Source organism: Ambystoma mexicanum, chromosome 3q (assembly GCF_040938575.1).
Source record: "Ambystoma mexicanum isolate Mex_15411 chromosome 3q, UKY_AmexF1_1, whole genome shotgun sequence".
Lineage (NCBI taxonomy): Eukaryota > Metazoa > Chordata > Amphibia > Caudata > Ambystomatidae > Ambystoma > Ambystoma mexicanum.
In genome coordinates this window covers 330,190,266-330,262,354 of record NC_090926.1, presented here as the reverse complement: position 1 = coordinate 330,262,354, position 72,089 = coordinate 330,190,266, and positions in this window count along the sequence as shown.

The window sequence follows — 72,089 nt, the reverse complement described above, 5'->3', positions numbered from 1 at the left end:
AAGAAGTCACACTACCAGCTGCACCTCCTCAGAGGTATTCTTCCCTTCCTCTCCTTCCCCCAGAAGCTCACTGTCTCCCGAGCCCTGGTTCTCTCTAGGCTGGACTACTGTAACAGCCTCTATCTTAATCTGCCTGCCTCCACTCTCCGCCCTCTGCAACTTATCCAGAACAGAACTGCGAGACTTGTCCTTGGCCTCAAGCGGGCCCTTTTTATTTATTATTTATTATTTATTATTTTATTACGCTACTTACCTTGTACTGCACTTCCCCCCCACCTCCTCTCCTTGCACTTTCTCCTTTTCCCCTTACCTCTGCACTTGCGCGATCTGAATGACACCTGGCCTAGTAGGATTGTTTGTCTGTCTTCCCCTTGTTCCCCTCCCTCCCTGCCTCGTCGCGCCTTGAAACACTTGTGTATAGGCGCGTTACAAATACCATATCATATCATATCATACTTTTACGGAAGCACCTCAAAACCTTTGCTTCTGCTTTCTCTCTCCCTCTCCCCTGCTACAACTGGTCCACTGTCTGCGATCTCGGTCCTGGGCCCTTCCACTCTCCACCTGCACTCCCTGTCAACCCCTGCACTGGGGGACTGTCTCAGTATCCTACAGCCCCCCTTGACGTTTAAAACCCAGTTGCACTGTCCTAGCTATGAAATAATTTCCAGACCTAATATATAAAATGAATAATTTTAATAAAGATCTGATGGTGAGACTAATTTCCTTTTTTTATGTTTTTCAAATAGATACATCGTCCATTATTGTCTGTGTCACGAGTACCAGACACCGGCGGATGGCTTCTATAATCGCCAGTTGCTTCTCCGCGTGAACAACGTTAGCACCCTGACCATTTTGTGGGACGATCGCCAAGTACAAGTATGCCCTTACGCGGTACTAATGGCTAGATGCAACATACAGACCGTTGTGGTGCCCTAGTGCCTCGTTGTTGGAATAGCCATGCGATTATCAGTGCGACCGAAGAGCTTATTTTATCGTAAACCAACACCATGTCTACTGCACACGAACATCGCTTGCCTCAAGACGAAATATTTTGGATCGAGAGCAAATAAAAATTCATTTATCTAAGACCGTGTGTACAGCAAAGGAACATCGTGTGCCTCGAAACGAACTTTTCGGAACATGAACAAATAAAAATGCAAATCGCTGAATATTCTCAAAACATTTGATGTCCAATAAATGTACTTTGCCAAATGTACAATCTTGCCGTTTGCATTTAAACCACTGTTTCATATTCCGAATTGTGGCGCTGTATTGTGAGATGATCTAAGACCCTGTGTACAGCAAAGGAACATCGTGTGCCTCGAAACGAACTTTTCGGAACGTGAACAAATAAAAATGCAAATCGCTGAATATTCTCAAAACATTTGATGTCAAATAAATTTACTTTACCAAATTTACAATCTTGCGGTTTAATTTAAAAGTACAGTTTCATATTCCCAATTGTGGCGCGCTGTGTTGTTTGAGCTCATCTGTGTTGATTTCCTGGTTCTGTGTGGAGTCGCGTATAAGACGCCTGGGCGCGTTTGCCTACGCAGCTCAGTCACGTCACGGATAGAGGCGGGGAATATGAATGTTTTGATCAAGTCTGTTTCAGGGGCGGGGGATTTGATTTAGTGCCGCAAAAGCAGGTGAGCCAGGGCGATGCGGCAAGTGATAGGATTATCATAAAATGGCGGCTGATTTCGAGTGCGTTAATGGACGAAAAGTCGGGTAAGGTCCATAGGAAAGTTTTCCACGATCTACCGAGTTATGCTTAAAAACACATGGCCGAACCGTAGGGACAATAAAAAAAAAGTCCCGGAACTCTCCTTTAAGACCCATTGCTCCCTTTGTGCTGAAGCCAAGTATCCTTGAAACTGTTGTGATTATTTACTATACCGACCATCCTCCTGTCAGTATCGAGAATGCATCCCTTTTCCTTCTTTGAAACGGTCTGAACTCTGCATTCCTTTACACAGTGGGTTGTATTTCGTGTTGTTGCTAGAACTGTCTGTTGTGATAATAATAAAGTAAATATTTGTATACAACCTTCACTGGACAGTCCCCTTAATTATTGGGTAATAATTGTATTTTCGCTGTGCTGCAACTAACCAACAATCCATGACCTTTTGGAGATAAGGTTTATAATTTGCCTGTGTTTCCAATCTGTTCATATCCCTTCTGTTGTTCTAAAGGTGTGGGGCTGATTGATAGTTTAGAAACCAATATTCTCCCCTGGACCATTGATGCCCCGGAAGTTGATTTGTCATGCTCACAGTTTTATTTGTTAGATGGGAGATAGAGGTGAAGGATGTGCTGCAGGTCACAGTACTTGTAGGGTTTTTAATTTTAAAATGTAAACAGCAGCAGTAGGTCCATGACATCACCCCTGGAAAAAGCCCATTTTATTATTTTCTTTGGTCCTTTATATCTTGGTTAATTCCAGCCTCCTCAAGCTTCTAGGCACTGGAACAGGAACTGTATCCATGTTGCAATGCATCCTCTTGTTCCCAAAGCAAGTGTGTTGCTCCTGAGCTATCATTCCAAATATATATATATTTTTTGCTTGAGGAAACAACAGGTGGATTACTTCAAAGGCAGAGGGCAATTTCATGTACATTAATTATCTCACCTTGCGTCTATCTACAGTGTGCCTATGATGCAAGTCTGGCAGATCTGGGTCAGGTCACACAGTGCCTAAGCAGGATTGGTGGCAGAAGCCACAGGGGCACGCTCCTCTCACCACAGGCTCAGTGGCTCACTGGATGTGCAAAGCAGACAACGAGAAACACTGATGAGATTTGTGTTCAGCCTGTCCTGTCACTGAGTACTGCAGGCTGCTCTTACCCAATCCCAGCTAGCTAGACCTAGCCCCTATAACCTCCTCTTGCTACAGTACTGGGTATGAGTTGCACAGACAGCCCGGCTCGGAACCCAACCATTCAGGCATTCTTCACTAATGGACTGCCAATCCGTTAGTGAGGGCGGCTTCATGGTTTTTCCTGCATCCCTGTTATTTCTCCAGCAAACAAGATCAAGATTCCAGGAGAAAAAAGCTGTGACATATTTAGCTGCATTTACAACCGCCTTCAGGTGCAACACAGATATCTGCTCTTGGTACTGCACCTTTTTCCAGTGGCCCAGGGGTCGCAAGAACAGGTCTAGGGGTAGCAGAGGGGCAACTAGGGGTTCCAGCAGCTACCCCTGGCAAACCTCAAATGATGTCCATGCTGCCCGCCTAACTTCTAAAAATAAATAATGCGAAACAGAAACAAATACAGGAAAAATAAAATAAATAATGGAAACACTGCTCAGGTTTTAATTTGGTTTTATTCCGGCATCACATTGGGTCTCCAGTCGACATGACAATTGGTTTATGGACTTAGGTGTCTGTCAGAATGGATGTGTTATAGGCTCAAACAAGTAAGGAAGCAGGACTTATTATTAATACTAACTTCCCTAGCATCTCAAATTGATGTACAGATTGTACATAGGTTCACCAACTTTCTAACTATGTCATCTTCAGTAGGGTACAAGCACTGCAGATAGGCCAAGCCGAAGAGTTTCTACAAATCATAAATACACTCTATCTCCTCTACTGACTCCCTGCTGCATTCCAGATAAGTTCCAGTCCATACATTGCCCACCAGGCAATAGCTGCTTTCGCACAATAATTCCAGAAGTCAAAACTGGTCCGATATCAACTCAATTCCCCTGTACAATGAACACTAGCCAACTCTTGATATTTCCTCAATTCGGGAAAGCTGTCTTGGGAGTTGCCTCCTTGTCCGTGCATTCGTCAACCTCTAAATCTTACTCTTGAACTTCATCAAGAGTCTTTCGTATCACTGTGCCTTCAGAAAAAACATGAAAGCAGGTTCCTCACGCTCCCCCAGGATGCATAGGGAGATAATGGGCCTCATTACGAGTTTGGCGGCAGCCATGGAGCTATTAGCTCCATGGCTGCCGCCAAACCGGGCTCCTTTACCGGGTTCCCTGAATGGGGAATTACCGGGCCATTCCGAGTTCGGAGGGCCGGTAATTCCTCCCTCTGGGAACCCGGACCCGGACCTTCCCCATTCCCATTTGAGCCCCCATAGGGCTCAGTGGGAATGGGAGAGGGAGCTAACAACGGGCTGATTACGACTGACCCGTTGTTAGTTCCCTCTTCCCCTCGTGGGACCCGGAAACTACGCCTGGTTTTACCAGGCGTCCTTACCGGGTCCCGCGAGGGGACCTCGTAATCAGGCGGAATGGTGTTAACGGGCCCGACACCATTAGCGGAGCCCGTTAACCCAGTCCGCCTGACTTGTAATGAGGCCCAATGACCCTTATGGCTAGGCTAATACACCTCTCCTGAAGGAGCATAGTGGCACCTCTTGTCCTCCCATTGGTAACATGGGTGAATGGCAAGACTTGCTCATAAAAGACGTGATTGGTCCAACCAGTTCAGAATCTCAAAAGGAAAATACCAGAACAAATATTTCTGGCCAAACAACATATCAATAAACAGTCAATTTCATTACTTAATTAAAATAAAGAGATGAAAGGTAACATAAAATAAAATAAAAAGGACCCCATGTAAGAGAGCCCCCATTGTCCCAGTGAAGTCAGTGGAATTACAGATAATGTTGATTCTGATGGGTAGCAATGTGAATCACTGGAAACATGTCATAACATGAGAAAAAATACCAGTTTCTGGCATTCAGTACAAATCTCAGTAAATGGCAGGCCCATAGGCCGTGTTCACTCAGAGCTCTCCAAAATGTGGCAGTGTTCAGCTGGTTTAGTGAGTACTTCCACCCAGCTCACCGCAGGCCGTGACTCCAGTGAATTCTGTCCTTCAATAGGCCGGGTCAGTGTCCTTGAACAATTCCTTTGTACTGTTTGGGGGGGAATCTGACATGGTCAGTGCCTGGCACTTGTAAGTGGGTGAAATTCCCTGCAATTTTTCATAGCTCCTACAGCACCCTTTCCAGGCAATGGTGTGGGTCAATTCATCCAGGTCTTTTAGGTTCTAGCAACAACACTGAGTCATCCTTCAGCTGGAGGTAGGCTCCCACATCATTCATGTAGGTTCCTAGGCAGTGCTTTTATGCCACGGTGAATGGGGGGGTGGGGATGAGGTGGCTCTTCGCTTCATGTGCACAAACTCATGCAAGCAGCAGGCAATCCTTTCCAGCTCTGGGAGGCAGCCGTCTACGAGAATCCAACTGCAATGGAGCCCATATTCCCACAGGATTCTCCCTGTGCTCCTGGGCACCCGAAACTGCTCCTCTTCTCCCTATCCCCATTTTACAGGGAAGAGGCCTCTGCTTAGCTGGGCTCTGGTACAGCTGCATCCTTATACTGCTGGGAGGGATTTTAAAACCCTTTGCAATGGCATAAAATGACACTCAGAATTTGACAAATAATTCATTATATGTGTGGTTAAATAATGATGTACATATGTTTTATCACAGTATCAGGGATGTTATATCACTAGCAACTATAAGACAAAGTATCACAAAAGCATACAGTTCAAATGCCACTTGAAATTGAGAACACAGTGCAGTCAAAATCACACGTGGAAAAGTTGCAATTTACCCTTTTTTGCAGTTTTAAATGTCAAAAACCATTTTTTTCAAGGAACCGGTGAAATATACAGAATTGGAATGCGGTTTTTAGGCTGGGTGATAGACGCTCATCACAGAGGCAATATAGAAGTGAAAGAGTGAATATAGCAGAATACTTGGATGAGATTTTCAAGGTGGAAGAAATTCGATTTTGGTAAAATAAAGTAGTTAAAAAGAGAAAATGGGTTTGGAAAGAAAAAGGACAAGTTTTACTTAAACTAGATTATCAAGAAGATAGCGCTGCCCATGAAACAGGTTAAGAGGCTGCATTAACCCACTTCACGCCGCGTGTATCTTTATGTGGAAATTAATTAAATTATTCAAAATATTGCTAAGGAGTTACAAGATGGGGTGAATGGAAAGATGTTGCAAATCCTAGGAAATCAAGGACAGGATGCACAGAGAATTCTAACAGTTTTAAACAAGTTAGCAGGGTATGACTAGGATTACTTAGAACATAGGACAAAGACAAAAGGTCGAGATGGGATAGGGTATGTGTTGCTATGGGATGGGGAAATTCGCACAATCCGCACTTGAGTTTGGGATTTGGGACAGCCAACCAGGTTCTGGACTCAAAGGGCTCTGGTCACAGCACGGCGGGCACCCTTTACAGCAAACAGCTGGGCAAGTCTGGTGACTGGATGGCAAGGGTACAGCAGGCATGCAGGTAGTGAGCAAAAAGCTGGTCTGGTCACAGAATACTCCCAAAAGGGTACCACAGCTTTTTCCCCTTAGTTATTGGGATTTTTATTGGGGTTTCTTGATCAGTGGCCTTGCTGGGATAGGATCAGCTATGCTTTGGCCTGGCAGTAGAGTCTGGAATCTTGCAAAGATGGATCTGGAATGTCTGGATACGCAGGCGCTGGAAATTCAGGAGAGAGTGTCCTGTCCCTGTGAGCTCCCACCCCTTATATAAAGTGGGTAACATCACCGGGTTTATTGTTGGGCAGAAGTTAGCTAGACCTACCCCCAAGAACCGGATAGGTCAGCCTATGTTGGTTGCCTCCTCCAGGAGGGGACTCAGTTTATGGAGTTGTGTTTTATGGAATATAAAGCCATCCCACAGTCCTTTTTGCAGTGGTCAAAGTGTATGAAAAGAAGTAGTGGAACTATGTTCCCTACTGGCCTGCACCGCTCCCCACAGACCTCATCGCCGCGGCCCTTCCCATGCACAATAAAAAACACAAAACACATGTGCCTGCTCTTTAAGGAAATGTCCTGTGCAGTGCATTGAAAGTGCAAGTTTCAACTTTTTCCTACACTTTTATTTTAAAACGAAACCGTTCCGAATGGTTTATGTTTAAAATAAAAGTATAGGAAAAGTATAGGAATGGTAAAACCTAATTAAAAGAAGAAGAGGAGCAATGCTCAAGACTGCTCGCGTCCACTTCGACCACTGCCTTTTTGCCAAAAATCAATCTTAACATAAATCACACATTTGTACAGTTGTGGCATTTTGGCAAATTACACTTTATAGATGTGTATATATTATCATAAGGCATGTGAGTATTAAATTTCAAAGTGGCATTTTATACACTTTCCTCATAATATCCAATTATCTGCCATTTATTTCCCCAATATGCCAGGGAAGGCTTCCACGTCTTAAACTAAAGCCATCAAAATTGCATCCAGATTGTGAAACTTTCACATTACTGCGTGGTCCAATTTCAGAGATAAAAAGTCTTGAAATGTATTAATAAAATAGCCTTTGGAGCCAGATGGCCAGCATCGTCTACCGAATAAGGGCATAACTTCCAAGGCTGCTCTGGCATTGGCTTTGAAGCTCCCCAGTAGAAGTTGAGGGGAGGTGATTTTCCAAAAGTCAAACGTAGATGTCCCAGAATCTATTTTGTCAACCTGGAGTACAGACAGAAGTCTGACGAGCATGTCATATTCTGCCTCCTGGTCCATTCAGAGTTTCAAAGGGCACAATTAACATGTAGGTGTCCCAGAAATCCATGTTGGCTTCCTTTGGGGGGGGGGGGCACTCTTGTTGTCAGCACCCAAATGTACCCTGAGCCATGGCAGAAAACCAGTTTGGACTGATTTCCCAGTACAGCCAATACATTTATTTCTTTATTTTATTTTGATCTGATTCAAAAGCAAGCCTTTTGAAGTAAAACATCCCATATATGTTTCCCAGCAAAACCCCCTTTACATTGCTAGGAAAGGGCAGGGCCTTATTCAACATTACACTCATGTATGTTTCTTATTTGCAAAAGCACATTTTCACACGTGGTGAAGTCTGCTGGGATGTTCCTTTCAAAAGATTTTCTCTTCCATCTGAATTCCCAATGTTGTTTTGCAGCCCAAGTCAGTTTCTCTGATGCAGCAGTCTGTTCAAGACACAGGTCCACTGAAATTGATGTATGCCCATATAGCTAGGGTTTCTTTTGAAGCATTCATTTTTGACATTTTATAGCCCAAATGTCAAGCATTTTCCATGCGGCTGAGAGTAAAGTTTCTGTTGATTTCCCCTTCTGGTCTGACACAGCCTGTCATTCAGGGATAATGCTCTCTTCTGCTGGAGCACAGTCTGAAGATGGATGGTCAGGCACGGTCTCACTGATAAAAGAAGTGTGATGTTGAACAGATGAAAAAAGCGTCAGGGCAGCATCCTTTTCAATGTAAAATATTCCCTTTTCAAGAACTTTTTAGCAAGCTGCAAAGCAGTGCTGCCTTTCAATTCGCTTCTTTGGTGCACACAAGAACACACCCTGGGAGCCTTTCTCGGTGTGCCCACTGTTCCAACTTGCCCCATAGGTGCTTGGAACGACAGTGTAGCCATCATTTTGTAGCTGCAAATGCAGTTTTGATGCGAGGCAATGGTGCTCAAAGGAGCCAGCGCAGCCATTTCGCTGTTAACTGCTGAAGTGCAGCTTGGTTATGGATGGGAATTCTGCTGAGTGGGTCAATGTATCCCACAAATCCCGCCCCCCGACTCTTCTGAGAATTCTTGTCGAGGGAGAGTAGGACAAAGTGGGGTTCATCAGGTGGAGTCCTTCTTCCATCAGGGAGCGGTACGCCACGATCCTCCCGTTGTCTCTCGTCAGTGTGTGGAGCGACACCCACAGCTTCTCCTTAGGTCTTTCTTTGTGGTGTGGAGTGACACCCCCAGATTTTTCTTTGATCATTCCTTTCTAGGTCTCTGGGGAGGTCCTCCTTGGTCTATGAAGAGGTGGAACCAGTACGAATCTAGTGAATAAATAAGAACACGTTACTACATTTTCCCACTAACTGCCTTCCCAGAAGGTTGACAGCAGTTGGACACACATACATTGGGACCATTACAGTACTTAGATGATAAAGACAAATAATCACTCACAAGACAAAGATAACTATTGATTTTAATAGAACATTTGGTGATCCCTTTCATACTGACAATGAAGAAAAATACTCCCTGTTAAATAATTATACCTATAAACCTACCTATTACTTTCTGGTTCTTCTTTTTCTTGTTCTTATTCTCCAGATGTCTCCTCTATTTGATTTTCTCTTGCCTCCTCAATTAACTGAAAAGTGTGCCTAGGGTGACAACTCTTTAGCTGATTAATATGGACCCATTTCTCTTCTGTCAGCTCTCCTTTGGGGATGCGGATTCTGTAGGCGACAGGCGCAATTTTATCTACAATTTCAAAAGATCTGCGCCAGCAAGGGAGACATTTCTGCTCCTTGGCTGGTTCCTTTGGAAATTGTACAAGTAGACCCTGTCTCCTACTTGGCCCTCTGCTGATTTTTCCAGATTCCGCTGAGCGTACGCAAAAGCATGTTGAAGGTGTTTTCTTAGATTCTCAACGTACTCATGAGTTGTGGAGGCGTTTATCAGTGTCTGCTCTTGTGTTCTATAGAGCAGATGCAGAGGTAGCACCATCCTTCGTCCAGTCATTAGCTCAAATTGAGGCATCTTGGTCACAGAAGAAGGTGTATATCTGATGGCCATCAGGACAAGCGGTAATCAAATGTCCCAACTTGGCCCAGAGTCTCCCACAACCTTTTTTAGAATGCTCACAATTGTTTTGTTGTACCTCTCAACTCCCCCACTAGAGGATTGGCGGTATGCAATGTGAAGTTTCCTTTTTACCCCAAGTATCTCCCACATCTTTGTCATCACTTCACTGGTGAAGTGACTACCTCGGTCTGACTCAATCCTTTGGGGTAGGCAAAAACGTGAGAAGATGTGGTTGATCATCAGGGCAGCTGCTGTTTCTGCCTTGCAATTTGAGGCCAGGAGACATTCCACCCATTTGGTAAACAAGCATGTTACAGTTAACATGTACTTGCTCGCCATAGAGAAGCAAATCACGGGCCCGATGAAATATACTTGTAAATCTGACTAAGGCCGTGTCATCCCCCTCTTCTGGAGGGGAGCTTGGTGTGTGAGTGAAGTTGACTGAAATTGTGCACACACAAGACACCCCTTCAAACACTCTGAGGTCCTCTTTCCCAATGTAATTGGTATCCGTCAGAGGAAAGTTCTCAGGGTCCTCAATGTGTTGATAACATTTTCCAATAATCGGATCCCCTTTTTGTGATTAAATCAGCATCTGGAGTTTCCTGGGCAGTTGAGAGTTCATTGTGAGCATTTGTCTGGGACCTAGTGACAGCAGTGACCTGGATTTCCCCCAACAGGGACTCGATTTGAAGGAGATCCCCATGGATGGCTCCGGTTTTGGCCAGCTGATCAGCTAGGTTGTTTCCAGTTTTGTCTGGCCCTCCTATTCTGGAATGACCCTTAATCATTTTCCAATAGATGGTCATCCCATTAGAGGTGACCAGATCATCAATATGTTTTATTAACTTGCCATGTTTCAGCGTTTGCTATTAGCACACAGCATGCCTCTGGTTTTCCAATTTACCAGGTGCTCCACAAACCCGTTCCGGACATAATCTGAATCAGTGATTATGACCAGTTTCGTGGAGTTGGTGTTGGACGGCAGTGAGGATGACCTGATAAATTGCCATCAACTCCGCCACCTGACTACTGCGGAGGCCAATTTTGTACCCAGCGGGGGTTTCCGGGGCATCATTCACCCAGGCATTCCCAACGCCGGCCACCAGTTCCTTTTCCCCGTTGTTATCAACATGGTAGGAACACCAGTCCACATAAGCTGTGGGCATTCCCTGGCACTTGTCTTCTTCATAGACTTTGTGCGGGGAATTCAGGTACGCCTCCATGTTGTCCTGGGTTTTGAGACTTTCATCCTCGAGACAGTTTTCTCTGGCACAATCATGCAAGTCAGCCAGACCTTGCACGAGGGGACTCTTCTTGTTTTGACCATATCTGACCTCCACTGGAAAGCCTTGCATTGACAGAATCCAGGAAGTAATTCTGGAATTACTCACATTTCCGGAACGGATCCTGTCACTTTGGAGGTATTGCAAAGGCTGGTGTGGAGTCTCCACTATGATGTGTTCCCCCTGGATGAACGGGCGGTATATTTTAATGCCCACACTGTTGCCAGGAGTGCCTTCTCACAATCGTTGAATTTTTCCTACACAGAGGATAAAGTCTTACTTGCATATGAGATGACTTTGTTGACCTTGTCATGCTTTTGATATAATACTGCTGTCAAGCATGCATTTGAGAACCCTGTCTCCAAAAAGAACTCCTTGTGTTTGACAGGGTAAGCTAGAGAAGGCGCTTGTGAGAAACTTCTTTTGAGTTGCTTTACTACCTCATTTTTTTCTGGAGCCCACTCCCATTTGACCCCCTCCCTTCAACAGATAGATCAGGGGTCTTGTGATCTCTGTGTAATCCTCAATGAACTTCCTACTGTAATTAGTCAGTCAAAGGAGGCTTCTTAGCTCATGCAGAGTTGTGGGGTCTTTCAGTTTTAGGAGTGCTTCCACTTTCTTCTCCTGGGGACATAGACCCTCCAGAGTTATTTCATGTCCCAAGAAGTTGACACAGGTCCTGCACCACTGTGCCTTTTGGAAGGACAATTTTGCTCCGGCAACCCTCAACTGGCTCAGAACAACAGATTTCCGCTATGTGTTCCTCCACCGTTGAGCTTTTTATCAGGACACCATCCACATAGGCCAGGTTACCCCTTTCACCCAAGTCGGGCATGTCCTTGTGTAGGAAGTTGTTGAATTCGTTGTCGGAGTTTATGTATCCGAAGGGAGTCCGGGTTCACGTGCACTGCTGCCCCAAAGGTAAAGGCCAGCTTGTATTGGTCCTCCCTACTGACGGGCACGGTCCAGTACCCATTTGTCAGGTCAATGGCAGTGTATACCTTTAACCCCTGGATCTGGACCAGCCCCTGGTCAATGTAGGGGAGAGGCCATGGGGACATGTGGACCCATGTATTTAGCTCCCTTTGGTCTGCGCAGAGTCTCCATTGGCAATTTGGTTTTAAAATCTCCAGCACCGGATTATTAAAGGTGCTGTGGACTGGACGAATTATCCCATGGGACTCAAGGTTTTTGATGATTTCCGTCAGGGAATCCATAGATGCAAGAGGCAAGCGATATTGCTTCACAAACACAGGAGTAATTCCAGGGTCTGTGGGAATTGTTGTAGTATGGATCTCGGTGAGAACACAGTCGTACGAGTCCACAGCAAAGAGATCTTGAAAATCTAAGAACACCTGTTTCAACTTTTGCTTTTGCTCTGGAGTCTCACAGGTATCAGCTAGGTTGACCCACTCTGGTTAGAGTATTGACCTGGACAGAGGGTTTCCGGTAGGAGAGGCAGTCATTGTGGACCTGGAATATCACCTCATCCTGCCTGATATCACAGGTCACCTCTTCCTCCCCGTAAGGGCAGGAAGAGTACACCAGGAAATGACCCCCTTGCTGGGTGAAGACCCTGTCTGGTGGTATGTCATTGTCACAGTCATTGTCAAAACAGTCATTGGGGATAGGTCCTATCAGTTTGTTTCCTAGATCCATGGAAAAATGTCGGTCATCAGCCGCCATTCCAATAATGGTGCCTGTGCCCAGAGTGATACTCCTGAGGTCGCTGTTATCCATCAATATTGGAATGGTGTTGTGTTCTATATTGACTAATGGTGTTGGGTTTAAGCCCAACCCCTGTTGTTGGAGATGGGCATTGAGGTGTACATATGCGTCAGGATTTTGCAGTTTCTGTCCTCTTTTAATTTTTTATTCAAGTGGGAATAGTCGTGTCCATCCTGGGATGGTGACCTCCTCTCCAATTTGAACTTCAACTGCACATGGCAGCAATTGGGCTGACCGAAATGCTTTTTCAGAATTCTCAAAGCCCATGCGATTGCCCCCTAGTCGGGACTAGCCTTTGTAATTTATCAGGCCCAAATTAATTGCAAACCGATTGAGAATGTCACTGCCTAAATAGAATGTAGCAGGGACATCTCGCATGATCCAACAATTATGTTCTATGCTTTTGTTACCTTTAGAAATTTTGAGCATACACCTGCTAGGCAGGAGATGTTTGGAATTGGGAGTTTCCAGGCTCATTTCCCACTTATCGATTCATTTAAATGTGGGAATGGCTGTATCTTTTGGGAGCTTTCTGAACATGGCTTCGCTGATGAAGCTCTTTCCGTTGTTTAAGCACACTTGGGCGAGAACAGACTCCTTCCCCTCATTTAACTGAATAGGGAGGAACAACTGTTCTCTAATTCTCTGGATGTCAGCTAAACTTTGAGTTGGTTTCTCATCACTTTTGACTATAGAATTGGGATTTTCAGCTTGTGAATCAGCATAACATTTCAAAGTATTTCCTTCCAGTGTGGAATGCCACTTAAATCTGGAAGGAAGGTTGATTTTCAGGAATGGAGAGCAGTTCCCACCACCAGTTTGTTGTTCTACAGCAATTACTGTAACGTCAGGTATTTGTTTATTCTGGAAATGAAACTCAATATGATCAGATTTTTGTTCAATCATGTGGTATGTGCCATTTAAAATAACATTGTTGAAACACTGTTTTAACTTTACTGGCCGGTTAGTCTGAGTCCAGAGGACCTTGTTCACACAGTCCATTATGTCATTCCCTAATAGACAGGGGGTTCCCTCTGGAGTCACAACTATTACTGGTGTTTCACCTTGTGTTGCCCAGTTTTCATTTCCAAATCCACAGTCCCCTCAACAGGAATTTCATTCCTGTCGAAGTTCTGGAGTTGTCCAGGAAGAGGGCTGAGAGGGATCTGGTGTCTCTCCCCCCTTCCTGAATTTAGCTGCTCAAAAGCCCTTTTTAATAGAAGAGTGGCTTGGGATCTAGTGTCCGCTAGTGCTGAAATTGCACATTGCCCTTGCACTCAGATGGGGGCATAAAATCTCCCCTCCTTCTCCTCAAGTGGGCAAAGGTAATGGGCATTTTAGGCAAGCTGGGTGGTCAATTTCTATGTTTTGGACTCTGACACAGTGGCTTTTTGGACAATTTTCTGTACCAGAGTCTGATAATCTGTAATAAAAATTTGACATCCTGAAATAGATGGGATCATCAAATCCCCCCTTTCCCCTAGTTCTGTGCTGCCCAGTTTTACCTGGAGGCAGTCCCTAGGACCAGTTTGTGGGGAGGATCCCTCCTTTACTATTTTTTTCTCAGAATGGTAATTCTGTGGTTCAGGGATGGGTGACTCTGAATCAGTCCCCACACCCACCCAGTCTTCATTCAGATCTCTTGAGATCCATTTTTCTTTGGGAGGAATTCCACTGTCCCTGAACAACAAGATTTTTCCCCCAGAATCCTCTAAGGATTCTTCCCTTTCAAACTGGAGGACACTATCTTCCTCCACAAAATGGGCCTTTTTGAGGTCTTTATTTCTCCTGCCTGCCCTCTGTTCCCTGAGTTGCAGATTTTCGGGCAAGAGATTTTAGTTCCAGTTCCGGGTTGTCCAGGGGCTTTTCACGGGTGAGGAAGGAAGCTTCCTCTAGGGCTTTACACTCCACTTCAACCCGTGCCTCCTCCTCGGGAACCAGTGAATTATTGGGGTTCTCTCCCCGTCATTGTTCTGGGGTGCCAGACCCTGGGTTTGCTGGGTTCTGAGCCGCTGTGTTCATCTGAGGGTTCTGCTGAGCCCTCAACATGTGACCCAGATCCTGTGTGAGGTTCTGGACCTGGCGCTCCAGTTGGGACATGCGTTCTGGCTGGTACGGGGGTCTTTGTTCATGTCAGGACTACAGGTAGGCAGAAACATGGACAGGCTGGGCACAGGAGAGTTGTGGGCACTGTTGTGGGCACTGTTGTGGAGAAACCAGCTTTTCATGAAAGGTTGCAACCATACAGAAGGCTGCTTTGCCCCATGTGCAGGAAACAGAAGCTAAAGACTGCATTACCCAGCAGCCGGCACCAAAGGACTACAATCCCCAGCATGCCAAGGGCCAATTTGGGCCAATCAGGGACCAGGAGGGGCGCGGTGGCCCCAGCGCGCATGCGCAAAGCCCCAAGCATGGGGCTTGCGCTTGAGACTCCATGCCGAAAGGACGTGCGGACCGGAGCTCCAGGAGAATCCTACGCGAGGGGCCCAGCCCCACCCGAGCAGCAGCCCGGCCCCTCGCCTACACGAGATAAGTACCTCTTCTTGCTAAGCGTCCAAGGGGATCGAGGGGGAAGTGCAGGGGGCGACCACTTGCCCATCCAGAGCCCCTGCACCGATACGAAAAGCTAAGTGGGCATAACTTTGGCGCCCTACGCGCCGGCGGCACATTCTTCGGGGAATATCAACCCGTACGGGGGTGTATTGTCATTGGGGTGTTTCCACCTCCTGGAGACCACTGGAGGCCCGCAAGGCGAAAACACTGCACCGGAGAAATCTCGCTAAGATTAAAAGCACGATCGATCACGAGGGTCTGCAGGAAGACCGCTCGTGCATAGTTGGCTACGGCAATAACCACATTTGCAGGGGTCTGCAGGAAAACTGCTTGTGTAGCATCTTGCATAGTACAATCCAGGCCCTAAGGGGGGCACCTTAACGTGTGTGTGTGTGTGCGGATGTCGCATGAGGTGAATGCTGACAAATTCAGAGGGCACGTTTTAATGCTTGTCATTTTCTTTTAGCTTGAATCTTGAAGACAACACTTCAGATGTGCTCAAGGACGCGACCGCCCTTCATGGACAGGACTCAGAAGACCAGAGCTAAGTTTGCATGCTAATTTTTTGTACTGGTCTGTTGACTTAGGGTTAGTAAGGGCGTTCTTATGTGCAAATCGGTGCATATGTAAGACTAGCAAGTAAGGGCTGAGGACACCTGAACAAAAGTGCGCAGCAATCAATCTTACCCTAAGTATCCCCCCATTCCTACCTATAACCTCTACCTTACCTTCAATCCGGTTTACCTAACTTCCCCCACCTATCCAACCATTGAGACCCTAACCCTCCTTCCCTGCTCTGGTCCAGGAAACCCGTGTAAGCTCTGACTTGCGGGCTCCGTGACCAAAGTGGGGCTGGTTGGTACTGCGTCGCTCCTGCGCCTTGGAGTTTGGCCTTCGTGACAGTTCATACCTAGGGTGGTTCACAGGAAGGTTAACCATCCCTTCTCCTAGAGTACCATGGGTACTAGGGATTTTGGTAACCCTCCATCCTTGGCCTCCCCTCTCCCCGATTGGGTTGTCTGGGCTCCTGAAACCGGGGAATGAAAGAAGGGTTGTCCTGCAGGTTGGGGTTTTGTGGATACCGGGGAAAGACATTTAGGCCAGGATTAGGGGGATTACTGCCCTCCTCCTCTTTCAACTGTTTGCTCTAGTTCTCAACTTGGACCTCAGAATCTTGGCTCTTTTTCAAAAATCTTTCCATTAGTTTTAGCTCAGCCTGAATTTGAGTTAAGAGTTCAGATTGGTTTTGCGCCAGAGTTCTATTTTCCCCATATTTCGCCTGCATCGCCCCATGTGGAGATACACGTAGACTATGATTCGGACCATTTTAATCTGCTCTTCTTTTAGATTTTGAGTCATGTAAAACTCACTTACGGCTTGATGTAAAATGCTACCATCTTGCCACACATCTGTGTCCATGGCGGTGACCTGTTGAATCATCTCTCCTAGCCAGACCTCCTCATCTTATTGCTGCCATTCTCCTCTGAGAAATAACTTGTGCAAGGTGCTCCATGGCTATATTTATCTCTACTGTGGTCATTTTGGAAAGTGTTCTTTCTTTATTAATTTATTTATGTAAGGGTAATCTGTATTCTGTTGCTTTTTTGTCTATTTTGGGGTTTATTTACCTTTAATTTTATACACAGGCCTGGCACTTTAGATCTTTGTTTTGAGGAGGCACTTCTACAGCATAACCCAGTGTTCCAACCACACAAAGTATCACTAGCTTGAATGTTAGCATGCTGTGTTAAGCTGTCAAGGGTGAATACACAAACGCAATTCCCGGCACGAGCCCCCCAATTTTTGAAGGATTCCAACTGGGCGTCACACACCGGACCAGGATCTTTGGTCTTAGCCTAGGATGTAGCCTAGGATGTAGCGCGCCATGAGAATACTTTTTCTTTTTTCTATGAATTCGAATTGAGCCGATACCCAATCCGTCTCAAACCCCCTTTTACAAATACCCCGGGACACAATGGACCATGAACCAGGCCCTTGGGTGGTAAAACAAGATTTTTTTATTTTAATTTCGAAGGAAATCGCACAATTTTTTATATTGGGCAGCAATCACCAGTGGGGTGCTAATGACAATGAAAACCACTAAAATACACTTGGGTAACCTTCTACAAGAACATATCCAAAGCACACATGAATAGGAGCACTTTTGAATTCGGGTAGGTAGAACCTGAGTTAAGGTTTCCCCCTGCAATGTTCCCTCAAACCCCAATTAATCGTATTCTGGATAGAAGAAAGCATCAGGGAGCCAGGGATATGTGGCAGAAAACAGAATCAAAATCCGACCTTCCCTCAAGAAATAAGAGGCAAAAACCCTTTGCAACATAACATGACACTCGGAATTTGACAAGATATTTATTATATGTGTGGTTAAATAATGATGTACATATGTTTTATCACAGTATCAGGGATGTTATATCACTAGCAACTATAAGGCAAAGTATCACAAAAGCATACAGTTCAAAAGCCACCTGAAATTGAGAACACAGTGCAGTCAAAACCACACGTGGAAAAGTTTCAATTTACCCTTTTTGCAGTTTTAACTATCAAAAACTGTTTTTATTTAAATGGGTGAAATATACAGAATCGGAATGAGGTTTTTAGGCTGGGTGATAGATGCTCATCACAGGGGCAATATAGAAGTGAAAGCGTAAATATATCAGAATACTTGGATGAGATTTTCAAGGTGATAGAAATTTGGTTTTGGTAAAATAAAGCAGTTAAAAAGAGAAAATCGCTTTGGAAAGAAAAAGGCCACGTTTTACTTAAATAGATTATCAGCAAGATAGCGCTGCCCATGAAACAGGATAAGCGGCCGCATTAACCCCCTTCACACGGTTTGTCTCTTTATGTGGAAATTAATTACATTATTCAAAATATTGCTAAGGAGTTACAAGATGGGGTGAATGCAACAATGGCGCTAACCCTCGGAAATCAAGGACAGGATTGCACAGAGAATTCTAACAGTTTCAAACAAGTTACCAGGATATGAATAGGATTACTTAGAACATAGGACAAAGACAAAGGGTCAAGATGGGATAGGCTATGTGTTGCTATGGGATGGGGAAATACAATCCGCACTTGAGTTTAGGATTTGGGACAACCAACCGGGTTCTGGACTCAAAGGGCTCTGGTCACAGTACGGTGGGCGCCCCTTACAGCAAACACCTGGGCAAGTCTGGTCACTCGATGGCAAGGGTGCAGCGGGCATACAGGTAGTGGGCAAATAGCTAGTCTGGTCACAGGATACTGCCAAAAGGGTACCACAGCTTTTTCCCCTTTGCTATTGGGATTTTTAGTGGGGTTTCTGGATCAATGGCCTTGCTGCTATAGGATCAGCTAGGCTTTGGCCTGGCAGTAGAGTCTGAAATCTTGGAAAGATGATCTAGAATGTCTGGATACGCAGGCACTGGAAATTCTGGAGAGAGTGTCCTGTCCCTGTGAGCTCCCACCCCTTATATAAAGCGGGTGACATCACTGGTTGTATTGTTGGGCAGAACTAAGCTAGACCTACCCCCAAGAACCGGATAGGTCAGGCTATGTTGGTCGCCTCCTCGAGGAGGGGACTCAGTTTATGGGGTTGTGTTTTATAAGATACAAAGCCATCCCACAGTCCTTTTTGACAGAAATCAATCACACATGTGTACAGTTGTGGCATTTTGGCAAATTACATAGGCAGGTTACATATTTCACACAGAGCATGGCAGTCCAATTCTCAAGTTTCTATGACTTTGTATCGTCCATTTAATAATTTTTTATCATTTTCAATGAAATTATTTTACCTAAAATTCTATAAATTTATACATTTGTATATATTATCATAAGGCATGTGAGTATTACATTTCAAAGTGGCTTCATATACACTTTCCTCATAATATCCAATTCTCTGCCATTTCTGTCCCCAATATGCCAGGGAAGGCTACCACGTCTTAAATTAAAGCCACCAAAATTGCATCTAGATTGTGAAACTTTCACATTACTGCGTGGTCCAATTTCAGAGATAAAAAGTCTTTAAATGTATTAATAAAATAGCCTTTGGAGCCAGATGGCCAGCATTGCCTACCAAATAAGGGCATATCTTCCAAGGCTGCGCTGCAGTTGGCTTTGAAGCTCCCCAGTAGAAGTTGAGGGGAGGTGATTTTCCAAAAGTCACACGTAGATGTCCCAGAATCTATTGTGTCAACCTGGAGCACAGACAGAAGTCTGACGAGCATGTGATATTCTGCCTCCTGGTCCATTCAGAGTTTCAAAGGGCACAATTAACATGTAGGTGTCCCAGAAATCCATGGTGGCTTCCTTTGGGGGGAGGCCCCTGTTGTCAGCACCCAAATGTCCCTTGAGCCATGGCAGAACACCAGTTTGGACTGATTTCCCATTACAGCCAATACATTTATTTCTTTATTTTATTTTATTTTGTTCTGAATCAAAAGCAAGCCTGTTGAAATAAAACATCCCATATATGTTTCCCAGCAAAACCCCCTTTACATTGCTAGGCAAGGGCAGGGCAATGGTGCTCAAAGGAGCCAGCACAGCCATTTTGCTGTTAACTGCTGAAGTGGAGCTTGTTTATGGATGGGAATTCTGCTGAGAGGGTCAATGTATCCCACAAGGGGTAAATGCTCACTTGAGCCGGTCGTGGTTTCGGGGCATGAGGGATATTGCCATATATGTCTTTGCTAATTATGTTTACTGTGGTCCCAGTGTCAACTAGGAACTCAGCTGGCAGGTTGTTTACTTGGAGCAGTAGTACTGGGCTCTGTTTGTTGGCTGTCTGATTGCCTAGGGCATACAAATATCCTTTCCTTTGTGGTTCTTCGCAGATGTATTCCTTCCTACATGCTTCTTTCGCTGACTACTGACTGTATACGCTATCTGATTGTGACTGTTTCACCAGGTAGCGGACGTATCTCTTGAGTCTCCGGCAGGATCGTGAGGTCGATATCCTGGTTGATCACCATTCTTGCAGCGCTTTTGCTTGTGTCCTTTCTTCCACCTTCCTCTCTCTGTCTCTTTGGGGAGGCGGTCCATGGTGATGACTCCTTTCTGTTGGAGGTCCTTGATACTTTTCTCTAGTGCGGACACTCCACCACTTCTCACTTCCCCGCGTGCTTGACTGCGGTACATACAACATACAGCCTTGAAATGGTTTTCTCCTCTGCATGCTGAGCATTGCTGTCCTATGGCCAGACAGGTACCTTCATGGGGAAACTCGTACCCACAGAGGTAGCATAGAGGTTCCACGTTATCTTTAAGTGACAAGGTGGTCTCAATTTTGTTGATGGTTTCCAATTTCCCCAGGGTGACTTTTACCCCACTCATGGCCTCTGTCTGAAGGGTTAATGCTGTATCGGATCTCGCTAGGTGCAGGATGTCTTCCATCTACCATGGTTTTTGGTGCTGCCTTTTCCTGAAGGCAACACACTCACATCCCACGATTATTTGAGACCGGAGTGCTTCCTCATTTGAATAATTGTTAAAGTCGCAATGCTTGAGGCGAATAAGGCGAACAGGGAGGCGCATTGCGAAAGTGTCCATGGATTCTCGTTGGTTTTCTTTGTCATGTGGAGGATATGTCGTTCATAGTCCACATCAGTGTGCGGTGTGAAAGAGTCTGCAAGAGCTTTCTTCAACCCGGCATAGGTGTCGGTTGATCCCACAGAGAATTCATCCACAATGTCACGTACATTTGGGCCGATAGCCAAGGTTAGTAGGCTGTGTTTTTTGCAATCTTCTAAAGGGCCTATAGCCTTGATATACACCTCTAAATCCCTTACCAATCTCTTCCATCTATGCCCTAGACTGCTGGTCTCGGATTGATCAAAATGGGTGGGCAGCTGCATAGCCAGATTATCTTGAAGTCTGGGAGCAAAGCCCCAGGTGGTGTGACAGGCACTGTCAGATTTTCTGTATCAGGCATGCTTTCTTCTGTATGGTGTCGATAAAATGGCAATATACTGGCTTTGCTTGATGCGTCCTAGGCATAATGTCAACATTCATTATTTTTTCTCTTTTCCTTCGCCCACCAGGGTTCAAGAGGCACACGGAGTCTGCCACATGAAGGGGCCTTGGCAGACAGTGTGTTCCGTATCCGACCTTGGAGATGGTACCTTATTTTTTTTCTCCAGTTATTTTCATGTACTCTTCAACTAATTGACTTGAAGTACTGCCACTGAACTGCTTGTTCTGAAATTATAGCTATTTCCGCCCATCACTGTGCTGCACACTCGACGGAATGCTGAAGAGCGCTCACTAAGCTCTTCAAACATGTCTCTTCCGCATGTGCGCTCTCTCACTTTATTTTTTTTTCAGAGGGCATTGCAACTTCGAACAGTGAATCTCCCCTTCATCCGGCAGAGGGCCTTTTCGATCGTGTGTCGTGCCGTCGAGACACACGGCGGGGAGAATGCGGCTTTCGCACCGTTGGAGGCGTCCTCCATGCCAAGCGCTGCTAATCGTTCCCTACTATGTTGGTGTTTGGCACGAGTAGGGCCAGATCACCTCTCATTGCCAGTGAAATGATCCCCCGCATGGCCCCGCATTCAACTCTCACAATGAGGGGCGGACACTCAGAGCTGTGATGAAGTGCGTATTTATTCCATCAACTGCCAACTCACTCACTCTGCCTCATCCCATATCCTGTCCCTCCCCTTCCGCCCACACTGCGCCCGTTGCCCACAGCCCCCCTACCTGCCGACGTGATCTCCTTGTTGGCATCACAATGATGGGGCCTTATCAGTGTGCAAAAAATGACCCAGAGATGCAAAACATCCTTGGAGGATGGCTGATGGAATCTCTGACATCCTTCTCTCAACATGTTACGCTATACCTTTCATGAAGGATAATCGTATTGCGGGGGCTCTTCGTGATAAATGCTATTGTAGCATCTCTCCCAAGGGTGGACCCGCCTACAGGGAACTCTGGGGATTTCCCAGTGGACCTCTGTTCCCTGGTACTCATTTGTGTGCGTTGCCTAGTTTTCTGCACTCTCTCTCCCCTTCTATGTACCCCACCCCACTCCTCCCTTCTCTCCTCATCCCCCACATCATTTGAAGTAAATAAAGAATTTGTTATAAAGCTTTCAGTATGTTGTTCCGCGGTCTGAACTAATGTCATAGGTCAGTTTTATGTTATATTTCACCGTTTTGAATCCCTATTTAGAGACAAATGTGCTTTAGAATGAAAAATCTGGACCCATTCGATTCCAAATGTTCTTGTGCGAGAACCTCCAAACTCCACTTAAAGAGATTGGGTTTGGTTGCAAGGTGTTATATGGGCCACTTTAAAAAACAATTCTAGGGCCACCTTTGGCTCCCCGTCCACCCCTGGTCTCTGCTCGACATAGATACCCTGTTCAGACTCTAAATATTCACTCATTCGATGCAGTGCCACATAACACAGTGCCAGGGGCAACAACAAAATGCAGATTCATGACATTCACTCATATCCTCTGATGCAGATTGCACCTTCCTGTTTCAACCAGACGAGGTATGCCGGAACCCAAATGTGTGCAGAATGCACTTCCAAGCAAGCCCCCAGCTCTACAATGCCATATCAATGCCAAGTGGGCGCTATGCAAATGCTGATGCAAACCACAACTTCCTCTGCTGGGCCATCTCAGTGGTAGCTGCCAACTCCGGATTCTGCTCACAATAACCAAGCAACCCCTAGATGATCTCTTATAATCAGGCATTTGACCAGTAAACAAAAGCTTTACAAACCCAGTCATACCATAATATTCATCACATAGTTAACAGGATGGTTTGTATGGGAAGGTATGTTACGTTACATTTTTGGGATATATACTGCTGTTATTTGCATGTTCTCAAGTCACTTTGATGAATCTCAAAGAGAGAGGAGTGGGTTAGAATAAAGAAAAGAGAGGGAAAAAGCAAGATAACTTTGCTGTTGTGTGGATGCATGCAGACTGGAATTACCCTGAGTTCTATGTGCAGATCTGTTTCTAGCAGTAGCCGATGCGCTAGAGATTAATGAGGCCAACACCTGAGGACACAGGTCTTCTGTAAGAAAAGGCATGATCTTGCAAAGTAACTTCAACAGACAGAAGCCCGTCTTACAGACCGAGCTAACTTGTCCGGCCATCGACAATGTTGATGACAGCACAACTCCTATGTTTTTGACTGACGTGATTGGGGATGGAAGAACACCCAGGACTGACGGCCAAAAGAGTGGGTCCACAGAGAAGTCTTAGAAGGAAAGCACACCACCATCACCTCTGTCTTATCCCTGTTCAGTTTAAGCCAGTTGCTGTCCATCCAACTCTTCACGGCCAAAAGACACGCACACATTCTCAACAACACCTCAGATGGGTCAAGATCTAATCGTACCAAAATCTGGGTGTCCTTCGCATATGCGTAGCATCTCAAGCCACGGGAGCGGATGAGAGCAACTAGTGACTGAACGTAAAGTTTGAATAGCACAGGGGACAAGGCAGAGCTTTGAGGAACACCACAGGATAGAGTGTGAGACAGAGATTGAAAAGGAGGGAGGGAAAGTGCCGTCCTGATAGAAAAGAAGAGAACTAGGCCGGGACGGTTCCCGAGAGCCCTGCTATGGCCAGGCAGTACAGTAAAATGGAGTAGTCAACCGTATAAAACGCTGCTGACAGATCTAGAAGTATCAGCGCACTGACTCCACCCTGATCTGCCAACATAGCCAGGTCATCTACTGCTGAAAATAGGACTCTCTCGGTTCCCCGTCTTGGACCGAAACCAGACTGGAATGGATCAAGGCTGTTTGCGTGTTCAAGATATGAAGGGAGAAGGGGGTAAAGAGGTGATTCCAATACTTTCATAAATAAAGGAATAAGTGAGAAAGGGCAGCAATTGGTTAAGACCGTGGGGTCAATCAGAGGTTTCCTTAAAAGTGGAAGGATGATGGCTTGTTTCAACTCCACAGGGATAGAAAAGAATGATTGATGGCAGAAGTCACCGGAGTGATAACTCCGGGCAGAGTTTCCTGCAGTACTGCCACTGGTATAGGGTCAGAAGGGGATGCTGATTTCAATTTTGTGATTGCTTTTAACACATCCTCCATCAAGAAGATTGGGAATTCCGACCAGGAATTATACAGTCTGGTATTAGGTTCGACTATTTCAATAGGTGCCATCACCGAGCAGTTGCTCTGAATGAGGTCACGAATACTGACCACCTTAGTAATGAAACATTTTGCCAAAGGGTCACATAGAGCCTGCGAGGGAGGTATTTTGGGTGCAAAGGCACCAGTAGAGCCAAATAATTTGACCACCGAAAATAGCTCTTTTGACTGATTAAGAGCCATCTTGACTAGTTTTCCGTAGATGAATGAGGTTGAGTTGTGCCACAATGTCTGCTAGTTCGAGAAGGGTCTGCATTAGAGTAGACAAGTCAGGTGTCACCACCAGATTGCATTTGTCGGCCATCAGAATGGCCAGTGCCAATTGATCCGCCCGCTGCCAGTGCAGCTGCAAACTCAGGGAATGCATCACAGAACTCTAAGTGAGAGCCAGGGGGTGATATACAGTAAGGAGGTGTAATACAGACTTGTCCCCACCTTCAACGCCTACCAGAAGGGCTTTCATTTTGATGGAATGGGAATTTGTGTGAGAGTCAGAGGAGGTTTAGCAATGACCGCAACCCCTCCCACAGGGTGTCGGCCTATTCTATCTGGATGTATGATGCTGTAAATTCCTGGGATGCAGAGTTAAGTGTAAATGCTGAGCCATGAGCAAGCCAAGTTTCAGTAAGGCATGAGGTATCAGGTGCTTGTTTAGAGAGCAGCTCGAAAACAAAGGCTGCATGAGCCATAAGTGACCGTGAGTTAAGTAGAGTCAACTGCAGGTGAGAACTTACCCTAGCCGCTTTGGTTGTCAATGGGGTCCCTGCATGATCAAAATTGCTGGGAAATATGGTGGTGGCTGAGCGCGAGCGCAAGCAGGGAGCACCGAGTCAGCCCATCTGGCCCGGCCGGAACACAGACCGGCAAACACAGGCTTGACTTTGGTGCAACTTCGACTCTACATCGCTGCGCTCGACCGCTGCACAGTCGGACACCATAGGTAGCATATCTACACATATTTATATTACAGAGACCAATCCCCTCCTGCGAAGCCCAGCTGGTGGGAGGGGCTTCCTGCAAATGGTGCTTGGGAGTGAGAAACAAAAACAGGACTTGTAACCCGAGTGATGGTAGATCAACCTCCAGAAAATGTGTGGGACTAATCTGCACACTTTTTTCAATGCTCACCTCATGACATACACATAGACCTGTGTACTCTGGGTGGACACAGCCTACAGGCGCTGTCCCCCTGTCATATTTAGTTGGCATATGACTGCCAGAATTACACCTTGGCCCTCATTACAACCCTGGCGTTAACCAATGGCGCTTTTAGCGCCATGGTTAACGCCGGTAATTTACCGGATCCGCCATGGTGACATGGGGAATTACCACCCCATTCCAAGGTTGGCGGGGTGGTAATTCCCCATTTACCATTGGCCCTTGCCCATTCCCATTTTTGCCCCATAAGGCTCAATGGGAATGGGGAAGGCGGCAATTACGGTACCTTCAAGGTCCCTTTGCGGGTCCCTACCTTAACGGCTGGTACCGGTAATGCCTTAACGCCAGGGTTGTAATGAGGGCCCTGGTCATCTCAGAAAGGGGAGGGCAAAACATTCCCCCTGCCATGGCAAGCCTAATTAACTAACAAAGGCTCCATGGATCCGCCCTGTCCTTTGTTAGCTCTGCTGCTGGTGGCAGCTTTGCATACTAATCAGAGTTTAATTCAAACAGGCTCACAATGGGCCTGGCTGCAGAGACTAACAAAGGAGACAGGAAACCCCAACAACCTTTGATATGCACTGTGTCGACCTGAAGCTAGCTCCCGCCCTTAGTATCAATGGACAGTGAAATTCCATGTCTGAAACTGCATGTTAAAGTAGTCATACCTGCAAGGGGATCCCATTCAGAAGGTAGGAGTATGTGATTTGACGGAGACAGAAAGTCTAGTCCAGCCACAGCTTTAAGGAAGACCTGCCAGTTTACTCAGGAACCACAGAGAGCTCCATTAACTAGAGAGACCCTTTGATCCACAACAGACAGGAAGATGGGTGGGACTTAGTATTACATGTTTTCAACCCTTGACGTTTTCTGTTGCAGAGCACTCTGAAGTGGTACCCAGCCACAACACAGTGTGCCTTGCTAGGCTCTGCAGCAAGCTTCCTAGGTGGGAAGTGCAAGAGAGTCTTTAAACCAAACCAAGGACAAGGAAGCTGCCTGCAACACACTCCTCGGGTTTGGCCCGTCCGTCTTAAAGGACAACACATGCCCAGTGAAGAAGCTAGGAGAAGTGCATCAACAAGCATCTACCAACGTCTACCTTAAAGGACATTTTCAAGCCAGTTCAGCCCCTTGAGCTGCAACCGACTGCACCACTGACTGTTTACACCGCAGTCGTTAAGGCTGTCCAAAACACCTCAACCAGTGCTTCAGATCCGCCGACCAGCACTGAGACAACAATTCCTGACCACGAGCTGCCGTGTAGGCTAGCCTGCAATCGTTCTTCCAGCCTCACCCGCCGAACTGCCTGCCGTCTGATACCCGCAGCTGTCTCCCGTCTTGAAGTGTGTAGCAGAAGCTGCATGGTGACCTGAAACTGGCTCAACCCTGTTGAGCAGCAAGAACATCTACAGCAAAAGGTACATTGTGGTTCTGTCCACCTGGTCCTTCGCCGAAGGCCCCCGAGTGACATTTTATAATCCATTGCTCCCTTTGTGGTGAAATCAAGAATCCTTGAACTATTGAGATTAACTACTTTACTGACTACCCTCCTCTCAGTATCCAGAGTGCATCCCTTTTCCTTTTTGAAAACTGTCTGTCCTCTGCATTCCATTACAGGATGGGTTGTATTTTGTAGTGTGCTAGAACTGTTTGTTGAATAATAATAAAGTAGATATTTGTATACAACCTTGACTGGACAGTCCCTTTCATCATTGTGTAATAATTGTATTTTCAATGTGTTGTAACTAACCAACGATCCACGATCTTGCAGAGATAAGCCTGCCGTTCCATCCACGTTACCAAAATTGGACAAGAAGGTGTATAATTGACTTGTGTTTCCTATCTGTTTGGATCTCTTCTGGTGTACTAGAGGTGTGGGGCTGATTGATGGTTTAGAAACCGATATTAAGCCCCGGACCACTGGTACTAGGTTTCAACACAAGGGGAGCAATGGGTCATAGAATCTCACTAGGGGCCCTCGGAGAAGGACAAGGGGACAGAACCACAAGGTACTTTGTGCTTGTAGTAGTTCTTGGTGCTTGACAGCGTTGAGTTGGTTTCAGGTCGCTTTGCAGCTTCTGTGAAAGAGTTCAAAATGAGAGGCAGCTGTGGGTATTAGGCTGCAGGCAGTTCGGTGAGCGATGCTGGATGGACGACTACAGGATGGCTGACATGGCGGCTTGTGGTCAGGAATTGTTGTCTCAGTGCTAGTTGGCATGTCTGAAGCACTGGTCGAGGCGTCTCGGACAGCTTGAGCGACTGCAGTGTGACAACAGTCATCGGTGCAGTCGGTTGCAGCTCGAGGGGCTCGACAGGCTCGAAAATTACCTTTAAGGTGGACGCTGGTTGATTCTTGTCAGTGCATTCCTCCTAGCTTCTTTGCTGGACTCGTGTCATCCTTTAAGGCGGATGGCTGCAAGCTGAGGAGAGTGTTTCAGGCAACAGACATGTCCTTAGTTTGGATCAGAGACTCTCTGGCACTTTCCACCTAGAAAGCTTGCTTGCAGAGCCTAGCAGGGCATGCTGTGTGCTGGCTGGGTACCGGTTCTAGAGCTGCTGGAGGATCCTCGGATTCTGATGTAAAGCAGTCTGTACCTTCAGCCAGGGTGTGAAAGAGTTCTTTGTGTTACTCCTTGCAAAGTCTTCAGATGATCTGCCAAAAGAGGGACTCACTCTTCTTTTAAAGCCAAATGGGCCCCAGTGATTGGTGTAGGCTAAGCCTACATTAATGAACCAATCCTGGGACCCAACCAACAATCTTCTGTTAGGCGTGAGGTCATAACCAGAGTGCTTTACAACAGGAAAGGTAAAGGGGTGAAAACATGTACTACTAAGTCCCACCTATCATCCTGTCTTTTGTGGATCAAAGGGTTTCTCTGGTTAATTGACCTCTCTGTGGTTCCTGATTAAGGGCAGGTCTCCCTTGAAGTTGTGGCGAGAACAGACTTTCTATCCCCATCAAATCACATACTCTCACCCTCTGAAAAGGGCCTACTATAAACACATGCACCAGACATGACACTTCACTGCCCTTGATACTGAGATGCGGGAGCTGGCTTCAGCTTGACACAGTGCATATCAAAGGATGGTGGGGATTGTCCTGTCTTTTGTTAGCCTCTGCAGCTAGGCCCCATGTGGGCATGTTTGAAGTATACTCTATTAGTATGCTAATTATGTTTAATTGCTGCCACCATTCTGCCGGCCAATAAAGGATAGGGCAGATCCATGGATCCATTGTTATTTAATTAGGCTACCCACGGCATGGGGAAGGTTTTGCACTCCCCCTTTTGAGATGCCTTGATGTACTCCTGGGTGTCACATTCCAACTAAATGTAACAGGGAGGAATGTGCCTGTAGGCCACCCAGAGTATATAGGTCTATGTGTTTGTCGTGCAGTGAGCATAGGAAAATGTGTGCCTATTAGCCCCACACATTTTCCAGAGGTTGACCTATCCTCATTCAATTTCATATTAAATTCCAAAAATGCTGAGGCGAGTGCACGCCCACTGTGCAGATGGTCGAATTCCTTTCAGTAAAGTATTTAGCATGTCAATGGGCTAGATGATAGGTACCTATTAGAGTTTGACTGATAGGGGGGTTGGTATATAGAACTATTGACTGCTCAGTTCCAATGAAGACTAGCATATAGAACTGAGAAGTAAGGTGTTTGACTGCTAGAAGGGTAGATGTATAGAGCAGTTGAGTGTCCGTTTCACAAGAGGGTCAGGTTATGAGTTATTAGTTGCCTGATAATGGTGTAAAATGTTGTTATTCAGTTGGCTTGGAAGTAGACAGTATGGCTCATGTGCATAGACTTTAGTGGCCTGACTTGCAGGTGGGATGGTGGATAAATGTTGTGTGTACACATATGGATATATTGCGGGCTTATATGACTGAGAGGTTAGGGTTTTTTGTTTGTGTACGGGGTGGAATGGTGGCAGGTTTGTGTGTGTGTGTGAATGCGTGTGCGAGTGTTGTCTATGGATACATTTAGGTTTGCAAGTGACACTCATGTGGCTGTATAGAACTGTGAGATGCCCCGCTGACACCGGGTTTGGGTGCAGATTACTCGGCTGCCATTCATCAGCCCAGGTGTTCTACAGTGGGTTTGGGTGCTAGTCCTACATACGAGTTGGTATATATTTAACAGTTAGTCCCTGCTTGATTGGACGGTGGTGTAGATTGTTGTTCAGGGGATAGTTCACATGAATACAAAGTTAGAGGTTGGCAGGTTATGGTGACTGCATATTATTAACCGTACAGATTTGGGCAGCAGTCTACTGACAATGTAGAAGTCCTACTACCTTCAGATTTTAGTAACAGGTTGTACAGTTTCTCAGTCGATACAATGATAACTCAGCAGAAGTTACATTTGTACTCCAACCTCTGATTGGATTTGTGTAGTGTGAGTTTAAAATGATGAGCTGTCAGAGAGTTGATACGAGGCATACTTGCCAACATGAGACCCATTCCAGAATGTAGGCGTTTATCCAGATCTGGTTTTGCTTTGCATTCTGGGACATGCGTTTATGGTTTAAAAATTGGAAAAGCAGCTCTATAGGCCGTGATAAAAGTGCAACAAAAAAGTAGTGGAACTGTGACACCGGTGGGGGACAGAGTAGGAAGGAAAGGAGCAAAGTACAATACATCTTTCAAGGGTTGTTGCAGTCATGCTGGTTGACAGCCAATTGAGTTGAAATAGATTTCAGTTTAGCTGTAACAGATATCTTGTGGTAAAATGAACAAGTGTGCTTTAACTTAATAAAGAACAGTTCCATAATGGTGAAAATGGTTGCAAAAAGTAGTGTAGCTGTTAACAGTAAAAAATAAAAGTAGTGGAACACTGCTCCGGAGCGTTCCCGCTCACTTGGACCATTAATGCTCTCTTCGGCCACTGTCTTTAGGTCCATGCACCTATGGATTGGAATGGATCATGTTGGCAAATATGCAGGAAATACATATTACAATACCTGCCATATTTTTCGTCATTCCTCTGTTCCCCTCCCCTGCAGTAATCAGAGTAAGTTCATCTATTTCCTGGTTTTAGTACCGAGTCTGTGTTTCAGTTACCTTTATAAACAAGCTGCCTATTTGAAAGTGCACTTTCTGGTTAGCAGGTGAAATATGGGGAGGCGTTTTGTCACTTCCTCCTGGTGACTGGCTTACTTCTGGTCAGAATTTTCCTGCACGCACCGCCCGGATCTGAAGCATCTTCTCCGATCAAAATGTCATGTAATTGGGCTGAGAGGCCACTTGATATCATTCCCTTGGTAATCATCCGTATGCTAATTAGTCGTTGAAACTTGAAAAAGCCTACCTCGTTTTGGTCAAACAATGTTGGCAAGTATGCCAGGGGACCAGTGAAACGCCAGCCCTAATCCATCTCATTAAGACATGCCGGGCAAGAGGCTGCGGAAGAATGGCGACGTCTGCATGATAGAGGCGCTAAATTTAGGTGAACCGTACACCAAGGAACGATGGACACGCGCCCGCCGTCTGTGGGCCTGGACTACAAACAAAGGTTGTTCCGAAGCGTGCAGGGGCTGTCTGCTCTCTCATCCTGACATCACAGCCGACCCTGGGGAGGCGGGGCGCAGGAGGGAAGGATCTCAGGGGGGCACAGCCTGGAGCTCCCCTCATTTTTCTGGGTAGGCGTCTACCTGCACAGTCCGCCTTCAAGGCCTTCTTCTCATGTGATTACATTGGCTGCTTGGCAGTGGTGTGTCCAGACTCTTCACTGGGGGCGGCCTAAGTGGGGCCCTGACGTATGCAGGGGTGGCATAAAGTACGAGCGCGCGCACGCACGCACACACGCTCTCTCTCTCTCTCTCTCTCTCTCTCTCTCTCTCTCTCTCTCTCTCTCTCTCTCTCTCTCACCATTGTTTAGGATAATGGGGTGGCACCTGGGGTCAGAGTCGACTGGGACAAGAAATAGGCCGGAACACCCAAAAAAAAGTGGCCCATCCCTTGCCTCAAAAAAGTGGCCCACCCCACGACTCAAAAAAAGTGCCCTTCAAACCATCATTTGTGAATCGCATCAATTCATGACTTTACAGAAAATGCTACTTATGGAGGGTTCATGTGTCTGTTGCATGTTATGTTTTGTGTAAACGCTTGAGAAAGTGATAACATACCTTTTGCTCTTTTAAAAAAAAATAACAACATCATCGCATAGCTAAATACTTATTTTGCAGAACCAGACTCAAGGCATGTCCACTCATTGCCACCACTATTGAAAATAGAGTTGCATTTAATAAGCAGTATAGCCAAATGATGACACCGGAAAGTGCCTTGCCAGTTGCATTTATGCTCAAATATTACATTACAGCACAACTCATAAAATAACATTCCCGAATTCCCCTGATGCCGCTATCATTCAACATCCGCTATAACTCCCATCAAGTGAGTAGAGCTCTGACAATCATTCCCCCGCATCCTGCTACGCTTGCCCAGCCCGCTGTGTAACTGGCCTGTGCAGTAACAAGGGCAGTGTAAAGGCAAATCAGTTAACTAGTGCTGAGAGTCAGGGAGTGCTCAGAACGCTCAAGCCATGGATTACACAACAGTGAGGCCTGTAGCCAAGGCGCATCATAGGGGGAGCCAGCCGAGGAGCAATAGTAAAGTGGGTTGAAGGAAAGACCAGTCAAACCCTCGAGACAGGGACCACAGTCAGAGCTGAGGAACTTCTGAGTGGTAGACAATGAGAGACACAGGATGGACGAGGCACCGACAACAAAGTTGGTAACAGAACGGTGACAAGTGAAGTGGTAGCAAGATGGCAGCTGCACTTTGGAGAAGCTAGCATGGGTGTAGCAGGAGGAGGCTGCCTCTCTTTCATCTTGGCAACTTTCTCTGCTCATTATGTTTTGCGCTCCCGCCATAATATCCTTACAACAAAAGCTTTTTCAGTGCATATATTTATATTTCTAATGCGCCTCTATTCATTTCATGCACACAGTTTTATGACAGGCGCATACAAGATTTTCTACAGCAGAATAGATTCATGCAGTTCTAGTGAATTCGCACCATATATATTAGCATATTACATTTGTGCCTTTTACAGACCTGCCTATAAACTGCCTGCAAACCACCTGGACAACAACACCTGCAAACTACTTGTAAATCGTGAATGCCTCACTTAGGCATAAATGCGGTCTCCCCAAGGGATGCTAATTTTTCCCATCGAGTGATAACACTCATGTAGAATAGGATTACAAGAGGAAATCTCACTGTGACAGAGCTAGTGGTAAAAATGGCGAAGCTGCACTGTTTTGTCACTCATCTCTGGACTGAAGAAGAGCAATGCCTCTGCCAGGGGAGAGCGATTGCTGCACATGAGTCCTTGGAGGGTTTCATCTCGATGGTGGGTGCACTGCCCTTGTCAACCCCACTGCAATCTCGCCTCACTGAAACAGAGAATGGGCATCTGGTTCCCACGTCCATCAATAGCCAGCTCTTTGCTTGTTCTTAGCCCATCATTCGCTGGCTTGTCCGGGTTCTGTTGGTTTCCTCTTTCGCGGCCCATGAAGCGAGGTCGTGGTCCCTCTGATGTCAACTCTACTTGCTCGGCCCCTGCACCCTGTCCTCATCCGAATTAAATTGCTGACACATGCCTTCTGACGGTTGGGCATGTGAACCGAGGGAGTGGATGCTGGGTCGGCGCTGCTACCAAGTTGACCCCCCACGGCCACTCCCCACGACCTCCGTATATTGTTGTAGATGTTGGACTGGGGCACGCGACCACCCCCCCTTATCCAGCTATAGTATGTTCAAACTTTGCTAGGAAAGTAGTGCGAGTTTTGCTGATACTGCTCTCTAAGAATCCCGGCGTGCTACGGGTTAGGTCCTTTGAGCTCTGTTCCTGTGACTAGCTGACCTGTAATTTCTTTTGTTGATTTTTTTTTACCCCAAGGGGGGGAGTCTACAAAGACCCCCATATGCCACAGGACCCAGGGAAAACCCCGAGAGCCCCCAGGCTCTCTTTGCTGTACAGCGGCACCGCCTGTGACATGCAGAGTCACAAGCTGATGGAGAGAGAGGGGCACGAGCTTAGCCTCTCCGGTGCTCAGCCCTATTTCACAGCTCACAGTACTGGCCCACCCCCAACAATTTGTTGCGTTGCAAATGCAATCGTTCGCAACAAAATGAGCGGCCCCTGGCCCCACGCCGTTGCCGGAGGTTCGGCTCAGGTGCACTGGCAGGCCAGCACGCCTACTCTCTGTGATGTATTCATCAAAGAAAGGTAACACTGATGTGTTACCTTTCTTTGATAAATGCATCTGCTGTGCGTGCCGGTGCCACGATGAGGCGCGAGCTGGGCTGGCTGCTGAGCCAGCCAAGGTAAAATGGTTTGCTTAACACCAGCCCACTTATAGACCGGCCCCCAGGGCCTTGCCCTCCAAGCAGTGATCGGCCCAACCACGGGCAGATGACCGACAGCCCTATCCGACCCTGCCTGGGGTGGCCAATCATATTCCACGGGTAGCACGTGCCACCCCAGTCCACTCCCTTGACATGCCACTGCTGCTTGTCGTGGGCAGGTGGGCAGAGGACCAGCAGTAGCCTAGGTCTTCCCGCCATATCCATGCCTCTTCTGGATCACTCCACCAACACGGTGGTGTGGAATACCCCCTTATACACCCAGAGCTTCTCGCTATACACGCAGAAGGAACCTCTATCTATAAACAGACCAAACCCCCCTTTATTTCCCAGACTGAGCAAGCCCTTAGCACAGTATAAAGGGATATTAACATAACATATACTCAGAAGCAATGCATGCAGACTGATAGCCCCAAAAGAGAACCCCTGTCGATACATGCAGTCACAGCAGCCCCTCTTAGTTATACATTGGGATGGAGCCTCTCTTTATACATATAGATGCACACTGAGCCGCCTTTCAAAGGGACTTTACTTTACTTTACTTTAAATTATTTGTAAGGTGCTACCAAGGAGGCCCGGAGGCATACGGGTTCCGAAAGCAACCAGTAGAGAAAATCCTAGAGAATTAACAGGGGTGTAACCGCCCACTTTATCTGAACAGATGTGTATTGAGATGTTTTTTTAATGCTTCCAAGGTTGGGTAGTTTCTTAAATCTATAGGCAGGGCGTTCCATTTAGCCAGAAAGCCCCCTCTCTTACCAAGTCAAGTGACTTTTTCAGAATTTGCTGAATTTTTGCATTGAGTGAAGGGAGTGCACTACCGGTTTACTTTTTAATCTGTCCGCAATATAGATAGGGAAAGATCCATTGAGCGATCTATGGGTGATAGTAAATTTTCAATTTTCTTCTCACCTCTGACACATGTGTATACTTTAGCATCCCCATGATCACTCTGATAGTGCTATTCTGCACCACTTGAAGTTTGGCGAGTTCTGTTTTTCCCACCCCTACAAGAAGAGAGCCAAAATAATCAATTGTGAAGAGATGATGGCTTGAGCAATTGTTTCACAGCCCCTTTGAGATAAGAAAGGGCGAATGTGCGAAAAAGAAGCCTAATATAATAGGCCGATGCTGAGACCACGCTATTGACATGGGAAGACATGCTCAGGGTCTGATCGAGTGTCACTCCTAATATTTTTATTTTTTCTTTCGTAAGAATATCAGGATTTGGGATGCAGAAAAATTCATACTCTGCATCAAGTTTAGCAGGTCTAGGCCTGGAACCAACGATCATACGCTTGGTCTTGCCATGATTCAGTGCCAGCCGCTCGTGTCCATCCACTTGTGCATTAGGTCATATACCTCTGATACTGCTATGGCGTCTTTCTCATAAATGCCTGTTAATGGAATGAGACATTGCAAGTCATCCGCATAGTTTGAGAAGATCTTTTTCTCCTCTAGCATGTGAAAGGAGGGAGCTGTAAAGAGATTGTATAAGACCGGGGATAGAGATGCTCCTTGGGGAACACCATAGCTAAGTGGAACCGGGTCCACTTCCGCTTGCTTGCAACAAACACGCATAGACCTCATCCCTAGGAATGACTGCATCCAGTCCCTTGCTTGGTCACTAAAATTAGCTACATTCTGTAATCTGTTCAAGAGAAGAGGATGATCCACTAAATCAAATGCGGCTGATAAGTCCAAAGACATCAGCAGCATTGTTGTGCCCTCATAGATGTTGGTCATCATGTTAGACATTAGTTCCAGCAATGCTATTCGGTACTGAAACTGGGTCTAAAACCAGATTCAACTTCATTCACGATAGGATGAACTTTTATGTGGCACAAAAGTTGTTCATAAGCCACTCTGTCCATTATCTTCAAAATTAAGGGAAAGGTGTAGATCGGATGATAATTGGTAGCAATTTTGGGGTCCTGATAAGATTTCTCTAGCAGGGGGGTGATCCAGGAACCCTTCAATCTAGTGGGAACTCTTTCCTCTCTAAAAGAAGAATTCACAATCCTAGTGATTGGGCTAATCAGAAGCTTAGAACAGGCCTTGATAGCAGTGGCTGGAAATTGGTCCCCTTTGCAGGTAGATGGCTTACGTTTGGCTAAAATAGTGCGAAGTTCATCTTCCGTTATACTCCTAAAATTAAACTTAGGTATAGACTGCACTAAGGTGGGATTGTTTCTCTGTAAGACCTTAGAGGGTTCTATTAGATGTGTATTTAAGGTTTGTTCTATGACATTTTTGATTTTTTTAGTCTTGCATTTGTATTTACCATAGCATCTTGAAAATGTGTACACCACTCCTGATCTTTACAGATAGATTCTTGATATTTAATATCAGGTTTCTCCAATTCCATAAGGATTGCCAAAATGTCCTTAGAATCGTATTGGGCATTTTGAATACGTGCTTCATAACACTCTTTTTTTGCTTTTATAATAGCCAATTTGAGTGTATTTGCCACCCCCTGACAGTTTGTCCTATCCTCTTCCTCCTTCGATTTCTTTCTACTGATAGAAAGTTTTCCTTTTTGCTACTCTTAACTTCTTGAGTTCCTCCGAAAACCAGATATTTTTGTGTGCATAATAACCATCCTGTTTTTAAAAGGAGCTACTACAACAATAGCTTTAGAGAGGGTATGCAGAAAGGGGTCAGTAATGCCCTCCACATTCATGGGAGGCGACATATCCCCCTGGGGTATGGGTGGTAACCTGTCCCTGAGGGTTTTATGATTGATCCTCTTCGGATTTCTGGACATAATCCAGTTTTGTTCTGCTATAGTCCTTTTGCTCTTCTGGAGTGATCACATGGATGGCGATAAACAACTTCAGAATCAACACGGACACATTGAAATTATGATTGTTTCACTCAATGTCACACCAGAAGCAACAATACTCTTGCCTACGGTAATGGGTACCTCCCCGAAAACCTCAAGTGATCAAGAACTTTTGGAATTCTTATGGTCGATGGACTTTCCCTAAAAGCACAAATCAATGCTCTAGTAAAGAAATGTTTCTACCATCTACGCTTGGTCAGGTGGATAATGCGGTGCCTCACCTACCTGTCTGGGACCTTTGCCGTCCTATCACTGTGTGTATCAAGAATCGACCACTGCCGCAGCCTATGAATCTCGGCATGCTGGATTACCCCGCTGTGAAGTGGCTAATACTCATAACCACAAAAGTGATGGGTGGAAGCTTTTGAATGAATCTGAACCACTGGCATTACTCTGGGCAACCTTCCACGCCACCGTTTTTTAGCCTGTCTATGCCATTGCAAAAGGGGTCCAGCCATATGCAAATCAGTCAGCTACTGCCACCAATGGTAGCAGACCAGCCGGAACTGTAAGGCCAGGTCCCCTCTACACTAAAACACAAGCAACCCTAACACACAGACAGGAAGAAACACATAACACGAGCCATAAGAGCTCATCACTGGCTACTGTTAAAAAAAAGAAGGTTTCTGTGCCTTTAACCTGCCCGTTGAAGGCCGCTTCAAAATAATACAGCCTTTTTTAGGTCTTCCTGTAGCCGCCTCCAACGGGTGGGATTGTGCCATAATAGGAGGGTTTCACCCCTGAGACTTGCCGTAAGTCACTTCCCCGGCCAGCCTCCTCCCAGCATCCCTGCCACGTCAGGTCAATTGTGCTCTGCCCATTCCTCCCTCCCCCGACAAGCAATCTGTCACCTGATTGCTTTACACCGCCCCCAACCGCTTCACACCCCCCAGCCACTTCACACGCCTACCTGTTCCAGGGCCACATGATGACGTTCTGCTCAAGTTGCCGGAGGCCCGCTGTATTAAGTCTTGAAGGCGGCCTGAAAAGGCGGTCCTATTTTGGAACAGACTTCATTGGGTGGGGGTTAAAGAAAGAGAACGAAAAAGAATTCCCTTGAAACCACTCTGTGTCTCTCTCTGATTCACACACAGACACACACACCACACAACCCCCCCAACCCCTCACTATGCCGCCCTGCAGGACAGTGGAGTCAAATCCATCCCAGCTAAAATCATCCAATACCATCGAAGTAGAGCCTGGAGTTTCAGCCATGCTGTTCTGCTAGAAGCCAGATGCTATGCCAGAAAGAGGCATGGAGGATTGGCTTTCTTCACAAGTCTGCCCACACTTTGGAACTCCCTGACGAAGACAATCTGTACAATACAGGATCCTCATACCTGCAGGAGAACAAGGAAGACCTGACTTTTCAATACCACCATGATGTCATTCATACTACAGTCTGATGTCTAAACAACATATACCACACTTTCTTGCTGCATGGTTTTCCTCAGGGGCATTGTCTCAGGTGCATCATTGTGTTTCGCCCTGTACAGTATCAGCACACAGACTATGATACTATTTCTGCTTCCTGGCGCGACCTGTGCTAACCCTAGCCACTTACATTTCAACTTCTGGGCTCAGGCACGCTGCACTAAAGCCAAACCACACACACACATCAATTTAACAGCCCTCCCAACTGATGTCCTACAAGAGAACACTACAGATACACAAACAACTTTCATAGCAAAGCCCCGGCCAAGCCATACCAACAGCATGTCCCACGAGGCACCATTCCTGACACAAATGCCCCAATGCTCTTGAAGCACACCACCTTCCTGACACTTACCTGTAGTGAGTTCTGGGCCCTTCTGGTCTGCATGCATCAACACAACAGCCAAGCTTCCTTGAATGTTCTTTCTCCCCAGTAACCTAACACACCCCACTCTCTTTTTGGCCTGCTGGACTGGTTGGAGACCATCCCAATGGCAGGGATGCATGGTAGAAATCTCAGTAATATGACATAATGTAACATAACACAATACAACATCACATAACATGAGCACCGGGATGGAAACCCCTCTTTATGCATGCAGACTGCACCTATACCTAGTCCTTGCTTTATAAGCCAATGCTGCACCACCTTTCTATGCAGGCAGACCCTTTCTATGTAGCCAGAGTCAACCTCTATGTTTGCATATGGATTGAACCCCTGGATGTTCGCCCAAAGGCCCACCTCCTTAAGCACCCTCACTAAACTCTTCTCTTCCACCAGGTTGCCCCCTCTTCCTTCATGTACTGCCATGTATGCAAGATCTTCCTCTCTCACCACCAAACCGAGCCCTCCATTTATACTTATATGATATGATATGGCATTTATAACGCGCCTATGCACAAGTGCTTCAAGGCGCGATGAGACAAGGGAGGGGAACAGTGGGAGGACAGACAACGATCTTACTAGGTCAGGTGTCATTCAGATTGCGCAAGTGCGTGGGAAGGGGGCAGGGACAGTGCAGTACAAGATGATAACAGTAAGTAACAGCCAGCATGTGGCAAGTGCAGTACAAGATGATAGCAATAAGTGAGTAGCGGCCAGCACCTGGCAAGTGCATAGGTAAGTGCGGACGACAGGTGTCAGGGGCTTTACCTCATTTGGGGGTTGCCATGTGTACCACCTGGTACCCCTGGTGACGCCTTGGATACACATGGCACTGCTCTTATCTCAGGAGGATAGCTCAGGGGCAACATGCTCGCCTTGGAAGCAAGACGTCACGTAGCACCATGGCTTTGATCTCCGGGTCCGCGCATAGAAACCTCTGGGTATTAAGCAGTTATAAATAACCTATCATATCATATCTTATGACCACTGGCTCGGGGACCACAGAGACAGTGCTGAAACAAACGTAAACAGGACATTTTGAACGCCATGTTTAAATTGTTGTAGTTCCCACCTCTCATCAGCCCCCTAGCCACTGGGCAGCCTCTTATTGGCTGCTGAGGATTTCGAGGTGGGCCAGGAAGTAGTCTTCCCCCTATCACCACATCAACAGGATCTCCTGGCATGATGCGATTGGGAGAAAGGAAGTCCAGAAGAAGTTGTGGGTGTGTGGACTCATGGGTGCAGTCAGTGTATGCAGTGTAAGGACTACCAAGCGTGGACAAAGACTTGGGTGTATGTGGTCCGGTGGTGGAGGGTGTTTGGAATGGTAGGCAGGCGAGTTGGAGCCCACATTGAGGGTACACACATTGATTTTGTGAAGCCCCACCGTACCTATGGTGACTCTGCAGTGCATATGAGGCCAATAATTGGCATTGGATCATGGCATCACTGGGGCACTTGCGGATGTTTTTGGTGTATGATGGCAGCAATGGGAACTGAGAGGTTGAACATTACTTATATGTGAGGCATTGGATGGCATTACTGTTGCATTTGAGGCTGTGCTTGGCATCTGATGGCAGCCATTAGAAAGTTGAGGCCGCACATTACATATGCTGACTTTGCTGTGCCAACGAGGCATTTACAAGGTTAGATGGCATTTCTGTGGAAGTGGAGGCTGCTCTTGACATGTGATGGCAACATATGCTCCTGTAATTCAGTAGCTTGCTCAGTGGGACCCGACCAGGCATAAAGAGGCAGTATTGGACACTTTCACTTGCCATGCACTGGAAGCACCTGGGCATATGAGGCTGTGCCCCTGAAGCAATCATGGGCACAAGACTGCAGTATCCACCTTTAGGAATTTACCATTGGCAGAGGGTGGCACGTGGAGCTGCTTACAGGTATAATAAGTTCCCCTGGCATGTGAGGCTGTGCTGGTGACAGGGTGGCAGTAATCGGCCACATGGGGCTGTACTTGACGTGGAGGCAGTGTCCCCTCATTTATGCTGGTTCTGATGGGGGTACCCGTTTAGTATAATGATCTGTTCATTTTTTTCTGCTTTTAAAATGCCTTGTTTATTCATTGCCATCACAAATGTATATGTAAATATGTGGGAGGTCACTTCCTATGATGCTACCCAGGTCAAAGGCCATGTGACACCACTTCTGTGATGTTGGCGGTCGTGTGATCGCACTTACCTAGACCTGGCATTTTGGAAAATGTTCATCCGTGCGTGCAAAGTACCCCCCTGATTATGAGCACCCCCACGCAGGCGCAGGCCCTTCTTACGAGCCAGCCCTCTCCTCTCTTGGGGCCACTCACTCCACACACACACACACTCTGCCGGCTATATTGCACTTTCTCCCCTCCCCCACCACCACATATCCGCTCGCGGCCTGCTCCCCAGCCCTCTCCTCTCTTGGGGTCACTCCACGCACACTCTGCTGGCTACATTGCCTGTTTCTCCTCCCCCACCGCCTCATATCCGCACGCCACCTGCTCCCCAGCCCTCTCCTCTCTTGGGGTCACTCCACGCACACTCTGCTGGCTACATTGCCTGTTTCTCCTCCCCCACCGCCACATATCCGCTCGCGGCCTGCTCCCCAGCCCTCTCCTCTCTTGGGGTCACTCCACGCACACTCTGCTGGCTACATTGCCTGTTTCTCCTCCCCAAACACATATATCCGCTCGCGGCCTGCTCCCCAGCCCTCTCCTCTCTTGGGGTCACTCCACGCACACTCTGCTGGCTACATTGCCTGTTTCTCCTCCCCCACCACATATATCCGCTCGCGGCCTGCTCCCCAGCCCTCTCTCTTGGGGTCACTCCACACACACTCTGACGGCTATATTGGACGTTCTCCCCTCCCCCACCACCACATATATCCGCTCGCGGCCTGCTCCCCAGCCCTCTCCTCTCTTGGGGTCACTCCACGCACACTCTGCCGGCTATATTGCACGTTCTCCCCTCCCCTACCACCAAATATACCCGCTCGCGGCCTGCTCCCCAGCCCTCTCCTCTCTTGGGGTCACTCCACGCACACTCTGCTGGCTACATTGCCTGTTTCTCCTCCCCCACCGCCACATATCCGCTCGCGGCCTGCTCCCCAGCCCTCTCCTCTCTTGGGGTCACTCCACGCACACTCTGCTGGCTACATTGCCTGTTTCTCCTCCCCAAACACATATATCCGCTCGTGGCCTGCTCCCCAGCCCTCTCCTCTCTTGGGGTCACTCCACGCACACTCTGCTGGCTACATTGCCTGTTTCTCCTCCCCCACCACATATATCCGCTCGCGGCCTGCTCCCCAGCCCTCTCTCTTGGGGTCACTCCACACACACTCTGACGGCTATATTGGACGTTCTCCCCTCCCCCACCACCACATATATCCGCTCGCGGCCTGCTCCCCAGCCCTCTCCTCTCTTGGGGTCACTCCACGCACACTCTGCCGGCTATATTGCACGTTCTCCCCTCCCCTACCACCAAATATACCCGCTCGCGGCCTGCTCCCCAGCCCTCTCCTCTCTTGGGGTCACTCCACGCACACTCTGCTGGCTACATTGCCTGTTTCTCCTCCCCACCACATATACCCGCTTCCGGCCTGCACCCCAGCCCTCTCCTCTCTTGGGGTCACTCCATGTACACTCTGCTGGCTACATTGCCTGTTTCTCCTCCCCCACCACATATATCCGCTCGCGGCCTGCTCCCCAGCCCTCTCCTCTCTTGGGGTCACTCCACACACACTCTGCTGGCTACATTGCCTGTTTCTCCTCCCCCACCGCCACATATCCGCTCGCGGCCTGCTCCCCAGCCCTCTCCTCTCTTGGGGTCACTCCACGCACACTCTGCTGGCTGCATTGCCTGTTTCTCCTCCCCCACCACATATATCCGCTCGCGGCCTGCTACCCAGCCCTCTCCTCTCTTGTGGTCACTCCACGCACACTCTGCTGGCTACATTGCCTGTTTCGCCTCTCCCACCACATATATCCGCTCGCGGCCTGCTCCCCAGCCCTCTCCTCTCTTGGAGTCACTCCACGCACACTCTGCTGGCTACATTGCCTGTTTCTCCTCCCCCACCGCCACATATATCCGCTCGCGGCTTGCTCCCCAGCCCTCTCCTCTCTTGGGGTCACTCCACGCACACTCTGCTGGCTACATTGCCTGTTTCTCCTCCCCCACCACATATATCCGCTCGCGGCCTGCTCCCCAGCCCTCTCCTCTCTTGGGGTCACTCCACGCACACTCTGCTGGCTACATTGCCTGTTTCTCCTCCCCCACCACATATATCCGCTCGCGGCCTGCTCCCCAGCCCTCTCCTCTCTTGGGGTCACTCCATGCACATTCTGCCGGCTATATTGCACGTTCTCCCCTCCCCCACCACCACATATATCCGCTTGCGGCCTGCTCCCCAGCCCTCTCCTCTCTTGGGGTCACTCCACGCACACTCTGCTGGCTACATTGCCTGTTTCTCCTCCCCCACCACATATATCCGCTCGCGGCCTGCTCCCCAGCCCTCTCCTCTCATGGGGTCACTCCACGCACACTCTGCTGGCTACATTGCCTGTTTCTCCTCCCCAAACACATATATCCGCTCGCGGCCTGCTCCCCAGCCCTCTCCTCTCTTGGGGTCACTCCACGCACACTCTGCTGGCTACATTGCCTGTTTCTCCTCCCCCACCACATATATCCGCTCGCGGCCTGCTCCCCAGCCCTCTCTCTTGGGGTCACTCCACACACACTCTGACGGCTATATTGGACGTTCTCCCCTCCCCCACCACCACATATATCCGCTCGCGGCCTGCTCCCCAGCCCTCTCCTCTCTTGGGGTCACTCCACGCACACTCTTCCGGCTATATTGCACGTTCTCCCCTCCCCTACCACCAAATATACCCGCTCGCGGCCTGCTCCCCAGCCCTCTCCTCTCTTGGGGTCACTCCACGCACACTCTGCTGGCTACATTGCCTGTTTCTCCTCCCCCACCACATATATCCGCTCACATCCTGCTCCCCAGCCCTCTCCTCTCTTGGGGTCACTCCACGCACACTCTGCTGGCTACATTGCCTGTTTCTCCTCGCCCACCGCCACATATCCGCTCGCGGCCTGCTCCCCAGCCCTCTCCTCTCTTGGGGTCACTCCACGCACACTCTGCTGGCTACATTGCCTGTTTCTCCTCCCCCACCACATATATCCGCTCGCGGCCTGCTCCCCAGCCCTCTCCTCTCTTGGGGTCACTCCACGCACACTCTGCTGGCTACATTGCCTGTTTCTCCTCCCCCACCACATATATCCGCTCGCGGCCTGCTCCCCAGCCCTCTCCTCTCTTGGGGTCACTCCACGCACACTCTGCTGGCTACATTGCCTGTTTCTCCTCCCCCACCACATATATCCGCTCGCGGCCTGCTCCCCAGCCCTCTCCTCTCTTGGGGTCACTCCATGCACATTCTGCCGGCTATATTGCACGTTCTCCCCTCCCCCACCACCACATATATCCGCTCGCGGCCTGCTCCCCAGCCCTCTCCTCTCTTGGGGTCACTCCACGCACACTCTGCTGGCTACATTGCCTGTTTCTCCTCCCCCACCACATATATCCGCTCGCGGCCTGCTCCCCAGCCCTCTCCTCTCTTGGGGTCACTCCACGCACACTCTGCTGGCTACATTGCCTGTTTCTCCTCCCCCACCGCCACATATATCCGCTCGCGGCCTGCTCCCCAGCCCTCTCCTCTCTTGGGGTCACTCCACGAACACTCTGCTGGCTACATTGCCTGTTTCTCCTCCCCCACCGCCACATATATCCGCTTGCGGCCTGCTCCCCAGCCCTCTCCTCTCTTGGGGTCACTCCACGCACACTCTGCTGGCTACATTGCCTGTTTCTTCTCCCCCACCGCCACATATATCCGCTCGCGGCCTGCTCCCCAGCCCTCTCCTCTCATGGGGTCACTCCACGCACACTCTGCTGGCTACATTGCCCGTTTCTCCTCCCCCACCACATATATCCGCTTGCGGCCTGCTCCCCAGCCCTCTCCTCTCTTGGGGTCACTCCACGCACACTCTGCTAGCTACATTGCCTGTTTCTCCTCCCCCACCACATATATCCGCTCGCGGCCTGCTCCCCAGCCCTCTCCTCTCTTGGGGTCACTCCACGCACACTCTGCTGGCTACATTGCCTGTTTCTTCTCCCCCACCGCCACATATATCCGCTCGCGGCCTGCTCCCCAGCCCTCTCCTCTCATGGGGTCACTCCACGCACACTCTGCTGGCTACATTGCCTGTTTCTCCTCCCCCACCGCCACATATATCCGCTCGCGGCCTGCTCCCCAGCCCTCACCTCTCTTGGGGTCACTCCACGCACACTCTGCTGGCTACATTGCCTGTTTCTCCTCCCCCACCGCCACATATCCGCTCGCGGCCTGCTCCCCAACCCTCTCCTCTCTTGGGGTCACTCCACGCACACTCTGCTGGCTACATTGCCTGTTTCTCCTCCCCGACCACATATATCCGCTCGCGGCCTGCTCCAGAGCCCTCTCCTCTCTTGGGGTCACTCCACGCACACTCTGCTGGCTACATTGCCTGTTTCTCCTCCCCCACCACATATATCCGCCGCGGCCTGCTCCCCAGCCCTCTCCTCTCTTGGGGTCACTCCACGCACACTCTGCTGGCTACATTGCCTGTTCCTCCTCCCCCACCGCATATATCCGCTCGCGGCCTGCTCCCCAGCCCTCTCCTCTCTTGGGGTCACTCCACGCACACTCTGCTGGCTACATTGCCTGTTTCTCCTCCCCCACCGCATATATCCGCTCGCGGCCTGCTCCCCAGCCCTCTCCTCTCTTGGGGTCTCTCCACGCACACTCTGCTGGCTACATTTCCTGTTTCTCCTCCCCCACCACATATATCCGCTGGCGGCCTGCTCCCCAGCCCTCTCCTCTCCTAGGGTCACTCCACGCACACTCTGCTGGCTACATTGCCTGTTTCTCCTCCCCCACCACCACATATACCCGCTTGCGGCCTGCTCCCCAGCCCTCTCTTCTCTTGGGGTCACTCCACGCACACTCTGCTGGCTACATTGCCTGTTTCTCCTCCCCCACCGCCACATATATCCGCTCGCGGCCTGCTCCCCAGCCCTCTCCTCTCTTGGGGTCACTCCACGCACACTCTGCTGGCTACATTGCCTGTTTCTCCTCCCCCACCGCCACATATATCCGCTCGCGGCCTGCTCCCCAACCCTCTCCTCTCTTGGGGTCACTCCACGCACACTCTGCTGGCTACATTGCCTGTTTCTCCTCCCCCACCACATATATCCGCCGCGGCCTGCTCCCCAGCCCTCTCCTCTCTTGGGGTCACTCCACGCACACTCTGCTGGCTACATTGCCTGTTTCTCCTCCCCAAACACATATATCCGCTCGCGGCCTGCTCCCCAGCCCTCTCCTCTCTTGGGGTCACTCCACGCACACTCTGCTGGCTACATTGCCTGTTTCTCCTCCCCCACCACATATATCCGCTCGCGGCCTGCTCCCCAGCCCTCTCTCTTGGGGTCACTCCACACACACTCTGACGGCTATATTGGACGTTCTCCCCTCCCCCACCACCACATATATCCGCTCGCGGCCTGCTCCCCAGCCCTCTCCTCTCTTGGGGTCACTCCACACACACTCTGCTGGCTACATTGCCTGTTTCTCCTCCCCCACCGCCACATATCCGCTCGCGGCCTGCTCCCCAGCCCTCTCCTCTCTTGGGGTCACTCCACGCACACTCTGCTGGCTGCATTGCCTGTTTCTCCTCCCCCACCACATATATCCGCTCGCGGCCTGCTACCCAGCCCTCTCCTCTCTTGTGGTCACTCCACGCACACTCTGCTGGCTACATTGCCTGTTTCGCCTCTCCCACCACATATATCCGCTCGCGGCCTGCTCCCCAGCCCTCTCCTCTCTTGGAGTCACTCCACGCACACTCTGCTGGCTACATTGCCTGTTTCTCCTCCCCCACCGCCACATATATCCGCTCGCGGCTTGCTCCCCAGCCCTCTCCTCTCTTGGGGTCACTCCACGCACACTCTGCTGGCTACATTGCCTGTTTCTCCTCCCCCACCACATATATCCGCTCGCGGCCTGCTCCCCAGCCCTCTCCTCTCTTGGGGTCACTCCACGCACACTCTGCTGGCTACATTACCTGTTTCTCCTCCCCCACCACATATATCCGCTCGCGGCCTGCTCCCCAGCCCTCTCCTCTCTTGGGGTCACTCCATGCACATTCTGCCGGCTATATTGCACGTTCTCCCCTCCCCCACCACCACATATATCCGCTTGCGGCCTGCTCCCCAGCCCTCTCCTCTCTTGGGGTCACTCCACGCACACTCTGCTGGCTACATTGCCTGTTTCTCCTCCCCCACCACATATATCCGCTCGCGGCCTGCTCCCCAGCCCTCTCCTCTCTTGGGGTCACTCCACGCACACTCTGCTGGCTACATTGCCTGTTTCTCCTCCCCAAACACATATATCCGCTCGCGGCCTGCTCCCCAGCCCTCTCCTCTCTTGGGGTCGCTCCACGCACACTCTGCTGGCTACATTGCCTGTTTCTCCTCCCCCACCACATATATCCGCTCGCGGCCTGCTCCCCAGCCCTCTCTCTTGGGGTCACTCCACACACACTCTGACGGCTATATTGGACGTTCTCCCCTCCCCCACCACCACATATATCCGCTCGCGGCCTGCTCCCCAGCCCTCTCCTCTCTTGGGGTCACTCCACGCACACTCTTCCGGCTATATTGCACGTTCTCCCCTCCCCTACCACCAAATATACCCGCTTGCGGCCTGCTCCCCAGCCCTCTCCTCTCTTGGGGTCACTCCACGCACACTCTGCTGGCTACATTGCCTGTTTCTCCTCCCCCACCACATATATCCGCTCACATCCTGCTCCCCAGCCCTCTCCTCTCTTGGGGTCACTCCACGCACACTCTGCTGGCTACATTGCCTGTTTCTCCTCGCCCACCGCCACATATCCGCTCGCGGCCTGCTCCCCAGCCCTCTCCTCTCTTGGGGTCACTCCACGCACACTCTGCTGGCTACATTGCCTGTTTCTCCTCCCCCACCACATATATCCGCTCGCGGCCTGCTCCCCAGCCCTCTCCTCTCTTGGGGTCACTCCACGCACACTCTGCTGGCTACATTGCCTGTTTCTCCTCCCCCACCACATATATCCGCTCGCGGCCTGCTCCCCAGCCCTCTCCTCTCTTGGGGTCACTCCACGCACACTCTGCTGGCTACATTGCCTGTTTCTCCTCCCCCACCACATATATCCGCTCGCGGCCTGCTCCCCAGCCCTCTCTCTTGGGGTCACTCCACACACACTCTGACGGCTATATTGGACGTTCTCCCCTCCCCCACCACCACATATATCCGCTCGCGGCCTGCTCCCCAGCCCTCTCCTCTCTTGGGGTCACTCCACGCACACTCTGCCGGCTATATTGCACGTTCTCCCCTCCCCTACCACCAAATATACCCGCTCGCGGCCTGCTCCCCAGCCCTCTCCTCTCTTGGGGTCACTCCACGCACACTCTGCTGGCTACATTGCCTGTTTCTCCTCCCCACCACATATACCCGCTTCCGGCCTGCACCCCAGCCCTCTCCTCTCTTGGGGTCACTCCATGTACACTCTGCTGGCTACATTGCCTGTTTCTCCTCCCCCACCACATATATCCGCTCGCGGCCTGCTCCCCAGCCCTCTCCTCTCTTGGGGTCACTCCACACACACTCTGCTGGCTACATTGCCTGTTTCTCCTCCCCCACCGCCACATATCCGCTCGCGGCCTGCTCCCCAGCCCTCTCCTCTCTTGGGGTCACTCCACGCACACTCTGCTGGCTGCATTGCCTGTTTCTCCTCCCCCACCACATATATCCGCTCGCGGCCTGCTACCCAGCCCTCTCCTCTCTTGTGGTCACTCCACGCACACTCTGCTGGCTACATTGCCTGTTTCGCCTCTCCCACCACATATATCCGCTCGCGGCCTGCTCCCCAGCCCTCTCCTCTCTTGGAGTCACTCCACGCACACTCTGCTGGCTACATTGCCTGTTTCTCCTCCCCCACCGCCACATATATCCGCTCGCGGCTTGCTCCCCAGCCCTCTCCTCTCTTGGGGTCACTCCACGCACACTCTGCTGGCTACATTGCCTGTTTCTCCTCCCCCACCACATATATCCGCTCGCGGCCTGCTCCCCAGCCCTCTCTCTTGGGGTCACTCCACACACACTCTGACGGCTATATTGGACGTTCTCCCCTCCCCCACCACCACATATATCCGCTCGCGGCCTGCTCCCCAGCCCTCTCCTCTCTTGGGGTCACTCCACGCACACTCTGCCGGCTATATTGCACTTTCTCCCCTCCCCTACCACCAAATATACCCGCTCGCGGCCTGCTCCCCAGCCCTCTCCTCTCTTGGGGTCACTCCACGCACACTCTGCTGGCTACATTGCCTGTTTCTCCTCCCCCACCGCCACATATCCGCTCGCGGCCTGCTCCCCAGCCCTCTCCTCTCTTGGGGTCACTCCACGCACACTCTGCTGGCTACATTGCCTGTTTCTCCTCCCCAAACACATATATCCGCTCGCGGCCTGCTCCCCAGCCCTCTCCTCTCTTGGGGTCACTCCACGCACACTCTGCTGGCTACATTGCCTGTTTCTCCTCCCCCACCACATATATCCGGTCGCGGCCTGCTCCTCAGCCCTCTCTCTTGGGGTCACTCCACACACACTCTGACGGCTATATTGGACGTTCTCCCCTCCCCCACCACCACATATATCCGCTCGCGGCCTGCTCCCCAGCCCTCTCCTCTCTTGGGGTCACTCCACGCACACTCTGCCGGCTATATTGCACGTTCTCCCCTCCCCTACCACCAAATATACCCGCTCGCGGCCTGCTCCCCAGCCCTCTCCTCTCTTGGGGTCACTCCACGCACACTCTGCTGGCTACATTGCCTGTTTCTCCTCCCCACCACATATACCCGCTTCCGGCCTGCACCCCAGCCCTCTCCTCTCTTGGGGTCACTCCATGTACACTCTGCTGGCTACATTGCCTGTTTCTCCTCCCCCACCACATATATCCGCTCGCGGCCTGCTCCCCAGCCCTCTCCTCTCTTGGGGTCACTCCACACACACTCTGCTGGCTACATTGCCTGTTTCTCCTCCCCCACCGCCACATATCCGCTCGCGGCCTGCTCCCCAGCCCTCTCCTCTCTTGGGGTCACTCCACGCACACTCTGCTGGCTGCATTGCCTGTTTCTCCTCCCCCACCACATATATCCGCTCGCGGCCTGCTACCCAGCCCTCTCCTCTCTTGTGGTCACTCCACGCACACTCTGCTGGCTACATTGCCTGTTTCGCCTCTCCCACCACATATATCCGCTCGCGGCCTGCTCCCCAGCCCTCTCCTCTCTTGGAGTCACTCCACGCACACTCTGCTGGCTACATTGCCTGTTTCTCCTCCCCCACCGCCACATATATCCGCTCGCGGCTTGCTCCCCAGCCCTCTCCTCTCTTGGGGTCACTCCACGCACACTCTGCTGGCTACATTGCCTGTTTCTCCTCCCCCACCACATATATCCGCTCGCGGCCTGCTCCCCAGCCCTCTCCTCTCTTGGGGTCACTCCACGCACACTCTGCTGGCTACATTGCCTGTTTCTCCTCCCCCACCACATATATCCGCTCGCGGCCTGCTCCCCAGCCCTCTCCTCTCTTGGGGTCACTCCATGCACATTCTGCCGGCTATATTGCACGTTCTCCCCTCCCCCACCACCACATATATCCGCTTGCGGCCTGCTCCCCAGCCCTCTCCTCTCTTGGGGTCACTCCACGCACACTCTGCTGGCTACATTGCCTGTTTCTCCTCCCCCACCACATATATCCGCTCGCGGCCTGCTCCCCAGCCCTCTCCTCTCTTGGGGTCACTCCACGCACACTCTGCTGGCTACATTGCCTGTTTCTCCTCCCCAAACACATATATCCGGTCGCGGCCTGCTCCCCAGCCCTCTCCTCTCTTGGGGTCACTCCACGCACACTCTGCTGGCTACATTGCCTGTTTCTCCTCCCCCACCACATATATCCGCTCGCGGCCTGCTCCCCAGCCCTCTCTCTTGGGGTCACTCCACACACACTCTGACGGCTATATTGGACGTTCTCCCCTCCCCCACCACCACATATATCCGCTCGCGGCCTGCTCCCCAGCCCTCTCCTCTCTTGGGGTCACTCCACGCACACTCTTCCGGCTATATTGCACGTTCTCCCCTCCCCTACCACCAAATATACCCGCTCGCGGCCTGCTCCCCAGCCCTCTCCTCTCTTGGGGTCACTCCACGCACACTCTGCTGGCTACATTGCCTGTTTCTCCTCCCCCACCACATATATCCGCTCACATCCTGCTCCCCAGCCCTCTCCTCTCTTGGGGTCACTCCACGCACACTCTGCTGGCTACATTGCCTGTTTCTCCTCGCCCACCGCCACATATCCGCTCGCGGCCTGCTCCCCAGCCCTCTCCTCTCTTGGGGTCACTCCACGCACACTCTGCTGGCTACATTGCCTGTTTCTCCTCCCCCACCACATATATCCGCTCGCGGCCTGCTCCCCAGCCCTCTCCTCTCTTGGGGTCACTCCACGCACACTCTGCTGGCTACATTGCCTGTTTCTCCTCCCCCACCACATATATCCGCTCGCGGCCTGCTCCCCAGCCCTCTCCTCTCTTGGGGTCACTCCACGCACACTCTGCTGGCTACATTGCCTGTTTCTCCTCCCCCACCACATATATCCGCTCGCGGCCTGCTCCCCAGCCCTCTCCTCTCTTGGGGTCACTCCATGCACATTCTGCCGGCTATATTGCACGTTCTCCCCTCCCCCACCACCACATATATCCGCTCGCGGCCTGCTCCCCAGCCCTCTCCTCTCTTGGGGTCACTCCACGCACACTCTGCTGGCTACATTGCCTGTTTCTCCTCCCCCACCACATATATCCGCTCGCGGCCTGCTCCCCAGCCCTCTCCTCTCTTGGGGTCACTCCACGCACACTCTGCTGGCTACATTGCCTGTTTCTCCTCCCCCACCGCCACATATATCCGCTCGCGGCCTGCTCCCCAGCCCTCTCCTCTCTTGGGGTCACTCCACGCACACTCTGCTGGCTACATTGCCTGTTTCTCCTCCCCCACCGCCACATATATCCGCTTGCGGCCTGCTCCCCAGCCCTCTCCTCTCTTGGGGTCACTCCACGCACACTCTGCTGGCTACATTGCCTGTTTCTTCTCCCCCACCGCCACATATATCCGCTCGCGGCCTGCTCCCCAGCCCTCTCCTCTCATGGGGTCACTCCACGCACACTCTGCTGGCTACATTGCCCGTTTCTCCTCCCCCACCACATATATCCGCTTGCGGCCTGCTCCCCAGCCCTCTCCTCTCTTGGGGTCACTCCACGCACACTCTGCTAGCTACATTGCCTGTTTCTCCTCCCCCACCACATATATCCGCTCGCGGCCTGCTCCCCAGCCCTCTCCTCTCTTGGGGTCACTCCACGCACACTCTGCTGGCTACATTGCCTGTTTCTTCTCCCCCACCGCCACATATATCCGCTCGCGGCCTGCTCCCCAGCCCTCTCCTCTCATGGGGTCACTCCACGCACACTCTGCTGGCTACATTGCCTGTTTCTCCTCCCCCACCGCCACATATATCCACTCGCGGCCTGCTCCCCAGCCCTCACCTCTCTTGGGGTCACTCCACGCACACTCTGCTGGCTACATTGCCTGTTTCTCCTCCCCCACCGCCACATATCCGCTCGCGGCCTGCTCCCCAACCCTCTCCTCTCTTGGGGTCACTCCACGCACACTCTGCTGGCTACATTGCCTGTTTCTCCTCCCCCACCACATATATACGCTCGCGGCCTGCTCCCCAGCCCTCTCCTCTCTTGGGGTCACTCCACGCACACTCTGCTGGCTACATTGCCTGTTTCTCCTCCCCCACCACATATATCCGCCGCGGCCTGCTCCCCAGCCCTCTCCTCTCTTGGGGTCACTCCACGCACACTCTGCTGGCTACATTGCCTGTTCCTCCTCCCCCACCGCATATATCCGCTTGCGGCCTGCTCCCCAGCCCTCTCCTCTCTTGGGGTCACTCCACGCACACTCTGCTGGCTACATTGCCTGTTTCTCCTCCCCCACCGCATATATCCGCTCGCGGCCTGCTCCCCAGCCCTCTCCTCTCTTGGGGTCTCTCCACGCACATTCTGCTGGCTACATTGCCTGTTTCTCCTCCCCCACCACATATATCCGCTGGCGGCCTGCTCCCCAGCCCTCTCCTCTCCTAGGGTCACTCCACGCACACTCTGCTGGCTACATTGCCTGTTTCTCCTCCCCCACCACCACATATACCCGCTTGCGGCCTGCTCCCCAGCCCTCTCTTCTCTTGGGGTCACTCCACGCACACTCTCCTGGCTACATTGCCTGTTTCTCCTCCCCCACCGCCACATATATCCGCTCGCGGCCTGCTCCCCAGCCCTCTCCTCTCTTGGGGTCACTCCACGCACACTCTGCTGGCTACATTGCCTGTTTCTCCTCCCCCACCGCCACATATATCCGCTCGCTGCCTGCTCCCCAGCCCTCTCCTCTCTTGGGGTCACTCCACGCACACTCTGCTGGCTACATTGCCTGTTTCTCCTCCCCCACCGGCACATATATCCGCTCGCGGCCTGCTCCCCAACCCTCTCCTCTCTTGGGGTCACTCCACGCACACTCTGCTGGCTACATTGCCTGTTTCTCCTCCCCCACCACATATATCCGCCGCGGCCTGCTCCCCAGCCCTCTCCTCTCTTGGGGTCACTCCACGCACACTCTGCTGGCTACATTGCCTGTTCCTCCTCCCCCACCGCATATATCCGCTCGCGGCCTGCTCCCCAGCCCTCTCCTCTCTTGGGGTCACTCCACGCACACTCTGCTGGCTACATTGCCTGTTTCTCCTCCCCCACCGCATATATCCGCTCGCGGCCTGCTCCCCAGCCCTCTCCTCTCTTGGGGTCTCTCCACGCACACTCTGCTGGCTACATTGCCTGTTTCTCCTCCCCCACCACATATATCCGCTGGCGGCCTGCTCCCCAGCCCTCTCCTCTCCTAGGGTCACTCTACGCACACTCTGCTGGCTACATTGCCTGTTTCTCCTCCCCCACCGCCACATATACCCGCTTGCGGCCTGCTCCCCAGCCCTCTCTTCTCTTGGGGTCACTCCACGCACACTCTGCTGGCTACATTGCCTGTTTCTCCTCCCCCACCGCCACATATATCCGCTCGCGGCCTGCTCCCCAGCCCTCTCCTCTCTTGGGGTCACTCCACGCACACTCTGCTGGCTACATTGCCTGTTTCTCCTCCCCCACCGCCACATATATCCGCTCGCGGCCTGCTCCCCAGCCCTCTCCTCTCTTGGGGTCACTCCACGCACACTCTGCTGGCTACATTGCCTGTTTCTCCTCCCCCACCGCCACATATATCCGCTCGTGGCCTGCTCCCCAGCCCTCTCCTCTCTTGGGGTCACTCCACGCACACTCTGCCGGCTATATTGCACGTTCTCCCCTCCCCCACCACCACATATACCCGCTCGCAGCCTGCTCCCCAGCCCTCTCCTCTCTTGGGGTCACTCCACGCACACTCTGCTGGCTACATTGCCTGTTTCTCCTCCCCCACCGCCACATATATCCGCTCACGGCCTGCTCCCCAGCCCTCTGCTCTCTTGGGGTCACTCCACGCACACTCTGCTGGCTACATTGCCTGTTTCTCCTCCCCCACCGCCACATATACCCGCTCGCGGCCTGCTCCCCAGCCCCCTGCTCTCTTGGGGTCACTCCACGCACACTCTGCTGGCTACATTGCCTGTTTCTCCTCCCCCACCACATATACCCGCTCGCGGCCTGCTCCCCAGCCCTCTCCTCTCCTCTCTTGGGGTCACTCCATGTACACTCTGCTGGCTACATTGCCTGTTTCTCCTCCCCCAACACACATATCTGCTCGCGGCCTGCTCCCCAGCCCTCTCCTCTCTTGGGGTCACTCCACGCACACTCTGCTGGCTACATTGCCTGTTTCTCCTCCCCCACCGCCACATATCCGCTCGCGGCCTGCTCCCCAGCCCTCTCCTCTCTTGGGGTCACTCCACGCACACTCTGCTGGCTGCATTGCCTGTTTCTCCTCCCCCACCACATATATCCGCTCGCGGCCTGCTACCCAGCCCTCTCCTCTCTTGGGGTCACTCCACGCACACTCTGCTGGCTACATTGCCTGTTTCTCCTCTCCCACCACATATATCTGCTTGCGGCCTGCTCCCCAGCCCTCTCCTCTCTTGGAGTCACTCCATGCACACTCTGCTGGCTACATTGCCTGTTTCTCCTCCCCCACCGCCACATATATCCGCTCGCGGCCTGCTCCCCAGCCCTCTCCTCTCTTGGGGTCACTCCACGCACACTCTGCTGGCTACATTGCCTGTTTCTCCTCCCCCACCGCCACATATCCGCTTGCGGCCTGCTCCCCAGCCCTCTCCTCTCTTGGGGTCACTCCACGCACACTCTGCTGGCTACATTGCCTGTTTCTCCTCCCCCACCACATATATCCGCTTTCGGCCTGTTCCCCAGCCCTCTCCTCTCTTGGGGTCACTCCACGCACACTCTGCTAGCTACATTGCCTGTTTCTCCTCCCCCACCGCCACATATATCCGCTTGCGGCCTGCTCCCCAGCCCTCTGCTCTCTTGGGGTCACTCCACGCACACTCTGCTGGCTACATTGCCTGTTTCTCCTCCCCCACCGCCACATATATCCGCTCGCGGCCTGCTCCCCAGCCCTCTCCTCTCTTGGGGTCACTCCACGCACACTCTGCCGGCTATATTGCACGTTCTCCCCTCCCCCACCACCACATATACCCGCTCGCAGCCTGCTCCCCAGCCCTCTCCTCTCTTGGGGTCACTCCACGCACACTCTGCTGGCTACATTGCCTGTTTCTCCTCCCCCACCGCCACATATATCCGCTCACGGCCTGCTCCCCAGCCCTCTGCTCTCTTGGGGTCACTCCACGCACACTCTGCTGGCTACATTGCCTGTTTCTCCTCCCCCACCACATATATCCGCTCGCGGCCTGCTCCCCAGCCCTCTCCTCTCTTGGGGTCACTCCATGCACATTCTGCCGGCTATATTGCACGTTCTCCCCTCCCCCACCACCACATATATCCGCTCGCGGCCTGCTCCCCAGCCCTCTCCTCTCTTGGGGTCACTCCACGCACACTCTGCTGGCTACATTGCCTGTTTCTCCTCCCCCACCACATATATCCGCTCGCGGCCTGCTCCCCAGCCCTCTCCTCTCTTGGGGTCACTCCACGCACACTCTGCTGGCTACATTGCCTGTTTCTCCTCCCCCACCGCCACATATATCCGCTCGCGGCCTGCTCCCCAGCCCTCTCCTCTCTTGGGGTCACTCCACGCACACTCTGCTGGCTACATTGCCTGTTTCTCCTCCCCCACCGCCACATATATCCGCTTGCGGCCTGCTCCCCAGCCCTCTCCTCTCTTGGGGTCACTCCACGCACACTCTGCTGGCTACATTGCCTGTTTCTTCTCCCCCACCGCCACATATATCCGCTCGCGGCCTGCTCCCCAGCCCTCTCCTCTCATGGGGTCACTCCACGCACACTCTGCTGGCTACATTGCCCGTTTCTCCTCCCCCACCACATATATCCGCTTGCGGCCTGCTCCCCAGCCCTCTCCTCTCTTGGGGTCACTCCACGCACACTCTGCTAGCTACATTGCCTGTTTCTCCTCCCCCACCACATATATCCGCTCGCGGCCTGCTCCCCAGCCCTCTCCTCTCTTGGGGTCACTCCACGCACACTCTGCTGGCTACATTGCCTGTTTCTTCTCCCCCACCGCCACATATATCCGCTCGCGGCCTGCTCCCCAGCCCTCTCCTCTCATGGGGTCACTCCACGCACACTCTGCTGGCTACATTGCCTGTTTCTCCTCCCCCACCGCCACATATATCCACTCGCGGCCTGCTCCCCAGCCCTCACCTCTCTTGGGGTCACTCCACGCACACTCTGCTGGCTACATTGCCTGTTTCTCCTCCCCCACCGCCACATATCCGCTCGCGGCCTGCTCCCCAACCCTCTCCTCTCTTGGGGTCACTCCACGCACACTCTGCTGGCTACATTGCCTGTTTCTCCTCCCCCACCACATATATACGCTCGCGGCCTGCTCCCCAGCCCTCTCCTCTCTTGGGGTCACTCCACGCACACTCTGCTGGCTACATTGCCTGTTTCTCCTCCCCCACCACATATATCCGCCGCGGCCTGCTCCCCAGCCCTCTCCTCTCTTGGGGTCACTCCACGCACACTCTGCTGGCTACATTGCCTGTTCCTCCTCCCCCACCGCATATATCCGCTTGCGGCCTGCTCCCCAGCCCTCTCCTCTCTTGGGGTCACTCCACGCACACTCTGCTGGCTACATTGCCTGTTTCTCCTCCCCCACCGCATATATCCGCTCGCGGCCTGCTCCCCAGCCCTCTCCTCTCTTGGGGTCTCTCCACGCACATTCTGCTGGCTACATTGCCTGTTTCTCCTCCCCCACCACATATATCCGCTGGCGGCCTGCTCCCCAGCCCTCTCCTCTCCTAGGGTCACTCCACGCACACTCTGCTGGCTACATTGCCTGTTTCTCCTCCCCCACCACCACATATACCCGCTTGCGGCCTGCTCCCCAGCCCTCTCTTCTCTTGGGGTCACTCCACGCACACTCTCCTGGCTACATTGCCTGTTTCTCCTCCCCCACCGCCACATATATCCGCTCGCGGCCTGCTCCCCAGCCCTCTCCTCTCTTGGGGTCACTCCACGCACACTCTGCTGGCTACATTGCCTGTTTCTCCTCCCCCACCGCCACATATATCCGCTCGCGGCCTGCTCCCCAGCCCTCTCCTCTCTTGGGGTCACTCCACGCACACTCTGCTGGCTACATTGCCTGTTTCTCCTCCCCCACCGGCACATATATCTGCTCGCGGCCTGCTCCCCAACCCTCTCCTCTCTTGGGGTCACTCCACGCACACTCTGCTGGCTACATTGCCTGTTTCTCCTCCCCCACCACATATATCCGCCGCGGCCTGCTCCCCAGCCCTCTCCTCTCTTGGGGTCACTCCACGCACACTCTGCTGGCTACATTGCCTGTTCCTCCTCCCCCACCGCATATATCCGCTCGCGGCCTGCTCCCCAGCCCTCTCCTCTCTTGGGGTCACTCCACGCACACTCTGCTGGCTACATTGCCTGTTTCTCCTCCCCCACCGCATATATCCGCTCGCGGCCTGCTCCCCAGCCCTCTCCTCTCTTGGGGTCTCTCCACGCACACTCTGCTGGCTACATTGCCTGTTTCTCCTCCCCCACCACATATATCCGCTGGCGGCCTGCTCCCCAGCCCTCTCCTCTCCTAGGGTCACTCTACGCACACTCTGCTGGCTACATTGCCTGTTTCTCCTCCCCCACCGCCACATATACCCGCTTGCGGCCTGCTCCCCAGCCCTCTCTTCTCTTGGGGTCACTCCACGCACACTCTGCTGGCTACATTGCCTGTTTCTCCTCCCCCACCGCCACATATATCCGCTCGCGGCCTGCTCCCCAGCCCTCTCCTCTCTTGGGGTCACTCCACGCACACTCTGCTGGCTACATTGCCTGTTTCTCCTCCCCCACCGCCACATATATCCGCTCGCGGCCTGCTCCCCAGCCCTCTCCTCTCTTGGGGTCACTCCACGCACACTCTGCTGGCTACATTGCCTGTTTCTCCTCCCCCACCGCCACATATATCCGCTCGTGGCCTGCTCCCCAGCCCTCTCCTCTCTTGGGGTCACTCCACGCACACTCTGCCGGCTATATTGCACGTTCTCCCCTCCCCCACCACCACATATACCCGCTCGCAGCCTGCTCCCCAGCCCTCTCCTCTCTTGGGGTCACTCCACGCACACTCTGCTGGCTACATTGCCTGTTTCTCCTCCCCCACCGCCACATATATCCGCTCACGGCCTGCTCCCCAGCCCTCTGCTCTCTTGGGGTCACTCCACGCACACTCTGCTGGCTACATTGCCTGTTTCTCCTCCCCCACCGCCACATATACCCGCTCGCGGCCTGCTCCCCAGCCCCCTGCTCTCTTGGGGTCACTCCACGCACACTCTGCTGGCTACATTGCCTGTTTCTCCTCCCCCACCACATATACCCGCTCGCGGCCTGCTCCCCAGCCCTCTCCTCTCTTGGGGTCACTCCATGTACACTCTGCTGGCTACATTGCCTGTTTCTCCTCCCCCAACACACATATCTGCTCGCGGCCTGCTCCCCAGCCCTCTCCTCTCTTGGGGTCACTCCACGCACACTCTGCTGGCTACATTGCCTGTTTCTCCCCCCCACCACATATATCCGCTCGCGACCTGCTCCCAAGCCCTCTCCTCTCTTGGGGTCACTCCACACACACTCTGCTGGCTACATTGCCTGTTTCTCCTCCCCCACCGCCACATATCCGCTCGCGGCCTGCTCCCCAGCCCTCTCCTCTCTTGGGGTCACTCCACGCACACTCTGCTGGCTGCATTGCCTGTTTCTCCTCCCCCACCACATATATCCGCTCGCGGCCTGCTACCCAGCCCTCTCCTCTCTTGGGGTCACTCCACGCACACTCTGCTGGCTACATTGCCTGTTTCTCCTCTCCCACCACATATATCTGCTTGCGGCCTGCTCCCCAGCCCTCTCCTCTCTTGGAGTCACTCCATGCACACTCTGCTGGCTACATTGCCTGTTTCTCCTCCCCCACCGCCACATATATCCGCTCGCGGCCTGCTCCCCAGCCCTCTCCTCTCTTGGGGTCACTCCACGCACACTCTGCTGGCTACATTGCCTGTTTCTCCTCCCCCACCGCCACATATCCGCTTGCGGCCTGCTCCCCAGCCCTCTCCTCTCTTGGGGTCACTCCACGCACACTCTGCTGGCTACATTGCCTGTTTCTCCTCCCCCACCACATATATCCGCTTTCGGCCTGTTCCCCAGCCCTCTCCTCTCTTGGGGTCACTCCACGCACACTCTGCTAGCTACATTGCCTGTTTCTCCTCCCCCACCGCCACATATATCCGCTTGCGGCCTGCTCCCCAGCCCTCTGCTCTCTTGGGGTCACTCCACGCACACTCTGCTGGCTACATTGCCTGTTTCTCCTCCCCCACCGCCACATATATCCGCTCGCGGCCTGCTCCCCAGCCCTCTCCTCTCTTGGGGTCACTCCACGCACACTCTGCCGGCTATATTGCACGTTCTCCCCTCCCCCACCACCACATATACCCGCTCGCAGCCTGCTCCCCAGCCCTCTCCTCTCTTGGGGTCACTCCACGCACACTCTGCTGGCTACATTGCCTGTTTCTCCTCCCCCACCGCCACATATATCCGCTCACGGCCTGCTCCCCAGCCCTCTGCTCTCTTGGGGTCACTCCACGCACACTCTGCTGGCTACATTGCCTGTTTCTCCTCCCCCACCGCCACATATACCCGCTCGCGGCCTGCTCCCCAGCCCCCTGCTCTCTTGGGGTCACTCCACGCACACTCTGCTGGCTACATTGCCTGTTTCTCCTCCCCCACCACATATACCCGCTCGCGGCCTGCTCCCCAGCCCTCTCCTCTCTTGGGGTCACTCCATGTACACTCTGCTGGCTACATTGCCTGTTTCTCCTCCCCCAACACACATATCTGCTCGCGGCCTGCTCCCCAGCCCTCTCCTCTCTTGGGGTCACTCCACGCACACTCTGCTGGCTACATTGCCTGTTTCTCCCCCCCACCACATATATCCGCTCGCGACCTGCTCCCAAGCCCTCTCCTCTCTTGGGGTCACTCCACACACACTCTGCTGGCTACATTGCCTGTTTCTCCTCCCCCACCGCCACATATCCGCTCGCGGCCTGCTCCCCAGCCCTCTCCTCTCTTGGGGTCACTCCACGCACACTCTGCTGGCTGCATTGCCTGTTTCTCCTCCCCCACCACATATATCCGCTCGCGGCCTGCTACCCAGCCCTCTCCTCTCTTGGGGTCACTCCACGCACACTCTGCTGGCTACATTGCCTGTTTCTCCTCTCCCACCACATATATCTGCTTGCGGCCTGCTCCCCAGCCCTCTCCTCTCTTGGAGTCACTCCATGCACACTCTGCTGGCTACATTGCCTGTTTCTCCTCCCCCACCGCCACATATATCCGCTCGCGGCCTGCTCCCCAGCCCTCTCCTCTCTTGGGGTCACTCCACGCACACTCTGCTGGCTACATTGCCTGTTTCTCCTCCCCCACCGCCACATATCCGCTTGCGGCCTGCTCCCCAGCCCTCTCCTCTCTTGGGGTCACTCCACGCACACTCTGCTGGCTACATTGCCTGTTTCTCCTCCCCCACCACATATATCCGCTTTCGGCCTGTTCCCCAGCCCTCTCCTCTCTTGGGGTCACTCCACGCACACTCTGCTAGCTACATTGCCTGTTTCTCCTCCCCCACCGCCACATATATCCGCTTGCGGCCTGCTCCCCAGCCCTCTGCTCTCTTGGGGTCACTCCACGCACACTCTGCTGGCTACATTGCCTGTTTCTCCTCCCCCACCGCCACATATACCCGCTCGCGGCCTGCTCCCCAGCCCTCTCCTCTCTTGGGGTCTCTCCACGCACATTCTGCTGGCTACATTGCCTGTTTCTCCTCCCCCACCACATATATCCGCTGGCGGCCTGCTCCCCAGCCCTCTCCTCTCCTAGGGTCACTCCACGCACACTCTGCTGGCTACATTGCCTGTTTCTCCTCCCCCACCACCACATATACCCGCTTGCGGCCTGCTCCCCAGCCCTCTCTTCTCTTGGGGTCACTCCACGCACACTCTCCTGGCTACATTGCCTGTTTCTCCTCCCCCACCGCCACATATATCCGCTCGCGGCCTGCTCCCCAGCCCTCTCCTCTCTTGGGGTCACTCCACGCACACTCTGCTGGCTACATTGCCTGTTTCTCCTCCCCCACCGCCACATATATCCGCTCGCGGCCTGCTCCCCAGCCCTCTCCTCTCTTGGGGTCACTCCACGCACACTCTGCTGGCTACATTGCCTGTTTCTCCTCCCCCACCGGCACATATATCCGCTCGCGGCCTGCTCCCCAACCCTCTCCTCTCTTGGGGTCACTCCACGCACACTCTGCTGGCTACATTGCCTGTTTCTCCTCCCCCACCACATATATCCGCCGCGGCCTGCTCCCCAGCCCTCTCCTCTCTTGGGGTCACTCCACGCACACTCTGCTGGCTACATTGCCTGTTCCTCCTCCCCCACCGCATATATCCGCTCGCGGCCTGCTCCCCAGCCCTCTCCTCTCTTGGGGTCACTCCACGCACACTCTGCTGGCTACATTGCCTGTTTCTCCTCCCCCACCGCATATATCCGCTCGCGGCCTGCTCCCCAGCCCTCTCCTCTCTTGGGGTCTCTCCACGCACACTCTGCTGGCTACATTGCCTGTTTCTCCTCCCCCACCACATATATCCGCTGGCGGCCTGCTCCCCAGCCCTCTCCTCTCCTAGGGTCACTCTACGCACACTCTGCTGGCTACATTGCCTGTTTCTCCTCCCCCACCGCCACATATACCCGCTTGCGGCCTGCTCCCCAGCCCTCTCTTCTCTTGGGGTCACTCCACGCACACTCTGCTGGCTACATTGCCTGTTTCTCCTCCCCCACCGCCACATATATCCGCTCGCGGCCTGCTCCCCAGCCCTCTCCTCTCTTGGGGTCACTCCACGCACACTCTGCTGGCTACATTGCCTGTTTCTCCTCCCCCACCGCCACATATATCCGCTCGCGGCCTGCTCCCCAGCCCTCTCCTCTCTTGGGGTCACTCCACGCACACTCTGCTGGCTACATTGCCTGTTTCTCCTCCCCCACCGCCACATATATCCGCTCGTGGCCTGCTCCCCAGCCCTCTCCTCTCTTGGGGTCACTCCACGCACACTCTGCCGGCTATATTGCACGTTCTCCCCTCCCCCACCACCACATATACCCGCTCGCAGCCTGCTCCCCAGCCCTCTCCTCTCTTGGGGTCACTCCACGCACACTCTGCTGGCTACATTGCCTGTTTCTCCTCCCCCACCGCCACATATATCCGCTCACGGCCTGCTCCCCAGCCCTCTGCTCTCTTGGGGTCACTCCACGCACACTCTGCTGGCTACATTGCCTGTTTCTCCTCCCCCACCGCCACATATACCCGCTCGCGGCCTGCTCCCCAGCCCCCTGCTCTCTTGGGGTCACTCCACGCACACTCTGCTGGCTACATTGCCTGTTTCTCCTCCCCCACCACATATACCCGCTCGCGGCCTGCTCCCCAGCCCTCTCCTCTCTTGGGGTCACTCCATGTACACTCTGCTGGCTACATTGCCTGTTTCTCCTCCCCCAACACACATATCTGCTCGCGGCCTGCTCCCCAGCCCTCTCCTCTCTTGGGGTCACTCCACGCACACTCTGCTGGCTACATTGCCTGTTTCTCCCCCCCACCACATATATCCGCTCGCGACCTGCTCCCAAGCCCTCTCCTCTCTTGGGGTCACTCCACACACACTCTGCTGGCTACATTGCCTGTTTCTCCTCCCCCACCGCCACATATCCGCTCGCGGCCTGCTCCCCAGCCCTCTCCTCTCTTGGGGTCACTCCACGCACACTCTGCTGGCTGCATTGCCTGTTTCTCCTCCCCCACCACATATATCCGCTCGCGGCCTGCTACCCAGCCCTCTCCTCTCTTGGGGTCACTCCACGCACACTCTGCTGGCTACATTGCCTGTTTCTCCTCTCCCACCACATATATCTGCTTGCGGCCTGCTCCCCAGCCCTCTCCTCTCTTGGAGTCACTCCATGCACACTCTGCTGGCTACATTGCCTGTTTCTCCTCCCCCACCGCCACATATATCCGCTCGCGGCCTGCTCCCCAGCCCTCTCCTCTCTTGGGGTCACTCCACGCACACTCTGCTGGCTACATTGCCTGTTTCTCCTCCCCCACCGCCACATATCCGCTTGCGGCCTGCTCCCCAGCCCTCTCCTCTCTTGGGGTCACTCCACGCACACTCTGCTGGCTACATTGCCTGTTTCTCCTCCCCCACCACATATATCCGCTTTCGGCCTGTTCCCCAGCCCTCTCCTCTCTTGGGGTCACTCCACGCACACTCTGCTAGCTACATTGCCTGTTTCTCCTCCCCCACCGCCACATATATCCGCTTGCGGCCTGCTCCCCAGCCCTCTGCTCTCTTGGGGTCACTCCACGCACACTCTGCTGGCTACATTGCCTGTTTCTCCTCCCCCACCGCCACATATATCCGCTCGCGGCCTGCTCCCCAGCCCTCTCCTCTCTTGGGGTCACTCCACGCACACTCTGCCGGCTATATTGCACGTTCTCCCCTCCCCCACCACCACATATACCCGCTCGCAGCCTGCTCCCCAGCCCTCTCCTCTCTTGGGGTCACTCCACGCACACTCTGCTGGCTACATTGCCTGTTTCTCCTCCCCCACCGCCACATATATCCGCTCACGGCCTGCTCCCCAGCCCTCTGCTCTCTTGGGGTCACTCCACGCACACTCTGCTGGCTACATTGCCTGTTTCTCCTCCCCCACCGCCACATATACCCGCTCGCGGCCTGCTCCCCAGCCCCCTGCTCTCTTGGGGTCACTCCACGCACACTCTGCTGGCTACATTGCCTGTTTCTCCTCCCCCACCACATATACCCGCTCGCGGCCTGCTCCCCAGCCCTCTCCTCTCTTGGGGTCACTCCATGTACACTCTGCTGGCTACATTGCCTGTTTCTCCTCCCCCAACACACATATCTGCTCGCGGCCTGCTCCCCAGCCCTCTCCTCTCTTGGGGTCACTCCACGCACACTCTGCTGGCTACATTGCCTGTTTCTCCCCCCCACCACATATATCCGCTCGCGACCTGCTCCCAAGCCCTCTCCTCTCTTGGGGTCACTCCACACACACTCTGCTGGCTACATTGCCTGTTTCTCCTCCCCCACCGCCACATATCCGCTCGCGGCCTGCTCCCCAGCCCTCTCCTCTCTTGGGGTCACTCCACGCACACTCTGCTGGCTGCATTGCCTGTTTCTCCTCCCCCACCACATATATCCGCTCGCGGCCTGCTACCCAGCCCTCTCCTCTCTTGGGGTCACTCCACGCACACTCTGCTGGCTACATTGCCTGTTTCTCCTCTCCCACCACATATATCTGCTTGCGGCCTGCTCCCCAGCCCTCTCCTCTCTTGGAGTCACTCCATGCACACTCTGCTGGCTACATTGCCTGTTTCTCCTCCCCCACCGCCACATATATCCGCTCGCGGCCTGCTCCCCAGCCCTCTCCTCTCTTGGGGTCACTCCACGCACACTCTGCTGGCTACATTGCCTGTTTCTCCTCCCCCACCGCCACATATCCGCTTGCGGCCTGCTCCCCAGCCCTCTCCTCTCTTGGGGTCACTCCACGCACACTCTGCTGGCTACATTGCCTGTTTCTCCTCCCCCACCACATATATCCGCTTTCGGCCTGTTCCCCAGCCCTCTCCTCTCTTGGGGTCACTCCACGCACACTCTGCTAGCTACATTGCCTGTTTCTCCTCCCCCACCGCCACATATATCCGCTTGCGGCCTGCTCCCCAGCCCTCTGCTCTCTTGGGGTCACTCCACGCACACTCTGCTGGCTACATTGCCTGTTTCTCCTCCCCCACCGCCACATATACCCGCTCGCGGCCTGCTCCCCAGCCCTCTCCTCTCTTGGGGTCTCTCCACGCACATTCTGCTGGCTACATTGCCTGTTTCTCCTCCCCCACCACATATATCCGCTGGCGGCCTGCTCCCCAGCCCTCTCCTCTCCTAGGGTCACTCCACGCACACTCTGCTGGCTACATTGCCTGTTTCTCCTCCCCCACCACCACATATACCCGCTTGCGGCCTGCTCCCCAGCCCTCTCTTCTCTTGGGGTCACTCCACGCACACTCTCCTGGCTACATTGCCTGTTTCTCCTCCCCCACCGCCACATATATCCGCTCGCGGCCTGCTCCCCAGCCCTCTCCTCTCTTGGGGTCACTCCACGCACACTCTGCTGGCTACATTGCCTGTTTCTCCTCCCCCACCGCCACATATATCCGCTCGCGGCCTGCTCCCCAGCCCTCTCCTCTCTTGGGGTCACTCCACGCACACTCTGCTGGCTACATTGCCTGTTTCTCCTCCCCCACCGGCACATATATCCGCTCGCGGCCTGCTCCCCAACCCTCTCCTCTCTTGGGGTCACTCCACGCACACTCTGCTGGCTACATTGCCTGTTTCTCCTCCCCCACCACATATATCCGCCGCGGCCTGCTCCCCAGCCCTCTCCTCTCTTGGGGTCACTCCACGCACACTCTGCTGGCTACATTGCCTGTTCCTCCTCCCCCACCGCATATATCCGCTCGCGGCCTGCTCCCCAGCCCTCTCCTCTCTTGGGGTCACTCCACGCACACTCTGCTGGCTACATTGCCTGTTTCTCCTCCCCCACCGCATATATCCGCTCGCGGCCTGCTCCCCAGCCCTCTCCTCTCTTGGGGTCTCTCCACGCACACTCTGCTGGCTACATTGCCTGTTTCTCCTCCCCCACCACATATATCCGCTGGCGGCCTGCTCCCCAGCCCTCTCCTCTCCTAGGGTCACTCTACGCACACTCTGCTGGCTACATTGCCTGTTTCTCCTCCCCCACCGCCACATATACCCGCTTGCGGCCTGCTCCCCAGCCCTCTCTTCTCTTGGGGTCACTCCACGCACACTCTGCTGGCTACATTGCCTGTTTCTCCTCCCCCACCGCCACATATATCCGCTCGCGGCCTGCTCCCCAGCCCTCTCCTCTCTTGGGGTCACTCCACGCACACTCTGCTGGCTACATTGCCTGTTTCTCCTCCCCCACCGCCACATATATCCGCTCGCGGCCTGCTCCCCAGCCCTCTCCTCTCTTGGGGTCACTCCACGCACACTCTGCTGGCTACATTGCCTGTTTCTCCTCCCCCACCGCCACATATATCCGCTCGTGGCCTGCTCCCCAGCCCTCTCCTCTCTTGGGGTCACTCCACGCACACTCTGCCGGCTATATTGCACGTTCTCCCCTCCCCCACCACCACATATACCCGCTCGCAGCCTGCTCCCCAGCCCTCTCCTCTCTTGGGGTCACTCCACGCACACTCTGCTGGCTACATTGCCTGTTTCTCCTCCCCCACCGCCACATATATCCGCTCACGGCCTGCTCCCCAGCCCTCTGCTCTCTTGGGGTCACTCCACGCACACTCTGCTGGCTACATTGCCTGTTTCTCCTCCCCCACCGCCACATATACCCGCTCGCGGCCTGCTCCCCAGCCCCCTGCTCTCTTGGGGTCACTCCACGCACACTCTGCTGGCTACATTGCCTGTTTCTCCTCCCCCACCACATATACCCGCTCGCGGCCTGCTCCCCAGCCCTCTCCTCTCTTGGGGTCACTCCATGTACACTCTGCTGGCTACATTGCCTGTTTCTCCTCCCCCAACACACATATCTGCTCGCGGCCTGCTCCCCAGCCCTCTCCTCTCTTGGGGTCACTCCACGCACACTCTGCTGGCTACATTGCCTGTTTCTCCCCCCCACCACATATATCCGCTCGCGACCTGCTCCCAAGCCCTCTCCTCTCTTGGGGTCACTCCACACACACTCTGCTGGCTACATTGCCTGTTTCTCCTCCCCCACCGCCACATATCCGCTCGCGGCCTGCTCCCCAGCCCTCTCCTCTCTTGGGGTCACTCCACGCACACTCTGCTGGCTGCATTGCCTGTTTCTCCTCCCCCACCACATATATCCGCTCGCGGCCTGCTACCCAGCCCTCTCCTCTCTTGGGGTCACTCCACGCACACTCTGCTGGCTACATTGCCTGTTTCTCCTCTCCCACCACATATATCTGCTTGCGGCCTGCTCCCCAGCCCTCTCCTCTCTTGGAGTCACTCCATGCACACTCTGCTGGCTACATTGCCTGTTTCTCCTCCCCCACCGCCACATATATCCGCTCGCGGCCTGCTCCCCAGCCCTCTCCTCTCTTGGGGTCACTCCACGCACACTCTGCTGGCTACATTGCCTGTTTCTCCTCCCCCACCGCCACATATCCGCTTGCGGCCTGCTCCCCAGCCCTCTCCTCTCTTGGGGTCACTCCACGCACACTCTGCTGGCTACATTGCCTGTTTCTCCTCCCCCACCACATATATCCGCTTTCGGCCTGTTCCCCAGCCCTCTCCTCTCTTGGGGTCACTCCACGCACACTCTGCTAGCTACATTGCCTGTTTCTCCTCCCCCACCGCCACATATATCCGCTTGCGGCCTGCTCCCCAGCCCTCTGCTCTCTTGGGGTCACTCCACGCACACTCTGCTGGCTACATTGCCTGTTTCTCCTCCCCCACCGCCACATATATCCGCTCGCGGCCTGCTCCCCAGCCCTCTCCTCTCTTGGGGTCACTCCACGCACACTCTGCCGGCTATATTGCACGTTCTCCCCTCCCCCACCACCACATATACCCGCTCGCAGCCTGCTCCCCAGCCCTCTCCTCTCTTGGGGTCACTCCACGCACACTCTGCTGGCTACATTGCCTGTTTCTCCTCCCCCACCGCCACATATATCCGCTCACGGCCTGCTCCCCAGCCCTCTGCTCTCTTGGGGTCACTCCACGCACACTCTGCTGGCTACATTGCCTGTTTCTCCTCCCCCACCGCCACATATACCCGCTCGCGGCCTGCTCCCCAGCCCCCTGCTCTCTTGGGGTCACTCCACGCACACTCTGCTGGCTACATTGCCTGTTTCTCCTCCCCCACCACATATACCCGCTCGCGGCCTGCTCCCCAGCCCTCTCCTCTCTTGGGGTCACTCCATGTACACTCTGCTGGCTACATTGCCTGTTTCTCCTCCCCCAACACACATATCTGCTCGCGGCCTGCTCCCCAGCCCTCTCCTCTCTTGGGGTCACTCCACGCACACTCTGCTGGCTACATTGCCTGTTTCTCCCCCCCACCACATATATCCGCTCGCGACCTGCTCCCAAGCCCTCTCCTCTCTTGGGGTCACTCCACACACACTCTGCTGGCTACATTGCCTGTTTCTCCTCCCCCACCGCCACATATCCGCTCGCGGCCTGCTCCCCAGCCCTCTCCTCTCTTGGGGTCACTCCACGCACACTCTGCTGGCTGCATTGCCTGTTTCTCCTCCCCCACCACATATATCCGCTCGCGGCCTGCTACCCAGCCCTCTCCTCTCTTGGGGTCACTCCACGCACACTCTGCTGGCTACATTGCCTGTTTCTCCTCTCCCACCACATATATCTGCTTGCGGCCTGCTCCCCAGCCCTCTCCTCTCTTGGAGTCACTCCATGCACACTCTGCTGGCTACATTGCCTGTTTCTCCTCCCCCACCGCCACATATATCCGCTCGCGGCCTGCTCCCCAGCCCTCTCCTCTCTTGGGGTCACTCCACGCACACTCTGCTGGCTACATTGCCTGTTTCTCCTCCCCCACCGCCACATATCCGCTTGCGGCCTGCTCCCCAGCCCTCTCCTCTCTTGGGGTCACTCCACGCACACTCTGCTGGCTACATTGCCTGTTTCTCCTCCCCCACCACATATATCCGCTTTCGGCCTGTTCCCCAGCCCTCTCCTCTCTTGGGGTCACTCCACGCACACTCTGCTAGCTACATTGCCTGTTTCTCCTCCCCCACCGCCACATATATCCGCTTGCGGCCTGCTCCCCAGCCCTCTGCTCTCTTGGGGTCACTCCACGCACACTCTGCTGGCTACATTGCCTGTTTCTCCTCCCCCACCGCCACATATACCCGCTCGCGGCCTGCTCCCCAGCCCTCTGCTCTATTGGGGTCACTCCACGCACACTCTGCTGGCTACATTGCCTGTTTCTCCTCCCCCACCACATATACCCGCTCGCGGCCTGCTCCCCAGCCCTCTCCTCTCTTGGGGTCACTCCATGCACACTCTGCTGGCTACATTGCCTGTTTCTCCTCCCCCAACACATATATCCGCTCGCGGCCTGCTCCCCAGCCCTCTCCTCTCTTGGGGTCACTCCACGCACACTCTGCTGGCTACATTGCCTGTTTCTCCTCCCCCAGCACATATATCCGCTCGCGGCCTGCTCCCCAGCCCTCTCCTCTCTTGGGGTCACTCCACGCACACTCTGCAGGCTACATTGCCTGTTTCTCCTCCCCCACCGCCACATATCCGCTCGCGGCCTGCTCCCCAGCCCTCTCCTCTCTTGGGGTCACTCCACGCACACTCTGCTGGCTACATTGCCTGTTTCTCCTCCCCCACCGCCACATATACCCGCTCGCGGCCTGCTCCCCAGCCCTCTGCTCTCTTGGGGTCACTCCACGCACACTCTGCTGGCTACATTGCCTGTTTCTCCTCCCCACCACATATACCCGCTTCCGGCCTGCACCCCAGCCCTCTCCTCTCTTGGGGTCACTCCTTGTACACTCTGCTGGCTACATTGCCTGTTTCTCCTCCCCCACCACATATATCCGCTCGCGGCCTGCTCCCCAGCCCTCTCCTCTCTTGGGGTCACTCCACACACACTCTGCTGGCTACATTGCCTGTTTCTCCTCCCCCACCGCCACATATCCGCTCGCGGCCTGCTCCCCAGCCCTCTCCTCTCTTGGGGTCACTCCACGCACACTCTGCTGGCTGCATTGCCTGTTTCTCCTCCCCCACCACATATATCCGCTCGCGGCCTGCTACCCAGCCCTCTCCTCTCTTGTGGTCACTCCACGCACACTCTGCTGGCTACATTGCCTGTTTCGCCTCTCCCACCACATATATCCGCTTGCGGCCTGCTCCCCAGCCCTCTCCTCTCTTGGAGTCACTCCACGCACACTCTGCTGGCTACATTGCCTGTTTCTCCTCCCCCACCGCCACATATATCCGCTCGCGGCTTGCTCCCCAGCCCTCTCCTCTCTTGGGGTCACTCCACGCACACTCTGCTGGCTACATTGCCTGTTTCTCCTCCCCCACCACATATATCCGCTCGCGGCCTGCTCCCCAGCCCTCTCCTCTCTTGGGGTCACTCCACGCACACTCTGCTGGCTACATTGCCTGTTTCTCCTCCCCCACCACATATATCCGCTCGCGGCCTGCTCCCCAGCCCTCTCCTCTCTTGGGGTCACTCCATGCACATTCTGCCGGCTATATTGCACGTTCTCCCCTCCCCCACCACCACATATATCCGCTTGCGGCCTGCTCCCCAGCCCTCTCCTCTCTTGGGGTCACTCCACGCACACTCTGCTGGCTACATTGCCTGTTTCTCCTCCCCCACCACATATATCCGCTCGCGGCCTGCTCCCCAGCCCTCTCCTCTCTTGGGGTCACTCCACGCACACTCTGCTGGCTACATTGCCTGTTTCTCCTCCCCCACCGCCACATATATCCGCTCGCGGCCTGCTCCCCAGCCCTCTCCTCTCTTGGGGTCACTCCACGCACACTCTGCTGGCTACATTGCCTGTTTCTCCTCCCCCACCGCCCCATATATCCGCTTGCGGCCTGCTCCCCAGCCCTCTCCTCTCTTGGGGTCACTCCACGCACACTCTGCTGGCTACATTGCCTGTTTCTTCTCCCCCACCGCCACATATATCCGCTCGCGGCCTGCTCCCCAGCCCTCTCCTCTCATGGGGTCACTCCACGCACACTCTGCTGGCTACATTGCCCGTTTCTCCTCCCCCACCACATATATCCGCTTGCGGCCTGCTCCCCAGGCCTCTCCTCTCTTGGGGTCACGCCACGCACACTCTGCTAGCTACATTGCCTGTTTCTCCTCCCCCACCACATATATGCGCTCGCGGCCTGCTCCCCAGCCCTCTCCTCTCTTGGGGTAACTCCACGCACAGTCTGCTGGCTACATTGCCTGTTTCTTCTCCCCCACCGCCACATATATCCGCTCGCGGCCTGCTCCCCAGCCCTCTCCTCTCATGTGGTCACTCCACGCACACTCTGCTGGCTACATTGCCTGTTTCTCCTCCCCCACCGCCACATATATCCGCTCGCGGCCTGCTCCCCAGCCCTCTCCTCTCTTGGGGTCACTCCACGCACACTCTGCTGGCTACATTGCCTGTTTCTCCTCCCCCACCTCCCCATATATCCGCTTGCGGCCTGCTCCCCAGCCCTCTCCTCTCTTGGGGTCACTCCACGCACACTCTGCTGGCTACATTGCCTGTTTCTTCTCCCCCACCGCCACATATATCCGCTCGCGGCCTGCTCCCCAGCCCTCTCCTCTCTTGGGGTCACTCCACGCACACTCTGCTGGCTACATTGCCTGTTCCTCCTCCCCCACCGCATATATCCGCTCGCGGCCTGCTCCCCAGCCCAATCCTCTCTTGGGGTCACTCCACGCACACTCTGCTGGCTACATTGCCTGTTTCTCCTCCCCCACCGCATATATCCGCTCGCGGCCTGCTCCCCAGCCCTCTCCTCTCTTGGGGTCTCTCCACGCACACTCTGCTGGCTACATTGCCTGTTTCTCCTCCCCCACCACATATATCCGCTGGCGGCCTGCTCCCCAGCCCTCTCCTCTCT